The following is a 72,089-nucleotide window of genomic DNA, read 5'->3' as shown; positions in this document are numbered from 1 at the left end:
AAAAATGTTCGCAATTTCGAAAAAATAGTCTTGAATATAAAAATATTCGGGAATATGAAAACATGTTCATGATTTAAGAGAATGTTGAAAAATATCTACAAAATGTTTACAATTTCGAAAACATGTTCGTGAGTTTAAAAAATATTCTTTACTTAAGAGAATGTTCACGAATTTAGAAATCAAAACCACGATTTTGAAAAAAATGTTCGCATATTTTATAAAAGTTCATCATATTTTAAAAAGTTCATTATTTATAAAAACATGAATTTAAGAGATTTTCTCAAATTGTAAAACAAGTATAAAAATGCAAACAGAAAAACAGAAAATAAAATAAAAAAACAAATAGAAAACATAAAAAGGATTAAAATAGAAAAAGAAAAACTGAAAGAAAAAATAAAAGAAAAACAGAAAAATCCGTTTCAGGGAAGGTTCTAGAACCTTCCCAAATCCGGTTGGGGTGAAACCCCGAAATGGCCCGGCCCATAGATAGGAGCTCCTATTCGGCGCTTCTGGTGCCAGGGAAGCTCCATGGCGCCCATGTGCCAATGTGCAGTGCCAGCGAATCTATTATAGCGGCAAAAGAAAACCAAATTTTTTTGCTATTACGGTGATTGAAACTCGTACAACATTCATGTACACGTTAGGCTAACCACTAGAGCTACCTGCTACTACTTACCAAGAGTAGTGTGAAATACTTAAGAACAAACTATAGGCACGTTGTGATAAAGTTCGGGAGTTCATATATTTCAAAAAAGGCTCACAAACATTCAAAGAAAATCAGGAATTTGTTTCAAAAAGAAAATAGTTCACGTATTAAAAAAATCATGAAAAAATGAAAAAGTTCACTAATTTAGAAAAAATCCTAAATTTCTAAACTATTCATAGATTTGAAAATTTTGAAGAATTTGAAAACGTTTATGGAAATTGAAAAAACTTCGCCAATTTGAAAAAAGTTCATGGATTGGAAAAGTTCCTTGTTTTTATTTTTTGGATTTTTTTATTTCTGTTTTCCATTTTCTTCTCTAATTTGTATTCCTTACTTTTTTCACATTTTGGCGACTTTTCATTCGAATTGGCGAACTTTTTTTTGTCCATCGATTTCAAAAAGTGTTCATCAATTCAAAAAATATTCATTGAATTCGATTTTGCTCATCGGATTTAAAAATCTTTACAAAATTAAGAAAATGTTCATAAACTTTGAAATTTGTCCCTTGATTTCAAAAAATGTTTCTCAAGTTCAAAAAAAATTAATGCATTTATTCAAAAAGAGATGTTTTTGATAAAAAAATTGTTGATCAAGTTAAATAAATGTTCATGAAATACAAAAAAAATATTCATCATTATTAAAGATTACACATACAACATTGTTCATCAAAATTAAAAAATTCAAGAAAATTCAAAAACTATTTATTCTTGTGAAATCGAGAACATTTTTTGAATTCAAGAACTGTTTTTGAATTCTATGAAAATTATTTTGTATCGGTGAACTTTTTTGACGATCGGAAAATTTTCCAAATCTAAAAAAAAAAAACAGGGGCATCCAGTCCAGAAGGCCGCGCAGGGGAGCCGGGGGGGGGGGGGGGGGGGGGTTGCGTGCGCCGCCAATTCCTGGCACGCGTCTCGCGTAATAGGAACTCCCAAGTGACCCATAACCCTGGCGAGCGAATGGCGTGCCGACCAACTGAGCGAGTGCCTGTTGGCCGGCCCACCCATGCAAACCCGTGAGCATTGGTTGGCCGACCAACGACCATAAGCGCCAAGGAGGAGGACTCCAGGAACAACTAATTGCTGGGCCAACCCAACAAGTGGATCTCCAGTGGCCAGTCGAGAGCGCGCCATGCGCCCAATCACCGCCACTTGTCACACGCTGGACACACCTGTGGGAATGCATGTTTTTTAATTTCTACATGCGTTTTGGGATTTCTTTCTTTTGGGGGGTTTTGGATTTTGCTGGTTTTCCCAAGTTTCCATGAACTTTTTTTTGTTTTCTTGCGTGAAGCACACCGTGTGAAAACACACTTGTGATTCACGATGAAGCACAATTGTGGTTTTTCGAAAAGTGAAAAGCACAACTATGCTTCCGTTTCCGGTTTTCATTTTTTTGTTTTTTTATTTCTAGTATTTTTCTATTTTCTAAGTTTATGTGAACCTATTAATATGGAATCTTGTTTCAAAGATCTCAATATTGAAAATGCAATGAGGAAAACAGTTTGTGATTTGGACGCATGATTTAGGTGATAAAATATTTTTAAAGACGAATGAACAAATAAAAAATCCTAGGTTATGACAAATAGCATACATGCTACGAGTCACTTTAACCATAGGAGGAGGTGGGAGTAATTTTTGCGAAAGGCACAATCCAACTAGGTATTTTGAAGGACTCCAGACTCATGCGGTCTCAACACCCGCAGGATGACACTTGAAGGGATGGCCGCGAAGCCAACAAAGACAAAGAAGCGGCTAGGCCACGAGCGTGTCGGCGGCCTGATGGTGCGGCGTTGCGTCATGTACCCGTCTCAAGCGCGATATACAACACGGGAGCTATATCTCGCCTGACGCGAGGTGGAAGCTCCTCTCGCTGAAGGGCGCGTGCATGTGGGTCGGCCCATTAGTGTAGGTTCATTAGCTGCCGCTCGCTCTAGGTTCGCTCGTTGTAGTTTGCTCTAGTTCATTTTTCTCTGTTTTTGTTTTCTTTTCGGTTTTTCTACAATTTTTTTTATTATTTTTCTTCCTGTTTCTTAAAAAAATCCTTTGTTATAACTTTGGTTTTCTTTGTTTTCAGTACTTTTCTTTCGTTTTTCTTTGTTATACTTTACTTTTCTTTGTTCCTTTGTTCGTTTCTTTGTTTTTGTTTTTTAATTCTTTGTCATTTTTTATTAGTTTTCTTTTTTAATACATGTTTACTTTTTTCGGTATACAATATACATTTTCACTGTGCATGTGAAACATATTTTGGTACATGTTGATTTTTTTTCGAATACATGATCTTCATTTTCCTTTTATTAAATGTTTTTAACAGTTATTTGAATACATGGTCAACATGTTTTTCAAATACAAAAGTCTACACTTTTTTTATACACAAGCTACATTTTTTTAATACATGTTAATTTTTTTTCAATTACATGAGCAATTTTTTTGAAAGATATGTTTTGAAGCCTATTTTCCTTTTCATATACATTATAATTTTTTTGTATACATGTATAACTTAAAAAAAATACATGATGTACATTTTCTATACAACCGGAACATTTTTATATCCATTTTAGAATTTTACGAATGCATCACTAATTTTTTTAATTTTTTTATGTCAACTTGTTTCCATACACCTTTTGCATTTTTGTGTACATCAGGAACAATATTTAATATATGTTTTAATTTTTTCCAATACAAGTTTAACATCATGTCAACATATATTTTGATGTCAGCTTTCTTTCATACACGTTAATACATTTTTTCGTATACATTAGAAACATTTTTGGTAGATATTTACCAATTTTCAAATTCATGATTAACATTTTTTAAAATTTGACGTAAAGTTTTTTGTATTATATATATTTATACTATTTTCAAATATAATTTAAAGTAAAAAGAAATCAGAAAACACAAACATAAAAGGCGCTGCGCTGGGCTGGCCAATTATTGCTTAATGCCCCCCGCGCTGGGCGGGCCCATTAGCGTAGGGGCTTTAGGTGAGGTATAGGCGCGCCCAATATACAGGGCCGAGTTTCGTGCGATGGTGCGATGCGAACTGGCCATGCTGCCCTTATCCTACGGTTTGATCATGTCGTGATAATTGAAATCCCACCTCCGTGGACGTTGTTTTTAATTGAACAGACGAGGCCATGTGCGAGGTGTGATGTGTTTGTGCCGGACGTTCAGCAACGGCCTTCTATTCCACCTGACAGATTTCGATGCCGTCACGCAGCTTTGCTCCACCTCTAATCCATCCTTCACGCAGGATCGATGCATGTTGATCCAAATTGCTTGCTACTCCCTCTGTCTTATAGTTACTACTCCAAACATAAATATGCGCTTTTCCGTGCCCGCCCATATTGACAACATATAATAAATTTATTTATAAAAATCTAAACAGTACAAACATCCAAGAAGTTTTGAACGGCTTTGATGGCTTCAAATATAGGTGAGACATGGTGATCTTACAACCGAGAGCCTCTTTCTTTATACTGTTGAAAATATGCCATAAAGGCAATAATAAAATGGTTATTATTATATTTTCTTGTTCATGATAACCGCCTATTGTTCATGCTATAATTGTATTAACCGGAAACCATAATACATGTGTGAATACATAGACCACAACATGTCCCTAGTGAGCCTCTAGTTGACTAGCTCGTTGATCAATAAATGGTTGTGATTTCCTGACCATGGACATTGGATGTCGATGATAACAGGACCACATCATTAGAAGAATGATGTGATGGACAAGACCCAATGCTAAGCATAGCACAAGATCGTGTAGTTCGTTCGCTAGAGCTTTTCTAATGTCAAATATCATTTCCTTAGACCATGAGATTGTGTAACTTTCGGATACCGTAGGAATGCTTTGGGCGCATCAAATGTCACAACATAATTGAGTGGCTATAAAGGTGCACTACAGGTATCTCCGAAAGTGTCTGTTGGGTTGTCACGAATCGAGACTGGGATTTATCACTCCGTATGACGGAGAGGTATCTCTGGGCCCACTCGATAATGCATCATCATAACGAGCTCAATGTGACTAAGCAGTTAGCCACGTGATCATGCATTACGGGACGAGTAAAGAGACTTGCCGGTAACGAGATTGAACGAGGTATGCGGATACCGACGATCGAATCTCGGGCAAGTAACATACCGATGGACAAAGGAAATTGTATACGGGATTGATTGAATCCCCGACATCGTGGTTCATCCGATGAGATCATCGTGGAACATGTGGGAGCCAACATGGGTATTCAGATCCCGCTGTTGGTTATTGGCCGGAGAGATGTCTCGGTCATGTCTGCATGGTTCCTGAACCTGTAGGGTCTACACACTCAAGGTTCGGTGACGCTAGAGTTGCTATGGAAAATTGTATGTGGTTACCGAAGGTTGTCCGGAGTCCCGGATGAGATCCCGGACGTCACGAGGAGTTTCGGAATGGTCCGGAGATAAAGATTTATATATGGGAAGTCCAGTTTCAGTCGCCGAAGTGGTTTTGGGGGTTACCGGTATTGTACCGGGACCACCGAAAGGTGTCCGGGGGTCTACCGGGTGGGGCCACCTGCCCCGGAGGACTTAATGGGCTGAATATGGGTGGGAACCAGCCCCCTAGTGGGTTGGTGCACCTCCCCAATGTTGGGGAACACAGTAATTTAAAAAAAATTCCTAAGCACACGCAAGATCATGGTGATGCATAGCAACGAGAGGGGAGAGTGTTGTCTACGTACCCTCATGGACCGTAAGCGGAAGCATTATGACAACGCGGTTGATGTAGTCGTACGTCTTCACGGTCGACCGATCCTAGTACCAAAAGTATGACATCTCCGTGATCTGCACACGTTCGGCTCGGTGACGTCTCGCGAACTCACGATCCAGTAGAGCTTCGAGGAAGAGCTTCGTCAGCACGACAGTGTGATGACAGTGATGATGTTGCTACCGGAACAGGGCTTAGCCTAAGCACCGCTACGATATAACTGAGATGGATTATGGTGGAGGGGGGCACCGCACACGGCTAAGAGATCAATGATCAACTTGTGTGTCTATGGGGTGCCCCCCTCCCCCGTATATAAAGGAGTGGAGGAGGAGGAGGGGGGCGGCCTCCTAGGCGCGCCCCATGGGGAGTCCTACTCCCACCGGGAGTAGAATCCCCCCTTGCCTTGTTGGATTTAGGAGAGAAGGAAGGAGGAGGGAGGAGGAAGGAAAGGGGGGGGGGCGACCCCACTCCCAATTTGGATTGGCCTTGGGGGGGGGCCTCCTTTGATCCTTTCCCCTCTCTCCCACTAAGGCCCATATACCTCCCGAGGGTTCTGGTAACCTCCCGGTGCTCCGGTATACTCCCGTTTTCATCCGGAACAATTCTGATGTCCAAACAAAGGCTTCCAATATATCGATCTTTACATCTCGACCATTTCGAGACTCCTCGTCATGTCCGTGATCAAATCCGAGACTCCGAACTACCTTTGGTACATCAAAACACATAAACTCGTAATACCAATTGTCACCGAACGTTAAGCGTGCGGACCCTACGGGTTCGAGAACTATGTAGACATGACCGAGACATGTCTCCGGTCAATAACCAATAGCGGAACCTGGATGTTCATATCAGCTCCCACATATTCTATGAAGATCTTTATCGGTCAAACCGCATAACGATATACATTGTTCCCTTTGTCCTCGGTATGTTACTTGCCCGAGATTCGATCGTCAGTATCCTCATACCTAGTAAAATGTCGTTACCGGCAAGTCTCTTTACTCGTTCTGTAATGCATCATCCCGCAACTAACTCATTAGTCACAATGCTTGCAAGGCTTAGAGTGATGTGCATTACCGAGAGGGCCCAGAGATACCTCTCCAATACACGAAGTGACAAATCCTAATCTCGATCTATGCCAACTCAACAAACACCATCGAAGACACATGTAGAGCATCTTTATAATCACCCAGTTATGTTGTGACGTTTGATAGCACACAAGGTGTTCCTCCGATATTCGGGAGTTGCATAATCTCATACTCAGAGGAACATGTATAAGTTATGAAGAAAGCAGTAGCAATAAAACTGAACGATCATTATGCTAAGCTAACGGATGGGTCTTGTCCATCAAATCATTCTCTAATGATGTGAACCCGTTCATCAAATGAAAACACATGTCCATGGCTAGGAAACCTAACCATCTTTGATTAACGAGCTAGTCAAGTAGAGGCATACTAGGGACACTCTGTTTGTCTATGTATTCACACATGTACTAAGTTTCCGGTTAATACAATTCTAGCATGAATAATAAACATTTATCATGATATAAGGAAATATAAATAACAACTTTGTTATTGCCTCTAGGGCATATTTCCTTCAGTCTCCCACTTGCACTAGAGTCAATAATCTAGTTCACATCGTCATGTGATGTAACACCAATAGTTCACATCTTTATGTGATTAGTTCACATCTCCATGTGACTAACACCCAAAGGGTTTACTAGAGTCGATAATCTAGTTCACATCACTATGTGATTAACACCCAAAGAGTGATCATGTTTTGCTTGTGAGAGAAATTTAGTCAACGGGTCTGCCACATTCAGAGCCGTATGTATTTTGCAAATTTTCTATGTCTACAATGCTTTGCACGGAGCTACTCTAGCTCATTGCTCCCACTTTCGATATGTATCTAGATCGAGACTTAGAGTCATCCAGATCGGTGCCAAATCTTGCATCGACGTAACTCTTTACGACGAACTCTTTGTCACCTCCATAACCGAGAAACATTTCCTTATTCCACTGAGGACATTTTTGACCGCTGTCCAGTGATCCACTCCTGGATCACTATTATACCCTCTTGCCAAACTTATGGTGAGGTACAAAATAGGTCTGGTACACAACATAGCATACTTTATAGAACCTATGACTGAGGCATAGGGAATGACTTTTCATTCTCTTTCTATTTTTTGCCATGGTCGGGTTTTGAGTCTTTACGCAACTTCACACCTTGCAACACAGGCAAGAAATCCTTTGACTTTTCCATTTTGAACTACTTCAAAATCTTGTCAAGGTATGTACTCATTGAAAATATTTCAAGCGTCTTGATCTATCTCTATAGATCTTGATGCTCAATATGTAAGCAGCTTTACCGAGGTCTTTTATTTGAAAAACTCCTTTCAAACACTCCTTTATGCTTTCCAGAAAATTCTACATTATTTCCGATCAACAATATTTCATTCACATATACTTATCAGAAATGCTGTAGTGCTCCCACTCACTTTCTTGTAAATACAGGCTTCACCGCAAGTCTGTATAAAACCATATGCTTTGATCACTTTATCAAAGCATATATTCCAACTCCGAGATGCTTGCACCAGTCCATAGATGGATCACTGGAGCTTGCTCACTTTGTTAGCACCTTTAGGATCGACAAAACCTTCTAGTTGCATCATATACAACTCTTCTTTAAGAAATCCATTAAGGAATGCAGTTTTGACATCCATTTGCCAGATTTCATAAAATGCAGCAACTGCTAAAATGATCCGGACAGTGTTTTAAGCATCAATACGAGTGATAAAAATGCATCGTAGTCAACACCTTGAACTTGTCAAAAACATTTTTGCGACAATTCGAGCTTTGTAGATAGTAACACTACCATCAGGGTCCGTCTTCCTCTTGAAGATCCATTTATTCTCAATGACTCACCGATCATCGGGAAAGTCAATCAAAGTCCATACTTTGTTCTCATACATGGATCCCATCTCAGATTTCATGGCCTCAAGCCATTTTGCGGAATCTGAGCTCATCATCGCTTCCTCATAGTTTGTAGGTTCATCATGGTCTAGTAACATGACTTCCAGAATAGGATTACCATACCACTCTGGTGCGGACCGTACTCTGGTTGACCTACGAGGTTCGGTAGTAACTTGATCTGAAGTTTCACGATCATCATCATTAGCTTCCTCACTAATTGGTGTAGGAATCACTGGAACTGATTTCTGTGATGAACTAGTTTCCAATTCGGGAGAAGGTACAATTACCTCATTAAGTTTTACTTTCCTCCCACTCACTTCTTTCGAGAGAAACTCCTTCTCTAGAAAGGATCCATTCTTAGCAACAAAATATCTTGCCTTCGGATCTGTGATAGAAGGTGTACCCAATAGTTTCTTTTGGGTATCCTATGAAGACACACTACTCTGATTTGGGTTCGATCTTACCAGTTTTAAACTTTTTACATAAGCATCGCAACCTCAAACTTGAAGAAACGGCAGCTTTGGTTTCTTGCCAAACCATAGTTCATACGGTGTCATCTCAACGGATTTAGATGGTGCCCTATTTAACGTGAATGCAGCTGTCTCTAATGCATAACCCCAAAACTATAGTGGTAAATCGGTAAGAGACATCATAGATCGCTCCATATCCAATAAAGTACGATTACAATGTTCGGACACACCATTATGCTATGGGGTTCCAGGTGGCGTGAGTTGTGAAACTATTCCACATTGTTTCAAATGAAGACCAAACTCGTAACTCAAATATTCGCCTCTGCGATCAGATCGTAGAAACTTTATTTTCTTGTTACGATGATTTTCTACTTCACTCTAAAATTCTTTGAACTTTTCAAATGTTTCAGACTTATGTTTCATTAGGTAGATATAGCCATATCTGCTCAAATCATCTGTGAAGGTCAGAAAATAACGATACCCGTCGCGAGCCTCAACACTTATCGGATCACATACATCATTATGTATTATTTCCAATAAGTCAGTTGCTCGCTCCATTGTTCTGGAGAACGGAGTCTTAGCCATTTTGCCCATGAGGCATGGTTCACAAGAATCAAGTGATTCATAATCAAGTGATTCCAAAAGTCCATCAACATGGAGTTTCTTCATGCGCTTTACACCAATATGACCTAAACGGCAGTGCCACAAATAGGTTGCACTATCATTATTAACTTTGCATCTTTTGGCTTCAATATTATGAATATGTGTATCACTACGATTGAGATTCAATAAACCATTCACCTTGGGTGTATGACCACAGAGGTTTTATTCATGTAAACAGAATAACAATTATTCTTTGACTTAAATGAATAACCGTATTGCAATAAACATGATCCAATCATATTATGGTCAACGCAAACACCAAATAACATTTATTTTAGGTTCAACACTAATCCCGAAGGTAAAGGGAGTGTGCGATGGTGATCTTATCAACCTTGGAATCATTTCCAACACACATCGTCACCTCGTCCTCAACTAGTCTTTGTTTATTTTGCAACTCCCGTTTCGAGTTACTACTCTTAGCAACTGAACTAGTATCAAATACCGAGGGATTTGCTATAAACACTAGTAAAGTACACATCAATAACATGTATATAAAATATACCTTTGTTCACTTTGCCATCCTTCTTATCCGCCAAGTATTTAGGGCAGTTCCACTTCTAGTGACCATTTCCTTTGCAGTAGAAGCACTCAGTGTCAGGCTTGGGTCTAGCTTTGGGCTTCTTCATGGGAGTGGCAACTTGCTTGCCTTTCTTCTTTGAAGTTCCTCTTTCTTTCCCTTTGCCCTTTTCTTGAAACTAGTGGTCTTGTTAACCATCAACACTTGATGCTATTTCTTGATTTCCACCTTCACCGATTTCAGCATCGCGAAGAGATAGGGAATTACTTTCGTCATCCCTTGCATATTATAGTTCATCACTAAGTTCTAGTAACTTGGTGATAGTGACTAGAGAACTTTATCAATTACTATCTTATCTGAAAGATTAACTCCCACTTGATTCAAGCAATTGTAGTACCCATACAATCTGAGCACATGCTGACTGGTTGAGCTATTCTCCTCCACCTTGTAGGCAAAGTACTGTCAGAGGTCTCATACCTCTCGACACGGGCATGAGTATGAAATACCAATTTCAACTCTTAGAACATCTTATATGTTCCATGGCGTTCAAAACATTTTTGAAGTCCCGGTTCTAAGACGTAAAGCATGGTGCACTAAACTATTAAGTAGTCATCATACCGAGCTTTGTCAAACGTTCATAGCGTGTGCATATGCTCCTGCAATAGGTCTGTCACCTAGCGGTGCATCAAGGACATAATTCTTCTATGCAGCAATGAGGATAATCCTCAGATCACGGACCCAGTCCGCATCATTGCTACGATCATCTTTCAACTTATTTTTCTCTAGGAACATATCAAAAAATAAATGGGGAGCTACATCGCAAGCTATTGATCTACAACATAGATATGCAAATACTATCAGGACTAAGTTCATGATAAATTAAAGTTCAATTAATCATATTACTTAAGAAGTCCGACTTAGATAGACATCCCTCTAGTCATCTAAATGATCATGTGATCCAAATCAACTAAACCATGTTTGATCATCACGTGAGATGGAGTAGTTTTCAATGGTGAACATCACTATGTTGATCATATCTACTATATGATTCACGCTCGACCTTTCGGTCTCCAGTTTTCCGAGGCCATATCTGCATATGCTAGGGTCGTCAAGTTTAACCTGAGTATTCCGCGTGTGCAAAACTGGCTTGCACCCGTTGTATGTGAACGTAGAGCTTATCACACCCGATCATCACGTGGTGTCTCGGCACGACGAACTGTCGCAACTGTGCATACTAAGGGAGAACACTTATACCTTGAAATTTAGTGAGAGATCATCTTATAATGCTACCGCCGAACTAAGAAAAATAAGATACATAAAGGATAAACATCACATGCAATCAAAATATGTGACATGATATGGCCATCTTCATCTTGTGCCTTTGATATCCATCTCCAAAACACCGTCATGATCTCTATCATCACCGGCATGACACCATGATCTCCATCATCTTGATCTCTATCAACATGTTGTCACATGGTCGTCTCACTAACTATTGCTTTTGCAACTATTTCTATCACATAGCGATAAAGTAAAGCAATTATATGGCGCTTGCATCTTATGCAATAAAGAGACAACCACAAGGCTCCTGCCAGTTGCCGATAACTTTAACAAAACATGATCATCTCATACAACGATTTATATCTCATCACGTCTTGACCATATCACATCACAACATGCCCTGCAAAAACAAGTTAGACGTCCTCTACTTTGTTGTTGCAAGTTTTACGTGGCTGCTATGGGCTGAGCAAGAACCGTTCTTACCTACGCATCAAAAAACCACAACACGGTATAGTGATTGCTTTTTGATCTTCAGAAAGAACCTTGTTCATTGGATCCAATTCAACTAAAGTTGGAGAAACAGACACCCACCAGCCACCTGTGTGTGAAGCACGTCGGTAGAACCAGTCTCGCGTAAGCGTACACGTAATGTCGGTCTGGGCCGCTTCATCCAACAATACCGCCGAATCAAGAATCAACTAGTGACGGCAAGCAATATGTATATACCCACGCCCACAACTCCTTTGTGTTCTACTCGTGCATATAACATCTACGCATAGACCTGACTCAGATGCCACTTTTGGGGAACACAGTAATTTCAAAAAAATTCCTACGCACACGCAAGATCATGGTGATGCATAGCAACGAGATGGGAGAGTGTTGTCTACATACCCTCATAGACCGTAAGCGGAAGCGTTATGACCGGTCCTAGTACCAAAAGTACGGCACCTGCGCGATCTGCACACGTTCGGCTCGGTGACGTCCCGCGAAATCATGATCCAGTAGAGCTTCAAGGGAGAGCTTCGTCAGCACGACGGCGTGATGACGGTGATGATGTTGCTACCGGAACAGGGCTTCGCCTAAGCACCGCTACGATATTAGTGAGGTGGATTATGCTGGAGGGGGGCACCACACACGGCTAAGAGATCAATGATCAACTTGTGTGTCTATGGGGTGCCCCCTCCTCCATATATAAAGGAGTGGAGGAGGGGAAGGGGGCCGGCCTCCTAGGTGCGTCCCAAGGGGAGTCCTACTCCCACCGGGAGTAGGATTCCCCCCTCGCCTTGTTGGATTTAGGAGAGAAGGAAGGAGGAGGGATGAGGAAGGAAAGGGGGGGGGTCTCCCAATTCAGATAGGGCTTGGGGGGGGGAGCCCCTGCCTTTGCTCCTTTCCCCTCTCTCCCACTAAGGCCCATATACCTCCCGGGGGTTCCGGTAACCTCCCGGTGCTCCGGTATACTCCCGTTTTCACCCGAAACCATTCTGATGTCCAAACATAGGCTTCCAATATATCGATCTTTACGTCTCGACCATTTTGAGACTCCTCGTCATGTCCGTGATCAAATCTGGGATTCCGAACTACTTTCCGTACATCAAAACATATAAACTCGTAATACCGATCGTCACCGAACATTAAGCGCGCGGACCCTACGGGTTCGAGAACTATGTAGACATGACTGAGACACATCTCCGGTCAATAACCAATAGCGGAACCTGGATGTTCATATTGGCTCCCTCATATTCTATGAAGATCTTTATCGGTCAAACCGCATAACGATATACGTTGTTCCCTTTGTCCTCGGTATGTTACTTGCCCGAGATTCGATCGTCGGTATCCTCATACCTAGTTCAATCTCGTTACCAGCATGTCTCTTTGCTCGTTCCGTAATGCATCATCCCACAACTAACTCATTAGTCACAATGCTTGCAAGGCTTAGAGTGATGTGCATTACTAAGAGGGCCCAGAGATACCTCTCTGATACACGGAGTGACAAATCCTAATCTCGATCTATGCCAACTCAACAAACACCATCGGAGACACCTGTAGAGCATCTTTATAATCACCCAGTAACGTTGTGATGTTTGATAGCACACAAGGTGTTCCTCCGGTATTCGGGAGTTGCATAATCTCATAGTCAGAGGAACATGTATAAGTTATGAAGAAAGCAGTAGCAATAAAACTGAACGATCATTATGCTAAGCTAACGGATGGGTCTTGTCCATCACATCATTCTCTATTGATGTGATCCCATTCATGAAATGACAACACGTGTCCATGGCTAGAAACTTAACCATCTTTGATTAACAAGCTAGTCCAGTAGAGGCATACTAGGGACACTCTGTTTGTCTATGTATTCACACATATACTTAGTTTCTGGTTAATACAATTCTAGCATGAATAATAAACATTTATCATGATATAAGGAAATATAAATAACAACTTTATTATTGCCTCTAAGGCATATTTCCTTCACCCAAGGGCCCAAGGCACCTAGGGTTGGAAACCGTAGGGGGAGAGGCGCCTCCCACCTGCTTGGGGGGCAAGTCACCCCCTCCTGGCCGCCCCCCCTCTAGATGCATCTAGGGGCCGGCCCCCTCTTCCCCCTATAAATAGTGGGGTAGGGGGGTGTAACATCTCAAATTTTCAATTTGGAATGTTATACATTAGGTCATCATTGCATATCATAATTTATTGCATTTTGGCTTGATCCTAGAAATTCTACGAAACTCAAGGACCCACGGAGAGAGTTGGGGATTTCATTAATTTCATATTTGAGTTTTCTCAAATTTTGAAAAGAGGATCATTTGGTTTTGATTATTTTTTCCGTCCTAACATTTCTAAAATAAAAATATATGAGAGGAGATAAAATGACTTCTCCAAGATAGATGAAATATTAGAGGAAAACATATTAAAAATCAAATAAATGTTTTATTTGGATTTTATTGCATTTTTTGCAGTAGAAAAATTGCACATTTTCAAATTGCATTTTAGGGCCAAGAAAATGTTCATCTTGTTCTAAATATTTTATTTAGACGGTGAAATTTTGTTTTGGCATTTTTAGTTTTTTATTTATTTTTCTAGGATTTATTTTCGTTGGAATGTTATTTAAAAAAAGCCCGACGGACCGAACTGGGCCGAGGCCCAGTTGGCCTAGCCTCCCCGCGCCGCTGTCTTCGTCGCGGAGACCGCGACTGCTATGCCGCCGCTCGCCGTGGCCGAGTCGGCCACGCCTCCCCGCTCCCTCCCGCAAGCCACCTCTCCCCCCCTTTAAAAGCTGACCCGGGGCCCCCATGGAGCCCAAGCCGCCGCCGCCCGCAAGCCGCCCCGCCGCCCTGCGCCGCTGCTGCCGCCGCCGCCGAGCCGCCCTCCGCCGCACCCCGCAGTCGCCCGCGCCGCCACCCCGCTCGCCGGAAGCCGCCGGAGCCACGCCGGAGTTCGCAAATCTCGTCGTCCGTTTTTTTCGGTTTAGGTAAAAACCGTCGGTTTTTTAAAACCCTAGTTTCGGTTTTTTATTATATCGGTTCGCCAGTTTTCTTGGTTTAGTTATTTAGCGGACGTTCATTTTAACGAACGGTTTTCGCCCGTTAGTCACAGACAACGAATGTTCATTCGTTAGCCTGTTCGTCAGTTTTTCTTTTTTCTCGGATTTTTTCGTGATTATTTTCGATCGCGATTTCTGATCCGATTTTTGTTTTAGTTTATCTTTTCGCTCGTTTATCGGAATCAGGCGATTCAAGCGCCTAGATCTTCGTCTCGAATCCCTCTTTCCGTTTAACTAACTTGAACAAGATTTTGGTACTGTAAAATTTGACTTTAGTCCAGTTTAGTAATCAGATCTTGGTTCTTTCGCAGTTTGAGTTTCGTTGCTCCGTTTGATTTGATTCTTTTTGCAAACCGGAGTTCTTAAGTTGAACTTTCTGGTTAGATCTTCTTATTCATGTTTTACCCATGCTTATTTGCTTGTTTGCTTATGTACGCTATTGTTTGTTTGCAATAGAACACCCGGAGTGCGAAGCATGCTACTACGAGTCTCTAGGTTTTGCGGATCATCAGCTAGGCAAGTAACACTTTGATCATACCCCTTTATTACCCAGTTTTATGCATTAGTTCCAATCCTCAAACGTTGCATGATTAGGTTGTGATATAACATGTGGGTTTGGGAAGTAGTTGATGAGGTAGAACCTATCGCCCTGTTATTATCAAACCCTTGGGAGTTACTTCTACGTATTGCTTATATTGCTATGCTATGCTCGTAGACGTGGTTTGGGTGAGTGAATCCATGACAGATGTGAGGTTGTTAATTAATGTTTAAACATAAGGTGGCAACTTCAATACACATCTGGGTCGATTGCTTGTCGGGCACCTGGAGAATCCAGTGTTGTCCTAGGATATCCCGGAGTACCCGTGTGATAATCCTAAGGTCCGCCACCCAGGCTCAAAGGGAACTGAGATATTTCATGCTAGAAACTTCCGTGTGCAGCCACAAGCTATTATGGGCTCTAGCATAGTTGAGTAAGTTGCATGACCTCTTCCAGTGGTAGGCTAGCAGATGTAGAGGGATGTAGGTTAGTACTGTCTACCCGGGGTTAGAGCTAATGCTTCTGAAAGACTGTGTCTCGGTCATCCGTTTCTCAAACACCATGTAGTGCAAGAAATACAACGGAGGAGATCGAGTCTTGTGGGGAAAAGTGCGCAAACCTCTGCAGAGTGTACAATCTAATCATGGTTAGCCCTGTCCCCGGTTATGGACATCTTGAGTATCTAGTACTTGGATTATCATATCTATCTCATCACTCAAATTTAATATTGTTGGGTTGATAATTACTTTTAATTGGGATTGAGTTGGAGGAACCTTCTCAATGATGTTTCAACTACCATGATAGTTAAAAAATCTATTCCTTTGTTGTAGGAAAAAAAATGGCTTTTCGCAAAACTTTAACCATAGAGCTTTTCCACCCGCCAAATATGCATGTAGTGATAGCATTATTCAGTCCTTGCTCTACTGTGTTATATTGCCAGCATATTCCATGTGCTGACCCATTTTCAGGCTGCAACATATTATGTTGCAAACTTTTCAGACGAGGAGTAAGGTTTGTTAGGTCGTTGCCGTGTAGCTCAGCTATGCCGTTGGAGTTGATGGACTCACTTTATCTTCCAAGCCTTCCGCTGTTATCGTATTAGATGGCCTTATGCCATATTTATTGTAATAATTTCTCTTTTGAGACATTCGATGTAATAAGTGTTTGATTGCTACTCTGTTATAAATCCTTCGAGTACTGTGTGTGTCAGCATTACCGGCCCAGGGATGACACTGAAGCACAGAGACTTGACCGTTTGAGGTCGGGTCGCTACAGGGGGATGGCAGCCGCACCCCTTCCCTGGCGCAGCCCTCCCCCTCCAACTCCTCCTCCTCCTCCTCCTCCTCCTCCTTCGCATTGCTTGGCGAAGCCCTGCCAGAGAACCACGAGCTCCACCACCACCACGCCGTCGTGCTGCCAGAGTTCTCCCTTAACTTCTCCTCTCCCCTTGATGGATCAAGAAGGAGGAGACGTCCCCCGGCTGTACATGTGTTGAACGCGGAGGCGTCGTCCGTTCGGCGCTTGGATCGGATCTTTCGCGATTTGAATCTCCACGAGTACGACTCCATCAACCGCGTTGTTGTAACGCTTCAACTTAGCGATCTTCAAGGGTATGAAGATGAACTCCCTCTCTCTCATTGCTAGTATCTCCTAGATTGATCTTGGTGACACGTAGGAAAATTTTGAATTATTACTACGTTCCCCAACATATACCACATGTTTTTTTGAACGGTCACCGGGGGGAGAGGATCCCTACCTAAATATATTGCTCAAAAAGCTGCCAAAGCCAAGAGTCACCGCTTAAGCTTTGGCTGATCTAGTTTATAAGGGAAACCGGATAAAAAAACCTAAACAAGTTGACCCCGTTTATGAGGAAAACTGGGCCGGAAACCGTATAGGTAATAGGGTTACATAAGATGAGAAAAAATTGCCACCCAAGAGAAGACATGACCTAGCTAGCAGGCAGAAAGACCAACACCATGAGACACAAGTAGATGTGGGGTGCTGTCAAGGGATCACAATACCAAGACTCTGTAAACAACCTAACGCACCGCACCGGTGTGCGTATCGAGCCCCACGACACAATAGAGGATCAACCATAATCAACGAGTGCCAAACCTTAACATGAACCTTGACTGGGAGATTCGTCACGGGCGGTCGAAATGATTAGCAGGTTGCGGAGGCATCATTGCGTCGTCATTGAGCAAAGGTCAATCAAGACAACACCAAGAGCCCGAAGCTCGGCGCAGCACAACGACAACCATGGGAGGGTCTTGAGCATGCAGTGCAACAGGATGGAGACCACGCGAAGGACAACCGAAGAGAAACACATGAAGAAGAACAAACCACCATCGGCCCCAAGCCGGCCGCACCACCACCACCAAACACACCACCCTCAACCATGCGCAACAATAGGAGCGGTCGTTTGGGCCTCCAAGATAACGCCTCCAAGGAGGTAGTGCTCTCGAAGACAACACCATCATCCGATCCGGCGAGCCCGATCTTAGGTTTTCACCCAGTGACCACAAAGCAAAGTACCGTAGATGATGGAGCTCCACAACGGCACCTCTTGCTAGGAAGACGATGTCCATATACGCCACTGCCTCCGACATCGACAAGTCGATGCAAGGTTTTCACCTGGAGTTTGAGCACATCCCTACAACAAGACGGCCTGAACCACGACATCATCTCCCACTGATGGAAATATGCCCTAGAGGCAATAATAAAATGGTTATTATTATATTTCCTTAATCATGATAAAGGTTTATTATTCATGCTAGAATTGTATTGACCGGAAACTCAAATACATGTGTGGATACATAAACAAATACCATGTCCCTAGTAAGCCTCTACTAGACTAGCTCGTTGATCAAAGATGGTTAAGGTTTCCTAACCATGGACATATGTTGTCATTTGACAACGGGTTCACATCATTAGGATAATGATGTGATGGACAAGACCCATCCATTAGCTTAGCATATGATCGTCCAGTTTATTGCTATTGCTTTCTTAATGTCAAATACATATTCCTTAGACTATGACATCATGCAACTCCCGGATACCGGAGGAATGCCTTGTGTGCTATCAAACGTCACAATGTAACTGGGTGATCATAAAGATGCTCTAAAGGTATATCCGAAGGTGTTTGTTGAGTTGGCATAGATCGAGATTAGGATTTGTTACTCCGAGTATCGGAGAGGTATCTCTGGGTCCTCTCGGTAATACACATCATAAGAAGCCTTGCAAGCAAAGTGACTAAGGAGTTAGTTGCAAGATGATGTATTGTAGAACGAGTAAAGAGACTTACCAGTAACGAGATTGAACTAGGTATGAAGATACCCATGATCTAATCTTAGGCAAGTAACATACATGGACAAAGGGAATTACGTATGTTGTCATAAGGTTCGACCGATAAAGATATTCATAGAATATGTAGGAGCCAATATGGGAATCTAGGTTCCGCTATTGGTTATTGACCAGAGAGGTGTCTCGGTCATGTCTACATAATTCTCAAACCCGCAGGGTCCGCACGCTTAACATTCATTAACGATATAGTGTTATATGAGTTATATGATTTGGTGACTGAATGTTGTTCAGAGTCCCATATGAGATCACGGACATGACTAGGAGCTCCGAAATGGTCCGGAGGTAAAGATTGATATATAGGACGATGATATTTGGACACTGGAAGAGTTTCGAGATGTACCAGATAGAAATCGGGTCACCGGAAGGGGTTCCGGACACCCCCGGGAGGTTAATGGGCCATATCGTCCAAAGGGCGGGGGGCACACCAGCCCACAAGGGGCTGGCGCGCCCCTCCTAGGCCGTAGCCCTTGGGGATAGAAGGAAGGGGGGGCGAGTCGACCTCCCCCTTCCTTTCCTCTCCCCCTTTCCTTCCCCCCTCTGGCAAATATGGTGAGGGGGGGGGGCTAGGGAAAGACCCCAAGTAGAATTTGGCCCTACTTGGGGCGCCCCTTGGCCTCTCCCCTCTCCCCCACCTATATATATGTGGGAGGGGGTGCCACACATAACTACGACAATCTCTTAGCCGTGTGCGGTGCCCCCCTCCACAGTTTTGTCCCTCGGTCATATTTTCGTAGTGCTTAGGCGAAGCCCTGCGGAGATAGCATCACCACCACCATCACCATGCCGTTGTGCTGCTGGAACTCATTCACTACTTTGCCGTCATGATGGATGAAGAAGGCGAGGACGTCACCGAGCTGAACGTGTGCTGAATGCGGAGGTGCCATACGTTCGGTACTCGATCGGTTGGATCGCGAAGAAGTTCGACTACATCGACCACGTTACTAAACGCTTCCGCTTACAGTCTACGAGGGTATGTAGACACACTCTCACCTCTCATTGCTATGCATCTCCTTGATAGATCTTGTGTGTGCGTAGATTTTTTTCATGCAACGTTTCCCAACACCCATACCACTGACCAACCAGCGGGTCCACCACTTCCACCACCCACCAACCTCCACCCTCCTGCCATGCCCAGCCGTGCTCCCGGCAGCGAGCCGCCACCACGCCACCGGGCAGAAGCCACCCCATCACCACTTCTCGTCATGGCCGGCCCGAGAAAGCAAGGACGTCAGATCTGGGAGGTCATGGGCCAGCGTGCCTCACACCTCCGATAGAAAGCACTAGAGCCAACAACAGCCGAGCTCCATTCCTTAGAACCACCCACCGCCAGAACACCTCCACCACCACCAGCCACTGCCACCAACCTCGGCCAAGCACTCAGAGCGAACCGCCACCCTGCTGCTGAATAGCCGCCGCCACGTCACCACGACCATCAAGACGAGCAGAGCCGCCAGGGACAGTGACATCTAGGCGACGCTGGCCTGCAGCCCCGAGACAACAGTCTTGGGAAGCAGAACCTGCATTGGCCGACACCCCACGCCGCACAAGCAGCCAAGGAGCCGTGACCAGCCCGCTGCGTGCCCGGGGCCAGCCCCCATCCAGATCCGCAGCAAAGGAGAGCATGCAGGCGCCGTGGCCGATCTACGCCACCCCGCTCACCGTGCACGCCCTGCACCTCCAGGGCGCCACCGCACGTACACAGGATGGACCACCAGAGCACGTGATGAGGACATAACAACCATTTATATATCCTTGGTCATCAAAGGAGAAGTCATAATATTTCGTGTCAAACAAACACATTGCCAGGTGAACGCTAACTTAAGTTTATACTACAATCTTGAACACATGGCTGCACTTTCATCTCCTTTGTTGTTGGTTGGACTCAAGTGCAATATCAAAGAAGGCCAAACGCATTTTGGTCCTGCAAAACAATGTTTTATGGCGAAGAAACAAAGTTAGGAGTTCATGAAGAAATAAGTTGTTTGCTGAAGAAACATCGTTCTGATTCTGACGAAATAATGTTTTGCACGAGTTTGGATATCCCAACTTGCGAAAGGTTCTCAGAACTTGAGTTTTCTGCTGAAGGAAACATTGTTTGACTCCAGTGAACAATGTTTGGTTAGGAACTGCCAACAACCTCCAACGAGAGTTTTCTAGAAGCTACCTCATTAAGTCTCTAAGCCATTTTGTCAAACCAAACCTGGTTCTGTTTCACACCTAAGCTACTTCCCAAAGCTAGTTTGATTTCACACCTATCCAGGGGGTTGTCCCTATTATAAATAGGCTATCTCTTCCCTTCATTAGGGACCTTTGCCATTTCTACCAAAGACCAGAGACATATACTATTCCTGAGACCGGAGAGCTCTTGCTATCCTTATTCTCGTGATTCCTTGAGAAATTGCTCCTAATTCGTGCTCCACGACTAGATCGTGTTGTGCGGGTTAGAGTTCGTGGTTTCAATTGCGTATTGCACCTATCCCATGCTCCATGACTTGAGCGTGGTTGTGTGGGGTAGTATTGCGGGTTGTGGATCAGCGAATGTTCGGATTGCAGGCTTCGGTGAGCATCCTGCTCATCGGGTAATAATCTCTTAATTTTCCATTTTTCGGCTGCTTGCAGCTAGTTATCCCCATCCATTGTCTATTCTACTCCATTAAGATCGGACCTCCCCTTGTACACCCTCTTCTTCGAAGATGGCGGCGCATCATCTGGTATTCAGAGCAAGGTTTACACGGTAGGATCTGTATCCTTGTAGCTAGATCTATCCTTTTGAGTTTGGTTTTCCCTGTCCTAGAGTCCAAAGCCAAAAAGCCACAAAAAATCCAAGCCTTTGTTTGCTGAGATATAGTTGTTTGCTTTCCTCTTTGTGTTTGTACCAAGTTCTATCCAAAGTTGTTGTTGTTTTCCTTGATCCTTGTTGTTGGATCTATTGTGTTGCAAAAAAGGGAGAGAGAGAGAGAAAGAGTGAAAAAACAAAAAAGAGAAAAAACAGAAAGAGAAGAAAAAGTGTTTGACCAAGTGTGCAATCATATTTAGTTGGGTGAGAAATATTAGAAGTTGTAGTGGCAAGTGTTGCAGCTCAAACATGGCGCAAGGACCTACAAATTTTTCTTGTTTATTTGGTTTGCATTGATTGGATCTCAGCATTAGCCCTCCCCATTTTACCCCACCCAGATCCACCTAGAAACTGTCGACTTCCTTCCTTTTCATTCGCCCATTGACTCCTGATTTTCTACCACCACACATCCGCCAAGGAATCATTAGAATTTGAGTAAGCAAGAGGTGAGCTGAGCGTTTTCCACATATTTTTTATTTTGTCCACTTGTTTCCGAGAGTTAACATGACAGGATCCAACTCAAGTGTACATGGAAATCAACATGTGGAAGATGATCTCCCAAAAACTCGCGCAACACTTGGTGATATGATTGAGGAGATTATAGTTGCAGCTATGTGAAGGATGTTCGGAGGCCGTCTTCTTATCGCGGGTAATGGGGATCGACATCAACACAGCCCCACTGCCTCGCTGGCCGCCGACAACCAACGTCGTCAAGGACATGAGGACCGCCACGATGGTCATGGAAGAGCTGCAGGAGCTGCTTCCCACGATGCCCATGTTGTTGGTGCTGAACGGAGGCGTGGCGACTTTGCTGCCCCCCGTGAGGGTGGGCTGCATGGAGGAGAATCTCGTGGGCGAGGCCATGACCCCACCCGATTTGCCACTGAGCACCGATGATGAGCTGCACATGATGGTGATGACATCTCCCTTAAATATCTCTCCAAGCATGGTGACGAAGATGAAGGCATGGGGTACTATGAATCCTACTCGCCGCCTCACTGTGGTGTTGTTTTTTATTGCAATGGTCATCGTTATGACCATCATGATGAAGATGACCGTGATAACCAAGCGAGAGTGAAGCTACATGTGCCATCATTCACGGGAAAAGAGGATCTGTATGCATATATTGAGTGGGAGGAGAAGCATGATCAAATCTTTTGCATCCATGGTTTTTCTAAAGCCAAGAGGGTTTATCTTGATGTTATGGAGTTCTCTAGTTATGCTCTTACATGGTGGAATCAGCTGCAAGACGATCGATTGATATCGGGCAATAATTATATTCGCAGCTGGACTTTGATGAAGCAAGTCATGAGGCACCATTTTGTTCCATCATACTATGAGAGGCAACTGTACAAGCGATTGCGGGAGCTCACTCAAGGTTCCCGCGCTGTTGAGGAGTACTATAAAGAGATGGAGGTGCTACTAATTCGAACAAGAACCCGTGAAAGTGATGAGGCGAAGATGGCGAGATTATTACGTGGGCTGAATGCTGAGATATCTAATTTTCTGGAGGTGTTTCCTTATGATATGATCTCTGATGTTGTGCGTCAAGCTATGAGAGTGGAGAATAGGAACATGTGTAATGGTCGGTCCTAGAATTTCCAAGACTGCCCCACTACTCCTTCATGGCAGCAACCACACCCTTCGTCCTCGATGATGTCTTCACCAACAATTCACATTCAAGATAGAAGAAGCATGGCTTCACCTAGAGCTTATCCTCCTCCAGCCGTGACTTCTATGGAGAACAAAATCTTTCCAAACCCACGTGTGAGAGAGAATCCATATCACAAAATGCCACAACTTGATAGTGAAAGGGGGGTTGAGTGGCTCCACAAAATATGAGTGAGAGTGTACACATCACAAAATCCCACCACTTGAGAGTGACAAGAAAAGAGAGTTGAGGGACTCCAACACATATGAGAGAGTGTATACACAAGCCAAAATTCCACAACTTGAGAGTGACAAGAAAAGCGACTTGAGTGATCCCACCAAATGCAAGGAAGAGTGTCCATTTACAACAATTCCACATATTGAGAATGCTAAGAGGGGTGAGTTGAGTGACTCCACCAAATGTGAGGAAGAGTGTCCATTTCCCAAAAATCCATATATTGGGAATGATAAAAGAGGTGAGTTGAGTGACTCCACCAAATGTGAGGAAGACTGTCCATATTCCAAAAAACCACATATTGAGAATGATAAGAGAGGTGAGATGAGTGACTCCACCAGATGTGAGTAAAAGTGTTCACTTCCCAAAATTCCACATAATGAGAGTGATAAGAGAGGTGAGGTGAGTGAGTCCACCAAATGTGAGGATTAGATTGTTCAACATGAGACTAGAGAGATGGAATATCTCCACCCAAGTATACCTCACATTCAGCAAGAGAGGATTAGTGAGTTGTGTGAGTCCACCAAATATGAGGGTGAGGTGATCCACCACAAGATTAGAGAAATAAGTGGACCACAACATATTATACCACACCATCAAAGTGAGAGGAGTAGCGAGTTGTGTGAGTCCATCAAATCTGAGCTTGAGGTGTTTACACACAATATCAAAGAGATGAGTGATCCACCAAATGAAGGATAAGGCTATTCAATTACTAACCATTCTCAAAGTTCTCTTTATTTTAATTATGTGCAGATGCAAAAATCATACTTAGCTGCCCTGCTACAGGGATGAGAGGATGAGATCCATGAACAATCATGGTGCACGTGGGGTACCATCAAAGAAACATCGCGTGGGGTAAGTGATCTTCAAAAGGGCATGGAAGTACTCGGTAAGGTTAAATAAAAGAGATCATTCATCTTGAAGCACCCAGAGGTATGCACTTATGACCTATTGAAGCATTGGCGCGATGAAATAAGAGACAAGATGTTTGATATATCATCAATGCAGCAACACCATTTTGTTAATCTTGTAGAGAGTATAAAAGAGCCAACAAAACAGAAACTTTCACATTAATATTCAACTCTTACTTTGCCAAAATATTTTGTATTGTCCTCGTTCTATTATTTTCAAGACCGAAGGAAGTCGAGGGCGACTTTTCTTCAAGAGAGGGAGGATTATATGAACATGGATGTGCCTGATTACAAGTTTGTACTCCATGGAAATGTTAGTTGGAAGGAATTGCTGAGTCGAACAAAGCATTCAAAGTTTGCAAAGGTGAAAGCTAAACTTATGCATTTGATAAAATATTTTCATTGTTTCTTTGTACTGGCCAATTTTCTTTTGTGTGATGACTGGCTAGAGTCGAGGATGACTCCTTTTCAAGAGAAGGAGGATGACGAGGACATGAAAACCATTCAACCCTTAGAGTTGAGGATGACTCCTTATCAAGAGGGGGATGATGATGAGGACATTTATATATACTTGGTCATCAAAGGAGAAGTCATAATATTTCATGTCAAACAAACATATTGCCAGGTGAATGCTAACTTAAGTTTATACTATAATCTTGAATACATGGCTGCACTTTCATCTCCTTTGTTGTTGGTTGAACTCAGGTGCAATATCGAAGAAGGCCAAACTGTCGGTGCAACAAACCCTGGGTCTGTTGACCAACTGTGCACATGCACAAGATCAAGATTGAAGCACCATCTTAAGCTAGAGACCGAAGAACCAAGATGTAACACCCATGATGCGGCTATATCTCCCATGTGTCGGAGCACGACTTAGCGGCATAACCGCATTGTAGGCAATGTCGCAAGAGGGGTAATCTTTACACATCCCATGTACTGAATAAGAAAGAGGTACAGAGTTGGCTTACAATCACCACTTCACACGAAACATAAATATAGCATTACAATCATCTAGATACAATCAAGGTCCGACTACGGAACCAAAATAAAGACAACCCCAAATGCATAAGATCCCGATCGCCCCAACTGGGCTCCACCACTGATCGTCTGGAAAGGAAACGTAGTATCGTCCTGAGTCCTCATCAAACTCCCACTTGAGTTCAGTCGCATCCCCTGGAACGGTATCATCGGCACCTGCATCTGGTTTTGGAAGTAATCTGTGAGTCACGGGGACTCAGCAATCTCACACCCTCGCGATCAGGACTATTTAAGCTCATGGGTAGGTAAAAGGTATGAGGTGGAGCTGCAGCAAGCACTAGCATATATGGTGGCTAACATACGCAAATGAGAGCGAGAAGAGAAGGCAAAGCAAGTTCGAGAATCTATGATCAAGAAGTGATCCTAGAAATACTTACGTTCAAGCATAACCCGAGACCATGTTCTCTTCCCGGACTCCGCCAAAAAGAGACCATCACGGCTACACACACTGTTGATTCATTTTATTTAAGTTTAATTTCAGGTTTTCTACAACCAGACATTAACAAATTCCCATCTGCCCATAACCGCGGGCACGGCTTTCGAAAGTTCAAATCCCTGATGGGGTGTCCCAATTTAGCCCATCACAAGCTCTCACGGTCAATGAAGGATATTCCTTCTCCCAAGACGGCCCGATCAGACTCGGAATCCCGGTTACAAGACATCTCGACAATGGTAAAACTAAACCAGCAAAGCCACCCGAATGTGCCGACAAATCCTGATAGGAGCTGCACATATCTCGTTCTCAGGGCACACCGGATGAACACTACGTACAACTAAAACCAACCCTCAAGTTTCCCCAAGGTGGCGCTGCAAGTGGCTCTATTTTGGACCAACACTCAGAGGAGCACTGGCCCGGGGGTTTAAAATAAAGATGACCCTTGAGTCCGCGAAACCCAAGGGAAAAAGGCTAGGTGGCAAATGGTAAAACCAAGGTTGGGCCTTGCTGGAGGAGTTTTATTCAAGGCGAACTGTCAAGGGGTTCCCATTATAACCCAACCGCGTAAGGAACGCAAAATCAAGGAACATAACACCGGTATGACGGAAACTAGGGCGGCAAGAGTGGAACAAAACACCAAGCATAAGGCCGAGCCTTCCACCCTTTACCAAGTATATAGGTGCATTAAAGTAAACAATATGTAATAATGATATCCCAACAATAATCATGTTCCAACAAGGAACAAACTCCAATCTTCACCTGCAACTAGCAACGCTATAAGAAGGGCTGAGTAAAGCGGTAACATAGCCAAACAACGGTCTGCTAGGACAAGGTGGGTTAGAGGTTTGACATGGAAATATGGGAGGCATGATCAAGCATGTGGTAGGTATCGTAGCATAGGCATAGCAATAGAGCGAGCAACTAGCAAGCAAAGATAGAAGTGATTTCGAGGGAATGTTCATCTTACCTGCAAAGTTCTCCGAGTTGACGTAAGCTTGATCCTCGTAAGCGTACTCAACGGGTTCCTCAGTCACGTACTCGTCTCCCGGCTCTACCCAAAGCAAGAACACAAGCAAAGGGAACCACGATCAACCACGGTGCAATGCGCAAGCAACATGATGCAAAACATGGCATGATATGCGGGAAGTAATATGCAATGCATATGCGTGCTTCGGAAATGAAAGATTGAACCAGGCCTCAACTTGGCAAACCAAGAGTGCTGCTGGAAAGATGAGTTGATTTCGGTCGAAATCGATATAAAGATCACCGGAATCGGATGCACGGTTTGCAAATGGCAAGCAAAACAATAATGGCACCAATCTGCAATTAACATCATGATGCCATCTAAATGCATCAAGAAAAATAAGCTACTGCACTCTAACATAGCAACAAAGCACATGGTAGTGATCCTCTCGAGATGCTTGACAAAAGATGAACACTGAGCTACGGCTAAATCACAAAATAGAAGGCTCAACCAAGCATGGAAAAAGTGCAAAAGATATCAGGTTCACAGACTTTGTGAAAATAACATGTCAGGATTTAACATCAGGAAGCAATGTTTAGATCAAGATAACAACATGCTACAGGAACATATCATGGAAAAGCAATGCATGGCATGGAGCTACTCAAAGCATATAACAAAAGTCCCTTACTGACCATAAGCCAAAAAGGATCAGAAGATATGATGGCAACCATGTAAACATAGCAAGTTTCGTTACCAGATTCAGACTTGGCAGAAAACTGGACATGGCAAAAACAGAGTTACGTAGGCATGTTTGCGAGCTCGATGCACTCACCACAAGGCATTGCATGACAAACTAAGCATACACCCAGCAAGAAGACATGATCAATAAGCTAACCATGGCAAGAACCAACTCATAGCATGCATGGAACAACTACAACAACCTCGGCAAAATTGATTAACACGTAAACAATCTGCCAGGAACATTTTATAGCAAAAGTGGAGCAAGATTGAGTCATTCTAGGGTACTCCATAATTGCAAACAAAGACATGGATGGATAGAACTTAACAATATCTCAAAATCATCCTTACTGAACATGCTCAAAAGAGGCATGGATCACTCTGTAGCAACATGAATACATGGCATAAAAATAACATCAGGGAAATGACTGAAGAATTCTAAGTCCCTGAAATCAGCAACATCACGAGAGCTATTTTGCATGATTGTGCTAGTCACCACATTGCTCACACAAATACATGGCATACACCCCTGTAAATATGGCATGTCATAACCCAAAACACATGTAGGGCTCAAGTTCATAGGAGGCACACATTAAACATGGCAAAAATGACAAATGTCCATAATCTGATAAGAAACAGAAACTAACATTATATAGCACTCTTGCAACAGAATTTAGGGCATCAAGATGAACTCAAATGAACATGGTGCAATGGAATGAAATGAAGAGCACATACAGACGAACAATTTGAAATGCTACACGCCCAAAACGGAGCTACAGATGCAAAGTTATGATGCGATGAACATGCCAGAAAATATTAGGGACTTAGGTAGAAAACGGGGTCAACCCTAATTTTCGGATCTGGATCTGGCAACTCGGGCACGGTCCGCGAGGTTGGCCGGGGAAGCTCGCCGGAGGCTTCGCCAGGGAGGAGGGAGATGGCCGGAACGCTCGTCGGCGCGGGGGAGCTGCGGTGGCCAGAGAAGACGGCAGCGGGCGGCGTGGCCGGGGAGCTCCGGGCGGCGCGTTTGTCGGAGAAGACCGGCGGACGGCTGCGGAGAATGCCGGGCGGCAGCCGGCGGCGAGGGGCGGCGTCGGCAGGCGGATCCGCGGCTCGGGCGCGGGGGCTGGCGCTCGATCCGGGCGGCGGCAGGCTCGGGCCGCGGGTGTCGGATTTCGGGTTCCGGCAGACCCTTGAGGTTCGAACACTGGGGTGCGCGCGGAGATTTCGCCTTCTACCTACCTGCACCCCACCGCCACGCTAAGATCTAAGCTATGGAAAGAACAGCACAAGAGACACAGGGTTTATACTAGTTCGAGCCACCATTGTGGTGTAATACCCTACTCTAGTTTGTGGTGTGGTGGATTGCCTCTTGGGCTGATGATGATGAGCAATACAAGGAAGAACAGCCTCGCGAGGGTCTGTTCTTGGCTGGGGCGATGAACTGCTAGGAGGAGTTCAGTCACCCTTCTCTCTCTCTCTGTGTGTGATGCTACTCAATCCGATCCCAGCTTGTTTCTCTCTGGGCTTCTAGATTCTCTATCTCTCTCCCTCTCGCTCTGATCTGATCCGATCTCCCCTCATCTGATCCCCTACCCTGGGGGTGGCTAGTCCTATTTATAGGCAAAGGCCCTGGGCCTCTTCCCAAATATTGAGCGGGAAGGGCGCCAACAATTGGCCATTTTGAAGGGGAACATCTGGTACACTTATCCTGACTAAAGTTGGTCCTTTCCTGCCAAAGGCTCTGGTGGTGACGCTGGCTTGGGCTCCACAATGACTTCCTCCCTGCCGCTGGGCTGGTCTTGGTCTCGTTGCACCGAAACGGGTGTCTTTGCTTGATGCTCTCGCCTGCGCTTGCTCCCTTTGCACCAAAGAGGAAAGGAGGACACTGCGCGGGCTGGCGCCCGCCTGGCACCCTTGGTCGTCATGGCTTGCGTCACGGGCACCTCGTGAGGTACCCCGCCTTGATCTCTCCGCCTCCTCGCGAGCCAGCCTGATGAGGCCATGCCTGAGGAAGCTCCATGTCATCCGCCCCGCGAGGCTTGGCCCCTCGCGAGGGTCTTGGGTCTGTGTCGATGAAGATGGGCCGTGCTGGGCCCCCTTTGAGCCACGCCGCAGGCCGCAGGCAGGCAAGTCTGGGGACCCCCGTTCCCAGAACGCCGACAGTAGCCCCCGGGCCCAAGGCGCACCCGGACTTGGCCGTGCAGGGAGGCGAAAGGGCAAGGGCGAAGCACCGCGGGCCCTAACAGCCTGCGGCCTTGGGCGCCGCGTGGCGGTTGATTGGACGTGAGCGCCTCAGCAACCGCGCGTGTTGATAAATAAGCGGCATCTGCCTAGGCTTTGCTTTTTTTTGCTTTCTCCGGTTGCTGCTCAGATCCCCTTTCTTGCGCCTCTCCTTCCTTCCTCCAAAATTTCCAGATCTACTTCGACCGTGTGACCTAGGAAGCCATGGCGCCTCGTCAGTCCCCGGCCGGAGCTTGGTACTCATCTGCCCTGGATTCGCCGAATGTGTCGGAGGCGAGCCTCGCCCGGTTGCGCCAGATGGCGGCAGCGCAGGGTATCGACGGGGCAAAGGTGTTCAAGGCCGGCTCCGCCACCCTTGAGGGCCAAGGGAGCACCTTCTATCCGCTCTTTGTAAGCGCCATTGCTGCTGGCCTGGTGCCTCCCTTCTCCGAGTTCTTCTTTTCTGTCCTCCGTCATTATAAGCTACAGGCTCTGCATCTCCACCCCAACTCCGCACTTCTCCTGGCAATCTTCGCCTATTACTGCGAGGCTCACGTAGGGGTGCAGCCCTCAGTGGCCTTGCTGCGCCACTACTTCTACCTCCGGACCTCTCGCGGTCCTGCTTCCGCGTGCGCGAGCTTCGTCGCGTACGGTGGCACCATTGCCATTTCGAACCCCGGGAAAAGGATTGAGGGCTTCAGGAGCAAGTGGGTCTTGGCAGATGCTGGGCGCATCCACCCTCGGCCGATCTTGCCCATGGAGCAACCCACGAGCTCCAACGATTGGGGTCGACCGGAGCTCGCGGACCCCCGCGTGAACCTGGTGTTGGAGAAGATGGACGCGGATCTGAGGCCGGCCAACATGGCGGCGGCGAAGCTGACCGGGGCGTCGCTGCTGAGGGAATTCCTGGAGCACCGGCTGGCTCCGCTTCGGCAGTACTCACTTCCGATGTGGAGGCCCCATCCGAGCCCCGCGGCCTTGGCCTATGAAGATCCGGCTGCGGTCCTCCAATCTCTGGTCGGGGGCGATGTGGCGAGGTTGGAGGGTGCTCCTACGCCCTTGTTCCTCCGCGACGACTGGGAGAAGGTAGTGGAGTCCATGCTCGTCTTCAACGGGGACGGGCCCGTGCCCACGGAGGCTCCCAAGGAACCGATGGACGTGTCCTCCGACGACTCCAGCGAAGAGGAGGAAGGAGGGGAGCGGGAAAAAGGGCCTGACTCTGAGGCGACTAACGGAGAGTCGAGGGCTCCCCTCCCCCAGCGCAGGTCCCGCGTTCTCCGCCTCTCTCCAAGCGATAACGACGAGGATGATGAGGAGCAGGGCGGCAGGAGCTTGCCCCTGACCCCGAAGCAGGACAGGACCGGGCTGATTTCCCGCGGGTCTGCCTCGGTCCCGAGGCGGACCGAAGACGCGCCTTCCGCTCCCGAGCTTCCCGAGGTTGACCCTTCCAGCCGGCTTTCAGGCTTCAAATTTGGCCGGAGGCTGCCTGAGCTCACTGGCGACGACCCGTAAGCGCTTGATTCTTGTCTTTATTTCTTGTTCTACTGCTGAGGCTTGACGTCCGCATCTCTTGGATAGGCTGGCGCCCGCAGCAAAGAAGCCGAAGGGAGCTCCTGAGGTTCCATCTAGGGCAGCGCCTCTGCCCGCGAAGGAAGGTGACCGCGACACACGGGCCTCTCCTGCCCGATCGTCCTCGCGAGGCCTGGCTGAGCCGGCTAGGGCGAGCTCAGCCCCCATGGCCCAAGCGACTCCCGAGGTGCCTTTGCCTGTTGCCGCCACCACAGCCGTTGGGGCGCAGCAGGCTCCGCCTCAGGATGCTGTGGTCGCGCTGCCGCCTTCTCCTCCTACTCCACCGACTGCTGTCTCTCCGACTCCTCCTGCCGTTCTGGATCGTGCTGCTGTTGAGCTGGACCGGCTGCGGCAGGATCTTCTTGGCGCCGACCCTCGCTTGGTGGCCGGGCGCTTGGAGCTGGCTTCAGGATGGATTCGCTCCGACGCTTCGATTCGGGCGGCGCTGGTCCAGGCCTCGACGGCTTGCGATGAGGAGAGGCAGACCGTCCTTGAGGCGAAGGCTGCTTGTGATGCAGCCCTGGGGGAGGTGGTCGATGTCCATGGTCGCTACAAGGTGCTGGAGGGACGAGCTGCAAGGCCTGCGGGACCAGCTCGCGAAAGAGGCCCGCCTTCGCCAAGAGCAGGAAGAAGGCGTGAAGGCTCGCGAAGCGGCCGTCAAGGACCGGGAGGCCAAGCTCAGGAAGCGTTGTGACCGCCTAGGCACGCTGGAGCAGGAGTTGGGGGCGAGGAAGGTCGAGCTGGACGACAAGGCCCAGGTTCTTGCCGAGGACAGCGTGGCCTTCGCAGAGATGGAGGCGAAGGCTCGCTCCTCGCTGAGGACGCTTTACGACAGCGGCCTAGAGAGCCCGCTGGCTGGCGCTGAAGACGGCCCCGCCAAGCTTCTTCCCTTCCTGGTTCGCGCTCTTGAAGATGTCGCCCTTGGCCTTGGCCCCATGGCCGAGGCCGAGGCGCGTGTCCTGTCTTCTACAGCGCTGACGCGGGTCCTCACCCACATCTACCTTCGCGATCCCAGCGTCGACCTCGATAGCCTATTGGAGCCAGCAAGCGGCGAGCGTGCCGCTGCCGCTGCCGAGGCCGTGAAGGGTCACGCGGAGGCTCTGCTGGGGAAGTTCCGGGCCATCAGCACCAAGCCGAAGCGAGGCGCTGCCGACCCTGCTGCTCCATGAGGCGAACCCACTCTGCGCTGCTCTGCCGTCGACAAGTGACTCCGTTGTGGCTCCTGTCCTGCCTTCAATTCCTGCACATGTATCATGCCTAGGGGAGGCGTTTAAACTTGCGTTTGGCATTGAGATAACAGTGTGGACTGTAATATTTGCTTTTGAATTCCTTGAAATTTACGCTTTTCCTTCCTACTTGCTTATGTTCTACGCCGGGAGAGCCCGGCCCCGCGCATACCTCAGCCGCCGTTAGCCCCGACTGGAAACCAGGATGGGACCAAGGAGTGAGGGGCTACGTGACAAGTTAGGCTCCCGAGTCTTGATGCTCAGGAGTCCCCCTTGGCGACGAACAACAAGTAGGGAGGTGAGATGTGGGTGGATCTACCGTTCTACGTCTGTAGAGCCCGGCCCCGCGCATACCTCAACCGCCGTTAGCCTTTCGGAACTAAGGAGTGAGGGGCTACGTGACCAGTTAGGCTCCTGAGTCGCGATGCTCAGGAGTCCCCCTTGACGCTCAAACGGCCTTCGTACCTTGGCTCCGCTCGGGGAGAGACGCGCGACGAACCAGGCCCCAGGGGGGGGCTTGCTGGGTGGCGTGCGTCTGGGCGTGACCCAGGCGCAGCCCCCGTGCCAAGCCCCCTCGCGCGGCACTCCCTAGGGGAGGCATTACGATGAGGCTAGACACTAGGCTCTGGGCTCCCTGAGGTTAATGCGGCCCGGGGGCCACCCTCAGTTGTTTATCACCAGCGCGGAGCATAGCGCTTCCGTATGTGTACGGGCATAGCCGCTCCTCGGCAGTGTCGTCAGCTAGCGCGGAGCATGGTGCTTCCACTGGTATGTGGGAGGGGGCTCCCCTCCGGGAGGAGCCCCCGGGGCGTGTACAGCCCTGCCCTGACACGTGGCTGGCACGGTAGGGCCTGGCGAGGTGTATCTGGGCACCCGTGAGCCAGCGCGGGACTCACGGGGCCCTACCTCTAGGCGGGTTGCGCCTGGCACTGGGCCTTATCTTGTGATGTGTTCCTGCAAATTTGGTTAGATGCCGGCACTCTACGTCCTCGGGTCCCGGCCCTCGAGCTGGTCTCAGCCGTCGCTGGTATGCCAGGTCGCGATGCCGTGGACAAGGCCAGAGGGTGAGGGCTGGAGAGCCAGTATGAGCCCTGAGTCGCGATGCTCAGGTACCCCCCCTTTAATGTGCAAGTGGTCGGCATGGAGAAGAAGAGGTGCCGTGGACCGGCATCAAATAATCAAGCATGGTGGGTCGAACGCATAGCCGGAAATAAACGCAAAAGGGATACGTGCCGTGGGTCTGGCCCGAGTGACTTGGGGATGATGCAGCCCGAGGGGCGCCCCCAACAAAGTAAGCTAACAACATGAAATAAAAGGGATACATGCCACAGGGACGGACCCACGCGGACTGGGAATAATGCAGCCCTGGGGGCGCTCCCAGCTGGAAATGAAACCTGAAAGATGTCACCTGATGATGTTGAGGACGAAGGAGTGTTGGTGTAGCAGACTCGGTGGGCTGCGGAAGCCGATCCTCACGAGCCCCCAGGCCCAGGGGCCTCGGGAGGCTCCGGAGGCGCTGGTGGCTCCTCGCGGACCATCTCCATCTCCGCCAGGGCTGCGGAACGCCTGGCCTCTTGAGCCTCCATGATGCCCCTCATGAGGCGCTGGTACGTGGCAGCCGCGCTCGGCAAGCCGTAAGGCATGCAAACGTAGCTGTGGGGTGGACCTTCGCAGCGCCCCACTCGCGAGGGCCAGAGGCGCTCCAGAGAGGCGACTCGATTGAGCCCTGGTATGTCGATGCAGACGCGCAGCCCGCCATCCTCGCCTGGATGGGGAGCCACAGCTGGTAGGCGGCGGCCGCCTCTCATGACTCTTGACTCCTGTAGCTCCTGAATGGCCTTGCTGACGAGCTCCTGAGGGTCTGGCCCTCCTTGCCTTACTCCTTCTTGAGGGAAACGTGCTTCGAAACACGCCTCCATGTGGTGCCCAAGCGCCTCCCTCGTGACCTTAGCCAGGTCGGTGGCCCTACAGGGGAGAGCCCCCGAGCCCTGCCTGAGGAGGGCGCCGGGCGCGCTTTCCTATGCGATGGAAGGAGGTTCCCCTGGGCAGGCGCGGGCCCTGAGGGGCCTGCCTCCTGAGGGGCTGAGCCGGACGATGTCTTCTTCTTCTTGGGGGTGGCCTCGGGAAGCCTCCTGCTTCCGCGATCCGGGTCTTCCAGTGATGCGGCCTAAAAGGCTCGTTCCAGGGAACACACCGCGTCCTTCTCTTCACAGGGCACCGTGATGACTCCGCCACTTCTTGGCATCTTGAGGACATTGTAGCCGTGGTGAGTTACGACCATGAACTTGGCCAGCGCTGGGTACCCGAGGATGGCGTTGTACGGCAGGCGAATGTGAGCGACGTCGAAGTCGATGAGCTTGGTGCGGTAGTTGTTGCATGCCCCGAAGGTGACAGGGAGGCGGACCTGCCCAATCGGGACCGTGGAGCCGTCGGTGACTCCGGAGAAAGGCTTGGTTGGCTGAAGCTGGTTGTAGGGCACTTGGAGATTGTTGAATGTTTCCACAGACAGGACGTTGAGCCCTGCCCCGCCATCGATGAGGGTCCTGGTGACCAGCACGTTGCTGATGATTGGGGAACAAAGCATCGGGAGGACTCCGGCTGTGGCCGCACACTTGAGCTGATCAGCTGAGCTGAACGTGATGGCGCACGCCGACCACCTGAGAGGGCGCGTGGCTTCGAGCTTGGGGAGGACTGTATTCACTTCGCGGGCAAACTGCTTGAAGATGCGTTGAGAGGCTGGGGCTTGAGCCCCGCCCAGGATGCAGACGATCACGCACGGCTCCTGGAAGCCCCCAGCCCCCTCGTCCTGATGGCGGTCCTCGTTTCTCCTTGGCAGCGGTGGCAGCGGAGGGAGGCCTGCATTGCCTTGCGGGCGATCCTCACGAGGCTGATCCCTCCAGTCTCCCTCGCGAGGCGGGTCTTGCCAGCGATCCTCGCGAGGTCGATCGCGCCACCCTTGGCGCGGGCAGCAGTCTTCCAATGGTTGTAGACTCCCCATCCTCTTGAACACAGGCGGCCAGGTCCATAATCGACATAGGCTGCTTACAAGTATCCTTAAAATTCTGGATAAACCGGTGTTTTAACTCAGCCCATGACCCGACGGAGTTAGCCGGCAAGCTCTTTAACCAAGTACGAGATGGTGAAGTACTTAGCACACACCTCTTCATCCACATCCAGCATCTCCATCGCCATCTCATAACTCTCAACCCATGACTCAGGGGGTAAATTGGCAGTGTAATTGGGCACTTTACGAGGGCCTTTAAAATCCTTGGGCAGTCGTACATTACGCAAAGCAGGGGTGAGACACGGCACCCCTAAAGAACTGAAGACCACACCTGGCTCCACTGAAGTGATAGGACGAACCGGAGTAAGCCGACGAGCTGCATGCTGCGCTGCTAACTCGACTTCTCGACATGCACGACCATGATCCACCACATCCTGCGCATTAGCACCACCACCTGCCGGGTTATGCCCTCGCGGCGAGTTACGGTGACGTGCACTGCTTGACACGACCGGTTCATCCTCAACATGCCTGTTGTAGCTCCGACTCAGACGGGGGGGGGGGGGGTGGAATGAATCCTCTCGCGACTAGGCGAATAAGCCTGTTGCTGGTTTAAAGCTGTTCCAAGGAGCTCTCTGGCCCGTCGTGCCTCAATTGGCACTGGTGACTCGCCGTCAATTGGGAGGGGTGCCAATCATGAAGCGGCGGCCACAATTTTATCCAACGGGTTGGAGTAATGCCCCGGGGGCATCGGAACATACTGCAGCACAATGTTGTTCTGACGAGGCGGTTTCATCGTGCACGGCTAAATCGGCGCTCCTGTTACTGGTGCCTCAGTCCGGTTTACCACCGAATGGTTACTGGTTCCTGCCCCTGGCGTGTTGAAGAGATTTCTTGGTTCATAGCCCGGCGGGAGGTGCGATCGGTATCTCCTCCTCATGATATCGTCTGAGGCACTCTGATCCAGCCTAAGCCGGTAGGCCTGAGCTTCCAACTCGGCCCGTTCTGTAGCCATCCTGGCATTCTCTGCTGCCAGGTCCGCTTTAGCCTGAGTTATCTGATCTTTCACCTTTGCAATCTCCGCATTATGCTGATCTCGGGTTGCTGCATCCACTTCTGCTGCCAGCAATGTTGCCAAGGCGTCGAACAAATCAGGCAGAACCTGAGCCGGAGGCGGCGCAGAGCCCCCTGCTCTTGCTGGCGTTGTTGTTGCTGAACCGGAGAGCATTGCCACGGCGGTAGAAGAGTTTTGCGCTGGTTGTGTACCGGCCATGAAGACCGCGACCCGGCTTGCCAGATCGAGGGGGTCCGGAATACTATTGCCATCGGAACCTCCACTAACCCGGCTGTCCTGCAGTTGATACAGCGACTCGATCTCTCTGGTTGAAGACTCGTCATCAGAACAGACAACGGCTTCCCCATCAGATGCCGGTCTGTCCTCATACTCCGCTCCATGGATGACACCTACGGAAACATGCCTTGCTGCGGGCTGAACCTGGGCAGGGCTTGCACGCTGAGCCGTCTCAATGATGTCGGTGCAGGTGTCCGGCTCAGGGCCCAGTACGCTGATCTTGTCGATGAAGACGTGATCCCGCCAAAGGGGACCCGGTTCCCGTATTCAATTGAACTGGCCTCGGGACCCCATCCTGCGTCGTCGATGTAGAGCTTGCCGCGATGACTCTTAGTCATCCGGCCCACAGCATATCCCTTGAGTCCTTCAAAGCTGCCCTTCAAGACCTCAAAACCATCGTGCGATAGCCCCACGGTGGGCGCCAACTGTCGTGGTTTTGTCATGGCAGATATCCTCGTGAAAGGACTTAGTCGTGGAGCCATCGCTACGGGTTAGCTTAAAGGGGTTAAACCGGACAAGGGACACGAGAGTTTTTATACTAGTTCGGCCCCTTCGATGAAGGTAAAAGCCTACGTATAGTTGTGTTGGTATTGCTAGGGTTTCGATGACTAGGGAGCGAATCCGCTTTGCCTGGCTCTCGAGTTGTTGTGTGTTGTCCCTAAACCACTGTCGGGTCGTCCCTTTATATACACAGGTTGACGCCCGCCGGTTTACAGAGTCCCGAGGCCGGATCATAAACGTGTCCGGCTCGGTCTCTATCCTTCCTATCTTACAATACAAGTTACATGAGAAAGTCGATTTATATCTATAGGCCTTAACCCGCCTTTGGGCCTTGGGCCTTCATAAAGCGCCACCATCCTTACGTCTTCATGGGCTTCTAATCTTCATAGAGTTAATCCGGCTACTCCTGGCCGGTTTACATCCAGTAGTAATATCCCCAACACCTTGCGTATGAACCTATCCCGTGCTCCACGACTTGAGCGTGGTTGTGTGGGGTAGTATTGCGGGTTGTGGATCGGTGAATGTTTGGATTGCAGGCTTCGGTGAGCATCCTCCTCGTCGGGTCATAGTCTCTTATTTTTTGTTTTTCGGCTGCTTGCAGCTAGTTATCCCCATCCATTGTCAATCCTACTCCGTGAAGATTGGACCTCCCCTTGTACACCCTCTTATCCGAAGACGGTGGCGCATCAGCACGGGAGGCTGGCACCACGTGCCCGACGCCATCAGCTCGCCGCAGGGCCACCCAGATCCACCGACAGGGCCCACCATGAAGCAGTCTTGGCCGCGCGATGCGGCCACAGGCGCCGCTATCCACCCGAGCCACCGCGATGAGAGGCAGTCAGCCTGGATTCGACGCCTGCTGTCCACCTGATCCACCGTGATGAGAGGCATCCACCCCGGATCCGTGTGGACGCCAGCCGCGAGAGCCCCGCCGCCACCATTCCCGGGGCACGCGCGGCTTAGCCCGCGTCCCCTCCAACAGCGGCGAAGCAGGGGAGGGGGATGGGGGTAGGTGCCGGCGGTGCGCGCGGTAGGGTTGCCCTCGAGTTGCCAGAGGAGGTGATGCGGGGGGGGGGGGGGGGGCTTCTAATACCACAGGTGGGCATGATGGTGCGGCCTTGTCAAATCCTTCTAGGAATAAATGGAAACCTTTGCCAATTTCATGTCATCTACAGAATTATCCACAGAGGCGTTATGTATTTGACACCTTTCATGACATTCCTAAGAAGCAGAAACATCTTCCTAATTTCTTTTGTTCTTGCTATCTCACTCGGTCAATCAGGTCAAAAGCAATTATGTACTCCAAGGTTATCCTCACCTCCTTGTCTAACGCCACTCCATTGGTCATTACTTTAATTATTTTAAAGTAAGGTGAGGTTCAGATGTGCAATCTTGGGCAGCTCGTTTAGCTAAGAGCATCTCCACTCGCCCCCCAATAGGCCCCCAGGCCCCTTTTTTTATCGACGACTCAAAAAAATCAGCCCAGTCGCGCTCCCAGGAGCCCAATTTTCGCCCGTTACGGGCGAAATTGGCGCCGGTAGACCCAGGCTAAACCCGACGCGCTAGGGGGCACCTGGGGGCGCCGAGGGAAATGAATTTTGCTCGAAAACATGTGGACCCACTGAGTCAGCGATTGGGCACCTTCGTCGTCCTCATCGCCTCGGTTTCCCGCTGGAATCAATGCGAAGGCTGCCATCGGCCAGCCTTCTATTGATTCCTCATGGGTAACGCAGTGAAGGCGTGCCGCCGTGCGTCCCACCCCCTCTTGCCATGCGTCCACACGGCTGTCGCCCGCTCGCCACCCACCCGCCGCTATAAAAGCCACTCTCCCTCGCCGCTGGCCGGACACTCCCTCGCCACCTCTCTCTCTCTCGCCGCCGGTGCCCCTCTATCCTTCGCCGCTCTCTCTCCCCATCTCAAGCCACTGATGACCGAGCGATTCCCCGGTGACGGGGCGACGGCCAACGGCTTTGGCCGCCACCACCTTCATGAGTGGGAGGCGCGCCTCCTCCACGAGGCGAACTACCCGGCAGCGCCGGACATGGGCATGCCGGGATCATGGAGGCTCAGCACCGGAGGTGTCCCCGCCCCCTACCTCCAACCGACGCCGAACGCCGCAGGGAGATTGTGTACATTCGGGCGTCCCTGACGGAGGAGGTGCGGACCTTCCAAAGTACACCACCGACAACCACGTTTTGTGGACGACGTACTTCCAGCGCCGCCACGAGGAGCAACTCGCCTCTACCAATAACGCGCCGGCGCCAAGGGGGCGCCATAACACCGATGACCGCTGCCTCTGTTGGGGTGTCCCCGGGCGCATGCTCCACGCCGTCCTCGGCGGCAATGAGCCGCCGTTCGAGTACTCAGCGCCCACGTTCTCCCTCCAGAGCGACAACTCTTGGCCGCCGAGGCGCATGGCGGACGCCTCCTCCTCCTCATCCCGCTCCTCCGACACGGTGCTGCTCGCCACCATCAAGGCCGAGCCCCTGGAGACGCCGGAGCGTCGGCTGATATATCCATTTTGCATCATGTTTAACTACTGTTATTTATAATGCTTTTATGCATAATAATGCTTTTTGGAGTAATTCTAATGCCTTTTCTCTCATAATATGCAAGGTTCACACAAAGAGGTAGAATTCCGGCGGCTGGAAATCTGGACCTGAAAAAGCTACGTCAGGCTACCTATTCTGCACAACTCCAAATGAGCTGAAGATTCACGAGGAATTTTTATGGAATATATGAAAAATACTAGAGCAAATAACTACCGGAGGGGGGCCACCTAGTGAGCACAAGACACCAGGCCGTGCCTTGGTGGGTTGTGCTCAGCCCAGCCCACCTTCGGTGCCCATCTTCTAGTATATAAGTCATTTTTACCTAAAAAAATAAGGGGAGGACTTTCGGGACGAGCGCCACCGTCTCGATTCCGCCGGGGGAACTTCCCTCTCGGAGGGGGAAATCATCATCATCATCTTCACCAACAACTCTCCCATCTTGGGGAGGGAAATATCCATCAACATCTTCAACACCACCATCTCCTCTCAAACCCTAGTTCATCTCTTGTGTTCAATCTTTGTACTGGAACTATAGATTGGTACTTGTGAGTGACTAGTAGTGTTGATTACATCTTGTAGTTGATCACTATATGGTTTATTTCATGGAAGATTATATGTTCAGATCCATTATGCTAGTTAATACCCCTCTGATCATGAGCATGATTATCATTTGTGAGTAATTACTTTTGTTCTTGAGGTCACGGGAGAAATCTTGTTGCAAGTAATCATGTGAATTTTATATGTGTTCGATATTTTGATGGTATGTATGTTGTGATTCCCTTAGTGGTGTCATGTGAACGTAGACTACATGACACTTCACCATATTTGGGCCTAAGAGAATGCATTGTGGAGAAGTTATTAGATGTTGGGTTGCGAGAGTGCCAAAAGCTTAAACCCTAGTTTATGCGCTATTTCATAAGGGACCGATTGGATCCAAAAGTTTAATGCTATGGTTATAATTTATTCTTAATACTTTTCTTGTAGTTGCGGATGCTTGTGAGGGGGTTAATGTAACGCCCTCGATTTAAATGGAATCGGAGATCCATGCCATTTAATTTAGTGGAGTTTTTAAAACGGGTTGCATGATGACATGATGCAATGCACATGATGCAATGATGAATGCAACGAACCAAACAAAACACCAACGAAACTCAGAACCCAAGGAAGGTATATGAAGCTCCGGTCTTGGGGCGTTACGACACTCCACCACTACGAGAGGATCTCGTCTCGAGATCTAGAATGGCACCGGAGGGAAAACGGAAGAGAAAAAGAAGAGGTAAAACTAAGTTGCTTCTTTGACAAATGAGTGAAACCATGAACCTTGAAAAGGTTAAGCCATTTCGAGAAAAGAATACAACGGCGATGAACGAAGTTGAAAACACTCCGTTAGAAAAGAGGGACAAGGAAGAACAACTTCGAGCAGCACTCCGGTTGAGAAGTTATGCCAGACTTGATACGATGAAAAGAACTTGATCAGAGGACACGACACTCCGGTTAAACAAGATAGAGAAGGGATAAGACTGATATAATTTGGACAGCACTTCGACTGTAAATGGAAGAAATTGAACATGATCTTGACAAAACGAGATGACGGGTGAAAAGAACAACGTCGCAATGCCTCCGGAACAAAAGAATAGAAGATAGGTAATTGAAATAAAAGAATGGAGAAGAAAATGCCATCTTATGCCACAAAAGAGCTTGAGAAGGCATCCTTAGGAGACGGGTCGAGCGGAGTTGTTGGAACACCAACAACGAAAAGAATACGCTTGATATGGTCTTATGGAATACATCTCAAATTATGAGGTGACAACCTGCCACTCACGGGAAAAAGAATTGGATTGGTATGAATAAGGAGACGATAAAATACTTCACCGGGAGGATAAAGAAGAACCTGGGTCCTTTATAAGCACCATAAATAGCAACAATCCTTAGAGAAAGCTTCGGTGAATTATAACCCAAGATAACTGCAATGAAGAGACTCAAGGGTTGTAATGGATCTCATGAACGAATTGAAAATGATGGGTTTACAATATGTCATTTCGGCCGACTTTTGAATCATGAAACAAGAAGGGAGCCTTCAAAATGGCATAACACCACCTCAAAAGATAAGGTAGAACGAATTGCACTTCGGATTGCAAGATGAAGAATGCTTGAGCTCCTTAGAAAAGAATCTCGATGAACACTTCGAGAAGGAATTAAATCCTTGATGAACCATCATGTAGAACCTTCATGAAGAACTCCGGTAACAAAAGGATGATCAAACAAAAGGAAATAGAAGTTGAAAACACAAGGTGAAACCTTGTAATGTTTTAGATGGATCTCTGTGATAATTAGAGCTTGGAACTCCGGGAAAGAAAAGACAAGGCATCTCGAACTAGGAATATGATGTGATGAACCACTCCGAAAAAAGGAATTAATCACTTGGATGGAACAAGAATAAGAATTATGTTATGCGTATCCTTCAACAATTTAATTGCTGACAAGCAACGGATTTGGCATACTACTTATCCTCGTAGAAATATTAAGAGAGATATAGTGCAAACTTGAGATGGTCTACAAAAATTCCGGTGGAACCGAAACAACGAATGAATTGATATGATAACCAAGGAAGAGAACTCTTGAACGAGCCACCGGTAAGAATTGAAAACGAACGAAGTAAAAGGGGTGAATCACCAGTAAGAATTTGAAAATGGAATTGGAAAAAGGCACAAATCGCTGGGAAGAATTATAAAATGAACGAAGATGCTTGAGAGGATTTAGATACATGAGAACGAAGAGATCACGAGCCGATTAGAGACCACTTGAATGAAGCACCGGTAAGATTTAGAGTATGAGAGCTGAAAGCTGGAATGAATAAATCTTAGATGGTGGGCTCCAGATAGGTGAACAGAATTCTCAAAATCAAAACAATTATGAAAAGATGGCCTTGAGCTAGAACCACGAATCTTGAAGAGAATGGAGCAAGATTGAGAGAAAAGTCTTCTTCGGTCTTCAAATGCAGAGAATGACGATGAGAAATACCATCATGACTCATTTATGCACTCCGGAAGAATCAAAATGAATAGGTTGAGCCAACAATGAAAAGAATTTGACAGATCTTGGAGAAAACATAAGACTTATGATAATTCATTCTTACGTCAAACTTCGAAAAGAATTTAGGATAGCTCCGGTAAAATAAGAAGAGTCAGGTAAGATCCTGGGAAAAGACCTGTGGGTGAGGGCCCACTCAAAAGAAACATCGTAGAACGATTTAAAATAGAGGTTGGACCGGTTGAATTAAATGGCTTGAATGAGATAACATCCTCGAAAGAGCTTGAACGAATGTAGAGTGGAAACACGAATCTTCGAGATATCTTGAACATTCCGGAACAATTGAATAGCGAGAAATGACTGAATATGAGGTGCACCGACATGAGAAGGTATTTGCAATGAGGAAATGATATAATTGGCAAAGCTTGAATTGAATTCATCGGATAAAAGAGAACGAAGAATGATGAACTAGAAGCTCCGTTAGCATCTTCATGAGAATCACCGGATACGAACATTGACGAAAAAGAATAGAGAGACTTCATATGAATAAAAGGATACTTGATTAAGACATCTTAGTCCTTATAGAAAAACAAGGGTGGGAGGGTGGGAAAAACAAAGACAACTAGGGAATGGATGGAACAAACAACGTTGATGAAAAACTGAGATTTGATCTTTGCGGATGTTGAAAATGGACGGATCCGCTTGAAGAGAAGCACACCGGTTGAAAAGGATTGGCAAGACAATCTCGATGATCGAGAAGGATTAGTATCCACATCGGAGTATGAGAACACCATCTGGGGAAGGTATGGAATCAACACTTGACATCGAAGCAACTCGAATACCACAACTCAAAACAAAACAAAGGATTGGCTTGCAGAATAAGCCGGAACAAACATATAATAGAGATTTCGTCCGAAGTTTTCGTGGTGGGGCCTACACGGGCTCGATCGTACAGTACCATCATGTACAAGGCAGTGCACATGACATACGAAGCGTCCCCGAGTCAGCATAGCCAAGGACTGTTTAAGACACAACGAGACCACTGTAAAACCAACCGTGGATAGGCGGACCACTAGACGTCGAACCCCAATTTCATATCATACATCTGTCGAAAAGATATCCTAAGAGCTAATTGAATTCCCACTTATAAACTCCCGAAACTTTCCGGTTATGCAATCAGGTGTTGGGGATACAGGGGAAGCATAATATCTCACCCAAAACTAACAAATCCTACATCCAGCTGTATCCATCCTTCAACACATAACCAAGAAACCTTCGGAAATCATCTACCTCAACCTTCGAAAAGCATCCGTTATACAAGTTATGGCAATACTCCCGAACTCCCGCCCCTGGGTGGCGTAGAGGTTATCTCACCAACAACTGCATAAAAGAGATTTTCGATGTCGGCGAAACTAAACTCAGGTATTCCAGAACTGCAACGATAAAATTGTGACGACAAAACCTCGGAGCTCAACTCCCCGGGACACTGCCACAACCCCTAAATGTCAGGAGGCACCAAGAACAATGTTCTCGTCACAAAACCATCGGAACGATTCCAAGATACCCGCGTGATCCTAAATTTCTTTTAGTGAAATTTGAGAAGAGAAGAGTCAAAACTCTACGCCAGGATGCCTTACCAGAGCGATGAAGGGACTGGGGAGTAAAAAGAATTCCTAAACTCTCCGATATATAATTCCTAAATGACTCAAAACATTTTCTAGACTCAACTCGTCTGCTAATTCGATCAAATAATGGGGCTCCTAAGGTCGGGGAAGGCTCTGATACCAACTTGTAATGCCCTCGATTTAAATGGAATCGGAGATCCATGCCATTTAATTTAGTGGAGTTTTTAAAACGGGTTGCATGATGACATGATGCAATGCACATGATGCAATGATGAATGCAACGAACCAAACAAAACACCAACGAAACTCGGAACCCAAGGAAGGTATCTGAAGCTCCGGTCTTGGGGCATTACAGTTAATCATAAGTAGGAGGCTTGTTCAAGTAAGAACATCACCTAAGCACCGGTCCACCCACATATCAAATTATCAAAGTAGCAAACACAAACCAAACCAACATGATGAAAGTGACTAGATGAAATTCCCGTGTACCCTCAAGAATGCTTTGCTTATCATAGGAGACCGTTTTGGCCTGTACTTTGCCTCAAAAAGATTGGGCTACCTTGCTGCACTTTTGTTACTACTATTGTTACTTGCTCGTTACAAATTATCTTGCTATCAATCTACTCGTTACTTATAATTTTAGTGTTTGCAGAGAATACCTTGCTGAAAACCACTTGTCATTTCCTACTGCTCCTCGTTGGGTTCGACACTCTTACTTATGGAAAGGACTACGATTGATCCCCTATACTTGTGGGTCATCATCAGCGCAGCCGCAGCGGGGGCCTCATCATAAACGAGGGGCGCCACCAGCCTTCCCCTCCTCCCCGTGGCCATCTTCGCCTCGTCAGGCCGAAGGAGCCGGTAAAGCCGCCTGTCATCATGAAGAAGGAGCACGTCAACATGGACGTCGACCTCGAGAGGGGCCTCAAATGGGCGCGAGATGACTATGTCTGGGAGGAGATGGAGCGCCAGCGCCACGCCCTCGAGGAGATCGCCGCTCATCACCACGGCCGCGACGAGGGCGGCGTCTTCGTCCTTGAGGACAGCGACGAGGAGGCGCCGCCGCCAGCCAACCCCGTCCACCAGGGCGACCCAGGACAGAGCTGCAGCAAGGACGGCGTCGGCGTGCAAGACGATGACGACGACGGCGACACCGCCTTCTACAAGATCCTCGGCATGCAATAGGCTCGGGGCGGCGGTAGCGGCGTAGTTTTTTCCTAAGTTTTTTATGTCTTTATTTTTTGTACAAATATCAACGAAAACCGCCTGAATTTCATTGAAATTCGCCCAAATCTAGCCGAATTCGTATTTGAAAAAAATGACCTCTTGGGCCATCTTGGGGTGGCGACTGGGAACCCGAGACCCCCACGCAAAAATTTCCGCCGGTTCGTCCCCAAGAGCCGATATTTCGAGTCCCTGGGGGCTGAACGAGTGGAGATGCTCTAAGACATGGGCACTCACCTTGCAGTCCATGCAATACTTTGGCCTGGAACTGGAATTAGTTTTACTATATTGTTCCCGATGAAAGTATTATATAGTATTCCTAGCAACTGCACTACAAAAAAATACACTTCCATGATGATACGTGTTTGTCACAATAGGTCACATTTTCTGTCATGCATGTACATCCATGACGATTTTATGACAGAATCAAGATAGTCATACCTGTACTGTCGTAGAAGTGTTCAAAAGCATTACCAAAATTATCATCACGATAGTGTCCACTTCCATTATAATAAATGTCACATCATCGAAGTGCTTTCGTGAAGGGTAACCGACACGCGGCATCCACCGTAACAGGTCGCCCTTAAGCTACCGGGTCTGGTTTTGGATTCGATAACCCTCTATCAGCCACGACCAATGGCGATTTTCCACATGTAAAATTCTCATTGTCCGACGGAACCATGTGTGTGACGCCCCCGATTTGACCGTACACTAATCATACACGCAAATGTGTATGACCAAGATCAGGGACTCACGGGAAAATATCACAACACAACTCTAGACACAAATAAAAATAATAGAAGCTTTATATTAAAAGCCAGGGGCCTCGAAGGCTCGAATACATAAGCTCGAAAACACAAGAGTCAGCGGAAGCAACAATATCTGAGTACAGACATAAGTTAAACAAGTTGCCATAAGATGGCTAGCACAAACTGGGATACAGATCAAAAGAGGCGCGTGCCTCCTGCCTGGGATCCTCCTAAACTACTCCTGGTCGTCGTCAACGGCATGCACGTAGTAGTAGGCACCTCCAGTGTAGTAGGAGTCGTCGTCGACGGTGGAGTCTGGTTCCTGGACTCCATCGCCTGGTCGCAGCAATCGGGTATAGAAAGGGGGGAAAAGGGGGAGCAAAGCAACCGTGAGTACTCATCCAAAGTACTCACAAGCAAGGAGCTACACTACACATGCATGCATTGGTATCAAATGGAAAAGGGGTAGCATATGTGGACTGAACTGCAGAACGCCGGAATAAGAGGGGGATAGCTAATCCTGTCAAAGACTACGCTTCTGGTAACCTCCATCTTACAGCAGCAGAAGAGAGTAGATGGTAAGTTAACCAAGTATCATCGCATAGCATAATCCTACCCGGTGATCCTCCCCTCGTCGCCCTGTGAGAGAGCGATCACCAGTTGTATCTGGCACTTGGAAGGGTGTGTTTTATTAAGTATCCGGTTCTAGTTGTCATAAGGTCAAGGTACAACTCTGGGTCGTCCTATTACCGAGGGACACGGCTATTCGAATAGATCAACTTCCCTGCAGCGGTGCACCACATTTCCCAACACGCTCGATCCCCTTTGTCCGGACACACTTTCCTGGGTCATGCCTGGCCTCGGAAGATCAACACGCCGCAGCCCTACCTAGGCACAACAGAGAGGTCAGCACGCCGGTCTAAATCCTATGGCGCAGGGGTCTGGGCCCATCGCCCATTGCACACCTGCATGTTGCGTACGCGGCCGGCGAGCAGACCTAGCCTCCCTTATACAAGAGCAGGCATTCTAGTCCAACCCAGCACGCGCCGCTTAGTCGCTGACGTCACGAAGACTTCGGCTGATACCACGACGTCGAGTGCCCATAACTGTTCCCGCATAGTTGGTTAGTGCGTATAGGCCAGTGGCCAGACTCAGATCAAATACCCAGATCTCGTTAAGCGTGTTATTTTGAAATAACCACGAACGCCGACCAGAGCCAGGCCCACCTCTCTCCTAGGCGGTCTCAACCTGCCTTGTCGCTCCGCCACAAAGATTCACTCAAGGGGCCATCGGGACAAACGTCCTTTCGGACTCAATCCGTGATTCACTCGCGGGTACTCTACAAGCCGACCCGACTTTAGTCACCACAAGTATCATATGATATGGATATAAGTATATACCCATGATCACCTCTGGAGTGATCACGGCCCGATAGTATGGCATGGCAGATAGACAAGAATGTAGGGCCACTGATGATAACTAGCATCCTATACAAAGCATTTAGGATTACAGGTAAGGTATCAATAACTGTAGCAACAATGACAGGCTATGAATCTGGATAGGATTAACGGAAAGCAGTAACATGCTACACTACTCTAATGCAAGTAGTAGAGAGAAGAGTAGGCGATATCTGGTGATCAAGGGGGGAGGGCTTGCCTGGTTGCTCGGCAGATAGAAATGAATCCTTGACATGAAGTAGTCAATCACCGGTTCGACAATGGTCTCGGGGTCTACCGGAAAGAAAGTAACGAGGAGGAACACAATAAATAACTGAGCAAACAATCACATCACAAAGAAATACATGAACGTTGTGCTATGGACAACCTAATGCAGTGCTACGTGTTACATATGGAGCGGAAAATATCCGGGAATATTTCCCCGGCTCTGGGCAATTATCGGATGGGCGATCCAGAGAGGAAGATTCCATGTTCACTGTGTTAGAGACATGTGACAGGTATATGGATGGCGTAAACGGAATCAACTCATTTTTCTGATCGTTTTGCAGATATAAATTATTTTCATCCGAGCTATAGTTTACTTTCTACGAATTATCGAAGTGTATTGCATTTTCAGAATTTGTTTTAATTCGATTTTAAAAGGAAAGGCTAAGTGCAAACAACAGCAGTTTAGCTACAGTGGCTTGCAAATGGGGTCCAGTGGCTAGGTTGACCCAGTCAACAGTTGACTGGTCAACATGTGAAGAATAGAAGTGGGTCCCGCATGTCATAGGCTTATTTTTTTGATTTAACCTTTAATTATTAGTAGGGCCACATGTCATCTGGCTATACCTAATCACTAATTAGTAGTCCAACTTAACTAAACTAACAGGCCGGCCACCACACGGCCATGCACAAAGGCACAGGGCCATGGCTACACACGGCACATGAGGCCTGAATGTGCCAGCGGCTCTTGATAACCCACAAGTATAGGGGATCGCAACAGTTTTCGATAAGTAAGAGTGTCGAACCCAACGAGGAGCTAAAGGTAGAACAAATATTCCCTCAAGTTCTATCGACCACCAATACAACTCTATGCATGCTTGACGTTCGCTTTACCTAGAACAAGTATGAAACTAGAAGTACTTTGTAGGTGTTTTCGAAAAGGCTTGCAAGAAAGTAAAGAGCACGAAAATAAAACTAGGGGCTGTTAAGGTAAAGAAGCAACTAAAGTAAATATAGCGAGTGTGGAAAAGTGGTGGTAGGAGTTGCGAAATTGTCCCTTAAGCAATTGACTACTTTACTAGACCGATAGCAAGTATTATGTCATCCCTGACTTGGAATTCTATGCATTTATGATTGGAACTATTAGCAAGCGTCCGCAACTACTAACGTTCATTAAGGTAAAACACAACCATAGTATTAAGATATATTGGCCCCCCTTCAATCCCGTACGCATCAATTTCTATGCTAGGTTGAAGCTTCTGTCACTCTTGCCCTCCAATACATAGTCCTATCAACATACAACTAACCCTATGGTGTGATCCACGCGCGCGCTCATATGATGGGTACCAAAGAACACCAACATAACCACAAGCAAATTAAATCAATCATAGCAATTCATCAACCACCAATAGGACAACGAAAATCTACTCAGACATCATAGGATGGCAACACATCATTGGATAATAATATGAAGCATAAAGCACCATGTTCAAGTATAGGGTACAGCAGGTTGTGGGAGAGTGGACCGCTATAGATGGAGGGGGGAAGGTGATGGAGATGTTGGTGAAGATGGCGAAGGTGTTGGTGAAGATCGCGGTGATGATGATGATGGCCACAGCGGCGTTCCGGTGCCACCGGAGGAGAGGGGGAGAGGGGCCCCCTTCTTCCTCTTCTTCCTTGACCTCCTCCCTAGATGGGAGAAGGGTTTCCCCTCTGGTCCTTGGCCTCCATGGCATGGGAGGGGCGAGAGCCCCTCCGAGATTGGATCTATCTCTCTGTTTCTCTCTAGTTCTGCGTTCTGTTCTGGCTCTGTTTCACCGTTTCGTATATATATATATGGAGATCCGTAACTCCGATTGGCCTGAAACCTTCGCCATGATTTTTTTCGAATATTAGCTTTCTTGCGGCAAAAGAAGAGCGTCAACCGCCTTACGGTGGGCTCACGAGGGTAGGGGCGCGCCCTAGGGGGGCGCCCCTGCCTCGTGACCACCTCGGGCACTGGTTCGCGTTGATTTTCCTTCCGAATTTTCCATATTTTCCAAAAATAAGCTCCGTCCGTTTTTATCCCGTTTGGACTCCGTTTAATATGGATATTCTATGAAACCAAAAACATGCAATAGACAGGAACTGGCACTGGGCACTGGATCAATATGTTAGTCCCAAAAATAATATAAAAAGCTGCCAAAAAGTATACGAAAGTTGAATAATATTGGCATGGAACAATCAAAAATTATAGATATGACGGAGACGTATCAGCGGCCTCAATCAATAGCAGCAACAACTATGGCAGTGGAATCAATCGATGGCTAGCAACGGCAAGAGGGGCAGCAGTAGCAGCGGCAAGTGCGTAGTAGCATCTAGCGGGAGCAGCAGCGCAGCAGGCAACTGCGGCAGCAGAAGCGGCGACGCTAAGGAGCAGTAGCAAAAGAGCAGCAACAAGCAGCCGCAAGGAGTAGGAGCAGCGGCAAGAGGAGTCGCGGGCACGTGGCAGCCGGCTGCAGGTGCAGGGGCGTGGCCACGGGCGGCTCGGCGCGCGTGGGGGGCGGCAGGCAGCAGCGGTTCCAGAGCAGCATCAGCGCGGGCACACACGGGAGATCGAACTCCGGCCATGGCGGCGAAAGTGTGGGGCGACTAAACGGCGATGGATCGAGGGGGTGAGCAGGGGTGTGGGCAGAGGAGCTCACAGTGGACTTGGGGATGTGGTCGGGGTGGCCGGGAACGGACCGGAGTAGCGGCAAATGACGGCGGACGGTGACGATGTACGCGGAGATGAGCTCGATGGCGACCGTACAGTACGTCCCTGCTCGTGAGTGTTGTCGTGGAGGTAGAGGACGTCGAGGCGCAACTCCTGGGCGCCTTCGAGTGGGACTAGGTGGTGCCGGAGCATGTCAACGACGAGGCGGCGTCGACGTCTGCGTACGAGTGCCTCTCCAGATCAGGAGGAGAGCGAGAGGGAAGAAGTGGATAGGGTAGGATTCGATAGCGGCGTCGGGGACGGTCTCCTTATCCACCGTAGGGCCGCGGGATGCTCGACAGCGAGGCAATCGGCGGGTGGACGACATACGCGCCATGACCTCTCTGCTTCTGGTGAAAGGTTGGGGAAAAGGTCAACACGGGCTGGGCCTTATGCACTGTAGCAATAGGCTTTATGAGCACAATGTTTGTCGGGCCTCGTAAGAGCATAGTGCCCATTTCCTCTCTTTCATTTTCTTTACACCTTTCTTTTATTAGCTAATGTTTTGTGTTAAGTTGAGCCACCGAATGAATTTTGTAAAAAGTCCCACTTGTCAAAACAAATACTAGGAATTATTTAGTACTGCCACAAAAAGTTTGGAGTCAATAAGATTTCATTTAAATTTTATATAAATAAAAACGAATTAATGGGGCTGTTTTGGGCACTATTTTATTTGCCCGGGGCATTCTAAACATCTCCAAAAATGTTGGTTTATTCATGACAATTAATTAGTGAATATTTGCAACCTAACAAACATTTTTATTTTATTGTTTGAAGAATTAATAACTTGACTTGTTATTTGAATTTCAATTTGTCTTGAATCTTAACCAGGTGACAATTAGCTTAGTAAAACGATGATGACATGACATCATTAGGGTGAGGTTACTGTAGCTTAACTACCGGGGTTTTACAAATCTCCTCCACTACAAGAAATATCATCCCGAGATTTTAAGAGGTGGAGTAAGGGGGAAAGGTGTGGCTACGGAATTCTAACAAGTCCTCTTGCTCTTGGTTGCTCTTCTCAAAGTTGATCCCTTTGTTGATGTCTTCAATTCTCTGCTTCATTGCATCAGGATGAAGTTGTCGCCCTTCCTTCAGGGTCTTCATCATACTTACGAATAGGTAAGGGGCAGCTTGATAACGATAGGATGCTATAAGGGTTAATCATCTGGGGGATATCCCATGAATGATCACAAGATTGTCTCTCGAGGTTAACCAATACAACACGTCGAGAGGAAAGTAAGAAGGTAATAATAAAAGTTTCAAATGGATAGACCATCGTTCGATGTCTGAAACAAAGTGTGAAAAGAGGTCCAACGCAACGAGAATAAGTATTGCGTCTGATACCAGAATAGATCACTAGGAAGGTGGCCCGTGAACTGCATACGAAATCAAGCGCAAAGAATAACTTTGAAAACAGGGGTGTACGGGAGAGTCAGGTTTCGATCCTGTGGAACTGTGGGTTATGGGCCCACCATGTGGGTTAAAGTTGGAAGGGCGCCGGCATCTTGCACGGTCATGACAACAAAGCATTCCAGAAATTAGCCTGTCAGTTATGTTGGCAACAACGTCGGTACCAAGGGCGAGGGACGAAGAGAACCATTTTCCTGCTCGTTGAAACGAGGCGGACCTGTAGGCAAAGTTCTAGTCCATTGGTGGTTATCGGAGTGTCATCAATAGTAATAATAGGGTCTTACTGACAGAGCTGCATATCGAGGTGCTTACCTAAGCAAGGAATTATCACTGCTCGGATATGTCAAATTACAAGGAAGGTTAAACAAAATAATGGAAAGGAAAAGGCGTTTATACCCGAGTATCAAGGGTATATATTTCCCAAAGAAAAGCACCACATGATATACATGACAGGATATAAAGTAGAAAACCACTTAGGTAAGGGGAAAGGAATTTCATGACATTACCCATACAATATTGTTTGAACAACTGATAAAGAAAATTTAGCATTGTGCTTCAAATGTTCTTATTGATGATCGGAGTACCACATACATGTTTCGAGATAGCATTGACAGGGTCATCATGTAAGGGTCATATTTTGGATACACAAAGGATCCATCAGGAACAACTTATAGAATAAGTTTTACAATTTCCTCATGGGAGAATGGCTAACCTTGCTAAAATGGAACTATAACAATAGGTCCTTCGGCCAAGTGTGCTAGGCATAACATCACCTTACCGGGTCATAAAAGACCAGTGTTATAACTCTTGGAATTATGTTCCAACCATCATATCCGACCGAGATTCAGATCTGATTGGGGTCAGGATACCTCAGACTCGGGATGCCCGAGAAGAAAAAGGTGACACAAATTGACAAGAAGACATCATAAGATTCTCGGGAAATGAACTATGGAAGCGAGTTCCGAAACAAGAGTTCATCAGTAAACCATGGAGAGGATGAGTAGGTGGCTGATGGACTCAGCGGAAATTCATCAAGGTTTCCAAAAATATGGATTTCAACAATTAAGTGAACAAGGTGATGAAATTAGACACACCGAAGTATATAATGAGGTATGTTCGATGAGAAGATCCAAAATTAAACATTGAACGAAAATGCACCTGGAAATATGGACCAAGTAGGACGACCAAATTTAGAATGGTGATTCAATAGCCAACAGACTAAGAATAAAGCTTTCAACCATTAACTCCAAGCAATAGGGTTGCTATAAGTTTTGAAATTACACCTCTCAATCCATTTGTCGGTATTCCGGTTAGAAACAACACGGGGACCAAGGAAAGAATGGTGATGGTGATAAGTATCACTTGTATCAGGAATTCTCAAGGTGTGGTGAAATTCCCACGACATTCTTGACATAAAAGACAACAATACTTCAAGGTAGAGCTTAATACAAGCTAGATAGCAAGGAACTCAAGGTAGAACACAAAACAAGAACAAGTTTTGTGTTGGAGGGAATGCAATAATGTTGTCGATGATAACCCAGATCATCGAGGAAAAGGATGGTATTTCTCATCGAGAATTCGATAGATATCTTGGAAGAGCTCAGAATATTGATGATGTTCATGACACATTTGTCGCAAGATTTCATGAAGATGTAATCAATCGGCGACGACATCAAGTCAACGGAATGATGAAGCGAAAGGTTATTGGAACCAGGGGTACGGCACAAACTCAAAATCAAGCTTGCTATTCAAGGCGAAATGATACGACGAGAAAGATCGGCGTATGGTTATCTCATCGTCAAAAATTTGTTCTCCAGGAAGAAGGACCAGGTAGCACAGTTAAAATTTAGCACGATAATGATATAACCGACCAGGCTTGGGATGACTTGAAGGATTATTAAACTCGTAAGCAACGAAAATTACTTAAGAGTTATTGAATCGGAGTGCGGACTCAATTCACTATTCGATGTTCTCGGTTGACGACAACCCAGATCCCAGGAAAATTGGAAACGGTGAGAAATAACAGTTGATGAAGAACCCAGTTATGCAGTTCCATGATATTCTCGAGATACCAGAGTGTAATACTCGATGGTAGATCAAAGTAAAGGTTGGACTGAGGTATTGATCCGCAGAAGACAAATGCTTAAAATTGCCCGAGAAATGGGATCAAGGAAGAACAACATGGTCGGAACCATAGCTACAGGGGATCCAATTTAATGACACCAAAAGAATTAACCAAATGATTAGATATTTTGCAAGAAGCTTCCATGATAAGTTCCACATCGGGTCCATGGGCATGAACACAAAGTTCAAGGTCGACTCCCACTTCTTTAATGCATAACCTTTCATTCACTTCTCGTCTTCGAAGAAGTTGTAGTGTTGAAATTTTATCTGGTGAAGCTCCAGAAGAGTATGACTCGTGAAAACTTTCGAGTTCACACATATTAAGGAAGGCATAGGTTCAACCCATCGAGGCATTATGGATATAACACAAGCTTCAATAGTAAATATCACCAGCTCGAAAGCAGAGCATGGTTGGCCAAATCAGAGGATACAATTTACCAAAGGCATTATATACCCGTGGAAAGGCTCACAAGGTTATTGAATATGAAGGACGATGTCGAATGAAATCCAACAATGGATCGGGCGATCCACATCGGAGCTGATGTGAGTATCGATACTTAATCAGAGGAAGAAAGAATGCAAGGGCATCAGATTATAGAACATCTGAATAATTCGATGCTTAGATAACAAAGGAATTATGATTTCCAAAATGAAGGATCAGAAGCAGACGCTCTGACCAAGGATGGATAAGTTGAATAGACCGGAGGCACAATCGACGACAAATAGTTTGGTTGAGAACCAGCTCATGTTCAGAATGACGTCTGAGCCGGAAAGATAATTTAGAAGGGTCGATTGATGATTGTGTGCATTCGCACACATGTTGAATCAATAGGATCAAAATGACGGTGTCAAAAGATACTAATGAATATTTAGATACATTATAACCGAGCACCTTTCCAGCCCTGTCAGCCTATTAGCATTTTTAGCCTTTGGATCATCAGTTTAGGACATTTCCGGCCGTCAGATTTACTCTTAATCCCTCCTGAAATCGTTGTGTTTGCTAAAACCTAGTGTTTCCTTGCTGGGCCGCTGCTCCGGTGACTATTTTGGACGCCTGGTGTGAAATTGGGCCTAACAGGCTTCTGCGAGTCTACTTCCCTGCAGCCACACCCCACGACGCTCCTGTTTTCTAGGAAAAAAACACGACGCTCCTCCTTTCGTCTCCCTCATAGTCCCACTCTCGCGCACGACCTACCTTCGCCAGCCCTAGGTGTGCCGCCACCGCCTTCGTCTATGCTTGCCCGCCGCTGTCCTCCTTCTCATGTATTCCCTAAAGGCGCAGAAGGGAGCATCTTTTTCTCGAGCCGGCGACGAGCTCCATCTCCAAATCAATGGCGCACTACATCCCTGAAGCATGTGTCCGATTTTTCAAACCATATCTGGAGTCCTCGGGCGCGCCGTCGCCAGATCCACCACGTCGAGCAGCCAGCCGGAGGCACGTACAGACATCTGACCAGTTTCAATTGGGGCCTCTCGGTTGGGAGGGGCTCACGGCATGCGTCACTTCGAGGGGCTCGAATGGTTGTAAGACAGGTTCCTTCATGTGCAACTTCCAATTTATTCTACATCTGACATGTTTATTTATAGATCCTTTGTAGATGAGACCCTGAAGGGAATAGGCGGGTGACAACGCTGCATGGTGAGGCGAAGATCTTGCTAACGGGGGAGGCGAGGACGAGGTGGGAGGAGTGTGGGTGGTGGTGGCCGGTGACAACTACAACATCTACTTCTCTAATTCTCTCCCGTGTAGCAGTTCGTCTCGCAGCTCACCAGAGATGCTGTTCATGACTTCCATACCCTCAGCTACCACCCTACATCTTCTCCAGGCAGTGGCGCTATAGCTTGCAGTCATTGTCATGCCCCATGTGATCCCATCTCCTGATCTTGATTCGAATTCAAGAGTGACTGTAAGGTAGACCCTCTCCTCAACACCATTACAGTTCACGTATTCAGTTTGAATCCTCTCAGCCAAACCTACACATGTCAACTGAAGTATTGCGAGATGTTCCACGTGTCTCCAGTTTGAATTCTAACCATCCAGAAGATTAAAGAGACACTTTTTGTTAATAAAATTGGCAGGACCCATCCAGAAGATTTGCAGTCGAGCATTAAGTCATAGTTCGGAACTTCTTGGCATAAGACATGAAAAGGTAAACATATCCTGAATCTCTTCTATGATCTGCAGATTCGGTTTGTGAGGTAGTGACAAAATTTGTCTTTTAAGGTTTACATCAATTATCGCATAATACTACATATATTTAAAAAAATTAGTCATGAAGGAGCTGGCCCTTGATCAAATACATGAACTTATCAAGATGCTTATCTGAAGAATGCTCACAAATTACGTGTTGCATGACATAGATAATACTACATCAACCTTATTGGTTCTATGTAGTGTTTTTCAGTATGTTGCCGTTGCAATACGATAGTTTGCTTCTTTAGTTTGTGACCTTAACTATCATAACAATTATGTATTGGGTTTATGGAAGTTAAGATACTGGCATGTGTTTCCTTCTCAACAATGACCTTGCTACCGCATCATCGCAACTGTCACCTATGGACTGACACCACTTCCTGTTGGCCATGGATCCACCATAATCTTTGCCTGCTCTATGGGCCACCAATGTTCTTCCTGGTTTAATTATGTGGTTTGTTCTGTAAGGATTTTGTTGTAGTTAGGTTCCATAATTGCTGTCAGAAGAGTTTCAGTTTTGTCTCAATTCTTGGGAGAGCTGGTAGAGATCTCCCCCTTCTTTTGATTATGTCAATTGCTTTGCATACTGCTATCAGCAAATTACCAAGAAATTCTTAATTAGGGCATTGCCGATGTTTTGAACTTTTGATACATGTACGCATCAGAGCAAGCGAGAACTGAATCCTCAATTTTCTTGGTGAATGTATGATGCTTTCCTGCCTTAGTGCCAAAATTTTGCATGCGTCTTAACATATAATGGTAAGTTGTACCAACTAGATGTATTCCATCAATTCATAGTGTTGCCTTCATTGAAGCTCATTCGGAAGCAAAATGTTTGATTTTCTTTCTGAGATAGATGGATGTTTTTTTATGGATGCCAATGCTGAAGTAATACATCCTTCATAGTGCTACTAGCTAGCTGGTTCCAGAAGTGAGTGTTTTGCTGTTTTGGTACTCTGGTCCATTTGTCGTGCTTGCAAATATCTTCTGTACAATCTTTGTCATTTTAATGGCTAGCTTTCGATTGCTTTTGTAGGGAAACAACATCCAATCAGGTTCCACTTTTGTCCAAATAGTTTCCAGGTCAAGAACATGCATTTATCTTCCTGAAAGGAAAATTGTAACTTAACTTACAAATACAAATGTGTTTCCATTGCCACATTTTGGTTGTATTTTCATATGCTTTTCTCCCCCCAATATATTTCTAATGTGATTGATAAGTAAGGCCCTGTATCATCTTTCTCAGATTTTTAAAGCTTCATGTACTACCACAATGGTCTGGAAAGACTTAGTTCAAGCACGAGATTATTTCTACTATTTTAATGAATATAAATGTGTAGATTTCTGGGATCTCATATCCAAGACACGACGATACATGAACTTTCAGCAGACCTTAATCTCGCCACAGATAGATGGGCGCAACAATGCGTCAAGTATTCCTTTGTGCAGCACAGCAAACCGATTAAACTCTTCCCGTTAATGACTTTGCAATATATGAATCAGTTTATGTTAATTTAATTTTTGTGATCTGTACATTAATATATTGATGGGAATTCCGACCAATCCATTGTAAAAATGGACGGGCGAGGCAACGCGCCCCTTCGATGGTCTAGTTGCTAGTCATATGGGAGCATCCATAATGTAAGCATACAAGTATTTGCAGAGCAATAGTTTGAAAAGGATCCTCAGAAGGTCGGATAGTAATTCAGAGTATCTTATGAAGCATACGAACAACTGGGGATGAACGAATACTCGATAAGTGCGAGGAATTATCCATAGGGGTATTCATGTGGTAAAGAACCGCAAGGCAGTAAGCTCAAAGGATTTTCGGAACAACGGAGAGCAGTTCAGTGCATCTTGTAATAACAAGAGCAACTAAGGATGAATGTGAACGGCAATTGTAGGTAGTTATCCATAAGGGTAAATCGGTGGTAGGGAATTCGTAAAGTCGGTGGGCACAAGGGTCTCGGGAAAACCTCGGAGAGTATCTTCTGACTCTTCTGGTGAAGCAAGCGACCGTCCAGAACGAGGGGCTCTCCGGGAGAAAGTATTTACGAGAACCTAGAGTTAGAGTTAGCAAAATCATTTAACCCAAATAAAAGAGAGATCAGAGTCCCAGAGTATAGACGAGGAGTAAAAGATCCTAATACCACCCAATGGAGATGTGGGCCCATGGGCCGCACATCCATGTTAGTAAAATAGTTTTCATCGACTATATTCAACTTCGGCCAAGGAATGTGGAAGGGGGATTCCTACAGGCAGTCGGCTCTGATACCAACTTGTGACACCCCCGATTTGACCGTACACTAATCATACATGCAAATGTGTACGACGAAGATCAGGGACTCACGGGAAGATATCACAACACAACTCTAGACACGAATACAAATAATACAAGCTTTATATTACAAGCCAGGGGCCTCGAAGGCTCGAATACATAAGCTCGAAAACACAAGAGTGAGCGAAAGCAACAATATCTGAATACAGACATAAGTTAAACAAGTTGCCATAAGATGGCTAGCACAAACTGGGATACGGATCAAAAGAGGCGCGGGCCTCCTGCCTGGGATCCTCCTAAACTATTCCTGGTCGTCGTCAGCGGCCTACACGTAGTAGTAGGCACCTCCAGTGTAGTAGGAGTCGTCGTTGACGGTGGCGTCTGGCTCCTAGACTCCACCGCCTGGTCGCAGCAATAGGGTATAGAAAGGGAGGAAAAGGGGGAGCAAAGCAACCGTGAGTACTCATCCAAAGTACTCGCAAGCAAGGGGCTACACTACATATGCATGCATTGGTATCAAATGGAAAAAGGGGTAGCATATGTGGACTAAACTGCAGAATGCTGGAATAAGAGGGGGATAGCTAGTCCTATGGAAGACTACGCTTCTGGTAACTTCCATCTTCCAGCAGAAGAAGAGAGTAGATGGTAAGTTAACCAAGTATCATCGCATAGCATAATCCTACCCGGTGATCCTCCCCTCGTCGCCCTGTGAGAGAGCGATCACCGTTTGTATCTGGCACTTGGAAGGGTGTGTTTTATTAAGTATCCGGTTCTAGTTGTCATAAGGTCAAGGTACAACAACTCCGGGTCATCCTTTTACCGAGGGACACGACTATTCGAATAGATCAACTTCCCTGCAGGGGTGCACCACATTTCCCAACACGCTCGATCCCATTTGTCCGGACACACTTTCCTGGGTTATGCCCGGCCTCGGAAGATCAACATGTCGCAGCCCTACGTAGGCACAACAGAGAGGTCAGCACGCCGGTCTAAATCCTATGGCGCAGGGGTCTAGGCACATCACCCATTGCACACCTGCACGTTGCGTACGCGGCCGGCGAGCAGACCTAGCCTCCCTTATACAAGAGCAGGCGTTCCAGTCCAACCCGGCGCGCGCCGCTCAGTCGCTGATGTCACGAAGGCTTCGGCTGATACCACGACGTCGAGTGCCCATAACTGTTCCCGCATAGTTGGTTAGTGCGTATAGGCCAGTGGCCAGACTCAGATCAAATACCCAGATCTCGTTAAGCGTGTTATTTTGAAATAACCACGAACGCCGACCAGAGCCAGGCCCACCTCTCTCCTAGGCGGTCTCAACCTGTCCTTCGCTCCGCCACAAAGATTCACTCAAAGGGCCATCGGGACAAACGTCCTTTCAGACCCAATCCGTGAATCACTCGCGGGTACTCTACGAGCCGACCCGACTTTAGTCACCACAAGTATCATATAATATGGATATAAGTATATACCCGTGATCACCTCCCGAGTGATCATGGCCCGATAGTATAGTATGGCAGACATACAAGAATGTAGGGCCACTGATGATAACTAGCATCCTATACTAAGCATTTAGGATTACAGGTAAGGTATCAATAACTGTAGCAACAATGACAGGCTATGCATCAGGATAGGATTAACAAAAGCAGTAACATGCTACACTACTCTAATGCAAGTAGTAGAGAGAAGAGTAGGCGATATCTAGTGATCATGGGGGGGCTTACCTGGTTGCTCGGCAGACAGAAACGAATCCTCGATGATGAAGTAGTCAATCACCAGTTCGACAACGGTCGCGGGGTCTACCAGAAAGGAAGTAACGGAGGAGGAACACAATAAATAACGGAGCAAACAATCGCATCACAAAGCAATACATGAACGTTGTGCTATGGGCAACCTAACGTAGTGCTACGCGTTACATATGGAGTGGAAAATATCCGGGAATATTTCCCCGGCTCTGGGAAATTATCGGATGGGCGATCCGGAGGGGAAGGTTCCATGTTCGCTGTGTTAGAGACATGTGACAGGTATATGGATGGCGTAAACAGAATCAACTTATTTTTCTGATCGTTTTGCATATACAAATTATTTTCATCCGAGCTATAGTTTACTTTCTACGAATTATCGAAGTTTATTGCATTTTCAGAATTTGTTTTAATTCGATTTTAAAAGAAAAGGCTAAGTGCAAACAACAACAGTTTAGCTACAGTGGCTTGCGAATGGGGTCCAGTGGCTAGGTTGACCTAGTCAACAGTTGACTAGTCAACATGTGAAGAATAGAAGTGTGTCCCGCATGTCATAGGCTTATTTTTTTATTTAACCTTTAATTATCAGCAGGGGCCACATGTCATCTGGCTATACCTAATCACTAATTAGTAGCCTAACTAAATTAAACTAACAGGCCGGGCACCACACGGCCATGCACAAAGGCACAGGGCTATGTATAGACACGACACATGAGGCCTGAATGTGCCAGCAGCCTCAACCAACAGCAGAAACAACTATGGCGGTGGAATCAATCAATGGCTAGCAACGGCAAGAGGGGCAGTAGTAGCAGCGGCAAGTTCCTAGCAGCATCTAGCGGGAGCAGCAACGCAGCAGGCAACCGCGGCAACAGAAGCAGCGGCGCTAAGGAGCAGTAGCAAAAGACCAGCAGCAAGCAGCCACATGGAGTAGGAGCGGCGGAAAGAGGAGCCGCGGGCAGCGCGGCAGCCGCCTGCAGGCGTAGGGGCGCGGCCACGGGCGGATGGCGCGCGCAGGGGGCGGCAGGCAGCAGTGGTTCCAGAGCAGCAGCAGCGCGGGCACGCACGGGAGCTCGAACTCCGGCCATGGCGGCCAAAGTGCGGGCGACTAAACAGCGACGGATCGAGGGGGTGAGCAGGGGTGTGGGCAGAGGAGCTCACAGTGGACTCGGGGACGTGGTTGGGGTGGCCGGGAACGGACCAGAGTAGCGGCAAACGACGGCGGACGGCGACGATGTACGCGGAGATGAGCTCGATGGCGACCGTACAGTACATCCCTGCTCGTGAGTGTTGTCCTGGAGGTAGAGGATGTCGAGGCGCAGCTCCTGGGCGCCTTCGAGCGGGACGGGGTGGTGCCGGAGCATGTCAACGACGAGGCGGCGTCGACGGCTGCGTACGGGTGCCTCTCCAGATCAGGGAGGAGAGCGGAAGGGAAGAAGTGTATAGGGTAGGATTCGACAGCGGCGTTGGGGACGGTCTCCTTATCCACCAGAGGGCCGCGGGATGCTCGACAGCGAGGCAATCGGCGGGTGGACGGCATACGCGCCATGACCTCTCTGCCTCTGGTCAAAGGTTGGGGAAAAGGTCAACACGGGCTGGGCCTTATGCACTGTAGCAATAGGCTTTATGAGCACAGTGTTTGTCGGGCCTCGTAAGAGCATAGTGCCCATTTCCTCTCTTTCATTTTCTTTACACCTTTCTTTTATTAGCTAATGTTTTGTGTTAAGTTGAGCCACCGAATGAATTTTTTAAAAAGTCCCACTTGTCAAAACAAATACTAGGAATTATTTAGTACTGCCACAAAAAGTTTGGAGGCAATAAGATTTCATTTAAATTTTATATAAATGAAAACGAATTAATGGGGCTTTTTTGGGCACTGTTTTATTTGCCCGGGGCATTCTAAACATCTCCAAAAATGTTGGTTTATTCATGAAAATTAATTAGTGAATATTGGCAACCTAACAAACATTTTTATTTTATTGTTTGAAGAATTAAAAACTTGACTTGTTATTTGAATTTTAATTTGTCTTGAATCTTAACCATGTGACAATTAGCTTAGTAAAACGGTGATGACATGGCATCATTAGGGTGAGGTTACTGTAGCTTAACTACCGGGGTGTTACAATGTGTCAGCTCCGCGTTGGCACTGATGTCACTCATCCAATGGGCGAGATGCGCCTATGATATGTTGACACGTGGACCGGCTGAAAAGTGGCCCATAAATATTAAATGGGCTGGCCCAACTAAAGGCCCACAAGATTTTGTAGACCATAATGGGCCGGCCCAGCTAAAGGCTCACAAGATTTTGCAGACACTAGTGAGCCGACCCGTTAACAGGCTGCCATGTTTTGGGCCAAATGCTGGCCCATATTTGATCCGGTTCATTAACAGGCTCCCACATTCTGGGCCTAATAAGGGCCCATATAATATTCGGCCCGTTAATAGCCTATCACGTTCTGGGCCATATTACGGCCCATATCAGATCCGGCCCTTTAAGAGCCTTTGGGCTAAATTATGGCCCATATCAGATTCGGCCCGTCAACTGGACGCTGCGCTTTTGGGCCCACTTGAGGCTCAGTTAGGATTTCTGTTTCCTAAAGGCCCATTTAGTAATACGGCCTGATATTAGTTTCGGCCTGTTAAAGGCCCGTTTAACATTTCGGCCTGTTAAAATCCCGTCATATAGTTGTAGCGACCCGACCTCAAATGGTCAAGTCTCCGTGCTTCAGTGTCATCCCTGGATCGGTAATGCTGACACACACAATACTCGAAGGATTTATAACAGAGTGGCAATCACACACTTATTACATTGAATGTCTCAAGAGAGAACTTATTACAATAAATATGGCTTAAGGCCATCTAATACGATAACAGCGGAAGACTTGGAAGATAAAGTGAGTCCATCAACTCCAAAGGCATAGCTAAGTGCATGACAACGGCCTAGCGAACCTTACTCCTCGTCTGAAAAGTCTGCAACATAATACGTTGCAGCCCAAAAACGGGTCAGCACATGGAATATGCTGGCAATGTAACACAGGAGAGTAATGAACAGAATAAATGCTATCACTACATGCATATATGGCCGGTGGAGGCTGTATGGGTAATATGTTTTGCATAAAGCCAATTTTTCCCTACAACAAAGGAATATATTTTATTTAACTATCATGGTAGTTGAACAACATTGAGAAGGTTCCTCCAACACAATCCCAATTAAAAGTAATTATCAACCCAATAAGTTAATTTAGAGTGATGAGATCCATATGATAATCCATAAACCAGATACTCAAGATGTCCATAATCGGGGACACGGCTAACCATGATTAGTTTATACACTTTGGAGAGGTTTGCGCACTTTTCCCCACAAGACTCGGTCTCCTCCGTTGGATTTCTCGCACTACATGGTGTTTGAGAAATGGATGACCGAGACACAATCTTTCAGAAGCATTTGCTCTCTACTCCGGGTGGACCGGTACACCTAAAATCCCCTACATCTTCTAGTCCACCTATTCAAGAACTCACGCAACTTACTCAACTATGCCAGAGCCCATAATGGCTTGTGGCTGCACACGAAAGTTTCTAGCATGAATAGTCTTAAGATCCCTTTGAGCCTGGGTGGCGGACCATAGGATGATCACACGGGTACTCCGGGATATCCTAGGACAACACTGGATTCTCCAGGTGCCCACAAGCAATCCACCCAGATGTGTATTAAAGTTGCCACCTTAAGTTGAACCATGAATTAACAACTCACATCTGTCATGGATACGCTCAAACCCAATCCACGTCTACGAGCATAGGATGGCAATATAAGCTTAACATAGAAGTAACTCCCAAGGGTTTGATAATAAAACAGGTAATAGGTTCTACCTCATCATCTACTTCCCAAACCCACATGTTAAGAGATCCTACTCATACAATGTGTGAAGGTTGAACTAATGCATAAAAACTGGGTGATAAAGGGGTATGATCAAAGTGTTACTTGCCTTGCTGACGATCTGCAAATCCTAAAGACTCATAGTAGCACGCTTCGCACTCCGGGTGTTCTATCGCAAACAAACAATATCATAAATAAGCAATCAAGCAATGATGCACGGGTAAATATCAAATAAGAAGATCTAACCAGAAAGTTCAACTGAAGAACTCCGGTTTGCAAAAAGAATCAAATCAAACGGAGCAACGAAACTCAAACTGCGAAAGAAACAAGATCCGATTACAAATCTGGACTGAAGTCAAATTTTACAGTACCAAAATCTTGTTTAAGTTGGTTAAACAGAAAGAGGGCTTCGAGACGGAGATCTAGGCGCTTGAATCGCCTGATTCCAATAAACGAGCAAAAAGATAAACTAAAACGAAAATCAGGTTAGAAATCGCGATCGAAAATAATCGCGAAAAACCCTGGAAAAAGAAAAACTAACGAACTGTAATGCCCTGAGACCAATGTGCCAGGTGTCTTCCAGTTATTCGCTGTGTTGCCTTGTCATGTGCTTGCGTGTCATGCATCTCATATCATGTCATCTTGTGCATTGCATTTGCATATGTGTTCGTCTTATGCATCCGAGCATTTTCCCCGTTGTCCGTTTTGCATTCCGGCGCTCCTATGTCCTCCGGTGTCCTTTTCTACCTCTTTTCGTGTGTGAGTGTTAAACGTTTTCGGATTGGACCAAGACTTTTCATGCGGCCTTGGTTTACTACCGGTAGACCGCCTATCAAGTTTCGTACCATTTGGACTTCGTCTGATACTCCAACGGTTAACCGAGGGACCAAAAAGGCCTCGTGTGTGTTTCAGCCCAACACCTCTCCAAAGTGGCCCAAAACCCACCTAAACCCCCTCCATCATCTTGGTCGTTTGATCACGATCGCGTGGCCGAAAACCACACCTCATTTGGACTCTCCTAGCTCCCTCTACCTATAAATATGTGTCTCCCTCCAAAATTCTCGCGCAGATGAAACCCTAACCTCCTCCTCCGCGCGCCGCCGGACATGTCCACTCCGCCACCGGACGCGTCCATCCCGCCGGCCACCTCACTCTGGCGAATCAGCGCTCGACACGTCACCACCGCCACCGCGTTCACCCACTCAGCGCGCGCCACCTCAGCCTCCCTCTTCACCGTGCCCGCCGCGGCCTGCGGAGCCCAGGCGGGGCCCGCCCAGCTCGGACCGCCAGCGCCGCCGCCTGGACGCGCCCGCGCCTTGCGCGCCTCCCTCCGCTGCCGCCCAGGCTCGCCCCGTCGCCGGATCCCGAGCTCCTCGTCGCCCTGCCGCCAAGTCCTCCCGCCGGCGAGCTCGTCCGCTCGCACCGGTCTTCGCTGCCGCCGTCATCCATGCTTGTCGGAGCCCGCGCCATGGCGTGCCTCTGCGTCTCGGCGTCGCCGCCGCCATCGCCGGCCTCTCCGGCTTCTTCCCCCTGGCCGGATCCGGCAAGAGCGCCAAGTCCTGCCGTCGCGTTCACCCATTCCGGCGAAGCTCTGGTCGACCTTGATCCACGTGCAAATCTCAGATCTGAAAATATCTCGGGGTTGACTTTTCCCTCCTAACCCTATTATTTTTGCATACTTCTACATGCCATAACTTCCTCATCGTAGCTCCGATTCGTGCGTGTAGCATATCAAAATGTTCGTCTTGACGAGTACATCTTTTCATCTCATTGCATCATTTTCATTTGAGCTCATCTTGATGCCTGAAATGCTGTTGGAAGAGGGCTATGTGATGATAGTTTCAGATCTGTTTCAGCAAGTGCACTTTTGTCATTTTTGCCATGATTAATGTGTGCATGCTATGATCCTGAGATCTACATGTATTTTGATGTATGCCATGCCATCTTTACAGGGGTGTATGCCATGTATTTTTGTGATCTTTGTGGTGACTAGCACAAGCATGCAAAGTAGCTTACTCAATGTTGCTGATTTCAGGGACTTAGAATTTTACTAAGTCCTTGCCCTGTCATTATTTTTATGCCATATGTTCATGTTGTTTCCTAGTGATCCGTGCCTCTTTTGAGGATGATCAGTAAGGATGTTTTGTAGATATTGTGGTGCTCTATCCATCCATGTCTTTTTTTGCATTTATGGAGCACGCTAGCTTGAGCCAATCGAGCTCTACTTTTGGTATAAAATGTTCCTGGCAGATTGTTAACATGTTTTGCAATTTTGCCAAGCTTGTTGTTGTTGACCGTGCATGCCATGTTGTTGTTCTCGCCATGTCTAGCTCCTATGCCATGTCTACTTGCTGGGTGTATGCTTAGTTTGTCATGCATTGATTCGTAGTGAGTGCATCGAGCTCGTGAACATGCCTACTTGTTAACTGTTTTGCCATGCTCCAGTTTTTCACTAAGTCTGAATCTGTTTATGTTTTTGCTATGTTCGCATGCTTGCAATTGTATTTTCTGATCCCTTTTGGCTTATGGTCACTAAGGGACTTTTGTTATATTCTTTGAGTAGCTTCATGCCACGCCTTTCTTTGCCATGATATGTTCCTGTATCATGTAGTTATCATGCTCTAAACATTGCTTCCTGATGATAAATCCCTGACATGCTGTTACTTTCACTAAGTCTGAAACCTGTTATCTTTTGCACTTTTGCAATGCTTGTTTGAACCTGTTAATGAGTGAATTAGCCGTAGCTCAGTGTTCATCTTTTGTCAAGCATCATGAGTGGATACCTTCCATGTATTTTGTTGCTATGTTTGAGTGCAGTAGCTTATTTATCTTGATGCATTTAGATGGCCACTTGCTGATTATCGCAGACCGGTGCCATATTTGTTTTGCTTGCCATTTCCAAACCGTGTATCCGATTTTGGTGATCTTTATATCGATTTCGACCGAAATCAACTTTCCTTTCCAGTGGCACTCTTGGATTTCCAAGTTGAGGCCAGGTTCTATCATTCCTTTCCTAATCATGCATATGCACCGCATACCGCATCCCGCATATCATGCCATGTTCATGTGTTGGTTGTTTACTATGTTGTGTGCTTCTTTCTGGTGTTGCTTCTTCGGGTTGGTTCCGACAACGTCGCATTTGTGAGGAACCTTTCGACTACGTCTGTTTGCCTCCTTCATGGGCTCGTTCTTCTTCCTTGCGGGATCTCAGGAAAGATGACCATACCCTCGAAATCACTTCTATCTTTGGTTGCTAGTTGCTCGCTCTTTTGCTATGCCTATGCTGCGATACCTACCACTTGCTTATCATGCCTCCCATATTGTTAAGCCAAGCCTCTAACCCACCTTGTCCTAGCAAATCGTTGTTTGGCTATGTTACCGCTTTGCTCAGCCCCTCTTATAACGTTGTTAGTTGCAGGTGAAGATTGGAGTTGTTCCATGTTTGAACATGGATATTTTGTAGGGATATCACAATATCTCTTATTCATATTAATGCATCTATATACTTGGTAAAGGGTGGAAGGCTCGGCCTTATGCCTGGTGTTTTGTTCCACTCTTGCCGCCCTAGTTTCCGTCATATCGGTGTTACGTTCCCGGATTTTGCGTTCCTTACACGGTTGGGTTATAATGGGAACACCTTGACAGTTCGCCTTGAATAAAACTCCTCCAGCAAGGCCCAACATTGGTTTTACCATTCCCCACCTAGCCTTTTCTTTCCCTTGGGTTCTGCAGACTCAAGGGTCATCTTTATTTAAACCCCCCCGGGCCAGTGCTCCTCTGAGTGTTGGTCCAACCTGTCAGCTGCCGGTGGCCACTAGGGGCAACTCTGGGTTGGCCTACCGGAACCTTGGACAATCCGGTGTGCCCTGAGAACGAGATATGTGCAGCTCCTATCGGGATTTGTCGGCACATTCGGGTGGCTTTGCTGGACTTGTTTTACCATTATCGAGGATGTCTTGTAACCGGGATGCCGAGTCTGATCGGATTGTCTTGGGAGAAGGAATATCCTTCTTTGACCATGAGAGCTTGTGATGGGCTAAGTTGGGACTCCCCTGCAGGGATTTGAACTTTCGAATGCCGTGCCCGCGGTTATGGGCAGATGGGAATTTGTTAATGTCTGGTTGTAGAAAACCTGAAGTTGATCTTAATTTAAAATACATCAACCGCGTGTGTAACCGTGATGGTCTCTTTCCGGCGGAGTCCGGGAAGTGAACACGGTGTTGGAGTAATGCTTGACGTAGGTTGTTCTAGGATCACTTCTTGATCATAGTTGTTCGACCGTGCCTTTGCCTTCTCTTCTCGCTCTCTTTTGCGTATGTTAGCAACCAAATATGCTAGTCGCTTGCTGCAGCTCCACCATCATACCTTTGCCTTTCGTATAAGCTTAAATAGTCTTGATTGCGAGGGTGTGAGATTGCTGAGTCCCCGTGACTCACAGATACTTCCAAAACCAGCTTACAGGTGCCGATGATACCGTGCAGGTGACGCAACCGAGCTCAAGGAGGAGCTCGATGCAGATCTTGTCCTTTGTGTTGTTTCGTTCTAGTTGATCAGTAGTGGAGCCCAGTTGGGGTCGATCGGGGATCTATGTAGCATTTGGGGTAGTCTTCCTTTATTTTGGTTCCGTAGTTGGACCTTTATTGTATCTGGATGATTTAATGCTCTATTCATGTATTGTGTGAAGTGGCGATTGTAAGCCAACTATGTATCTCTTTCCCTTATGTATTACATGGGTTGTGTGAAGATTACCTCACTTGCGACATTGCTTACAATGCGGTTATGCCTCTAAGTCGTGCTTCGACACGTGGGAGATATAGCCGCATTATGGGCGTTACAAGTTGGTAATCAGAGCCTTCCCCGACTTTAGGAGCCCCCCGCTTGATCGAATCGCTGGTGTTGTTGAGTCTAGAAAAATGTTGAGTCATTTAGGATTATATATATCGGAGAGTTAGGAATTCTTTTTACTCCTCAGTCCCTTCGTCGCTCTGGTGAGGCATCCTGACGTAGAGTTTTGACTCTTCTCTTCTCAAGTTTCACTAATTTTTTTTAGGGATCACGCGGGTATCTTGGAATCGTTCCGATGGTTTTGTGACGAGAACATTCTTCTTGGTGCCTCCTGACATTTAGGGGTTGTGGCAGTGTCCCGGGGAGTTGAGCTCCGAGGTGTTGTCGTCACAATTTTATCGTTGCTGTTCTGGAATACCTGAGTTTCCCGACATCGAAAATCTCTTTTATGCAGTTGTTGGTGAGATAACCTCGACGCCACCCAGTACTGGGGCGGGATTTCGGGAGTATTGCCATAACTCGTATAACGGATGCTTTTCAAAGGTTGAGGTAAATGATTTCCGAAGGTTTCTTGGTTATGTGTTGAAGGATGGATACAGCTGGATGTAGGATTTGCTAGTTTGGGTGAGATATTATGCTTCCCTTGTATCCCCAACACCTGATTGCATAACTAGAAAATTTCGGGAGTTTATAAGTGGGAATTCAAGTAGCTCCTAGGATATCTTTCCGACAGATGTATGATATGAAATTGGGGTTCGACGTCTAGTGGCCCGCCTATCCATGGTTGGTTTTACAGTGGTCTCGTTGTGTCTTAAAGAGTCCTTTGCTATGCCGACTTGGGGACGCTTCGTATGTCATGTGCACTGCCTTGTACATGATGGTGCTGTACGACCGAGCCCGTGTAGGCCCCACCACGAAAACTTCGGACGAAATCTCTATCGTATGTTTGTTCCGGCTTATTTTGCAAGGCAATCGTTTGTTTTTTTTCAGTTGTGGTATTCGAATTGCTTCAATGTCAAGTGTTGATTCCATACCTTTCCTAAGCGGTGTTCTCATGTTCCTATGTGCATACTAATCCTTCTCGACCGTCGAGTTTGTCATTTCAATTTCTTTTCAACCGGTGTGCTTCTCTTCTAGTGGATTCAATCTTTTTTCAACATCCGCAAGATCAACCGAAGTCTTCTCAACGGTGTTGTTTCATCCATCCCAAGTTGTCTTTGTTGTCCCTCCCTCCCACCCTTGTTTCTTTAAGGACTCAGATTCCTTAATCAAGTATCCATTTTATCGATGGAAGTATCTTCATTCTTTTCTTTCAGTGTTCGCATCCGGTGATTCTCATGAAGATTCTAAGGAAGTTTGAAGTTCATCATTCGTCATTATTTTCTTCTCCGGTGGATTCAAGCCAAACTTTGTTGACCATATCCTTTTTCCTCGTTTCAAATACCTTCTCATGTCGGTGCACCTCTTAATCTTGCACTCGCTCGCTATTCTATTGTTCCGGAGTGCTCAAGATACCTCGAAGATTCGTGTTTCCACTCTGCTTTGATTCAAGCTCTTAGAGATTGTTATCTCATTCAAGCCATTTAATTCAACCGGTGCAATCTCTCTCTTTAAATAGTTCAACGGTGTTTCTTTTGAGTGGGCCCTAACCCACGGGTCTTTTCCCAGGATCTTACCTGACTCTTCTTATTTTCTCAGAGCTATCCTCAAATTTCTTTTCGAAGATTGATGTAAGAATGATTTATCATCAATCAAATGTCTTTCTCCAAGATCTTTCAAATTCTTTTCATAGTTGGCTCAACCTGTTCGCTTTTGATTCTTCCGGAGTGTCTAAATAATTCATGGTGGTGTTTCTTGTCGTCATTCTCGGATTTTGAAGACGAAGAAGATTTTTTCCTCTAAATCTTGCTCGATTCTCTTCAAGATTCATGGTTCTAGCTTGACACCATCCTCTCATAATTGTTTTTGATTGTGAGAATTCTTTTCACCCATCCGGAGCAATTCAGGAGTCTTTTCAGTTTGATTCTCCAGAGCCCATCACCTCAGAAGTACTCATTCTCAGCTTTCAGCTCTCTTTCTCTAAATCTTACCGGTGCATCATTCAAATATCCTCTAGTCAGTTCATGATCTCTTCGTTCTCATGTATCTAAATTCCCTCAGGTATCTTCATTCGTTTTCCAATTCTTCCCGGTGAATTGTGCTTTTGCTACTTTCATGTTCAATTCTTACGGTATTTCATTCAAGATTTCTCTTCCTTCGTTATCATATCAATTCATTCGTTGTTTCTAAATCCTACTAGTGGTTCGCTGAAGACCTTCTCAAGTTTGCACCATATCTATCTTAACCCTTTCTACGAGAATAAGTAGTATGCCAAATCCGTTGATTGTCATCAATTTAATTGGTGAAGGATAGGCATAATGTAATTCTTATTCTTGTTTCATCGAGTGAATTCAATTCCTTATTCTGGAGGTTCTTCATATCACATTCTCGGTTCGAAATGCTTTATCTTTTCTTTTCCTAGAGTTCCAAGCTCTCTCAAATTTCTTGTCATGAAGATCCATCTAATCATTGCAAGTCTTCACCTTGTGTTTTCAACTTCTCTTTCATTTTCGATTGATCATTTCTTTTATTACC

General features: G+C 46.7%; 1 protein-coding gene across 7 annotated transcripts; it reads right to left on the bottom strand.

Moving 5' to 3' along the window:
* Positions 1-25,343: 25,343 nt before the first annotated feature.
* Positions 25,344-62,501, bottom strand: LOC147984670 (uncharacterized). 7 transcript variants are annotated; one of them, XM_087543683.1, is made up of 4 exons: positions 61,998-62,501; positions 60,782-60,856; positions 26,871-26,954; positions 25,344-25,629 (listed from the first exon to the last, which is right to left on the bottom strand). In XM_087543683.1, exons 1-4 carry the CDS (start codon positions 62,158-62,160, stop codon positions 25,451-25,453), a joined length of 501 nt encoding a protein of 166 aa, XP_087399809.1. In that variant the 5' UTR covers positions 62,161-62,501; the 3' UTR covers positions 25,344-25,450. The 7 variants fall into 7 exon arrangements, 3 of the variants coding, with proteins under 3 accessions (XP_087399809.1, XP_087399808.1, XP_087399810.1); XM_087543682.1 differs by having other exon boundaries at positions 61,958-62,483; XR_015616171.1 differs by lacking the exons at positions 25,344-25,629; positions 26,871-26,954 and adding an exon at positions 46,696-46,992 and having other exon boundaries at positions 61,958-62,476.
* Positions 62,502-72,089: the final 9,588 nt, after the last annotated feature.

Source organism: Triticum urartu, chromosome 2A (genome assembly GCF_056163025.1).
Source record: "Triticum urartu cultivar PI428250 chromosome 2A, HENAU_Tu73, whole genome shotgun sequence".
Lineage (NCBI taxonomy): Eukaryota > Viridiplantae > Streptophyta > Magnoliopsida > Poales > Poaceae > Triticum > Triticum urartu.
The sequence above is the reverse complement of the archived record's forward strand: the minus strand, read 5'-3'. Positions and strand labels throughout refer to the sequence as shown.

Excerpts from the sequence above, each read along its gene's own strand:
- LOC147984670 (XM_087543682.1), bottom strand. The coding sequence starts at position 62,345 with ATGGCGCGTATGCCGTCCACCCGCCGATTGCCTCGCTGTCGAGCATCC. Across the intron at positions 26,955-60,781 it reads TCTGTCTGCCGAGCAACCAG|AGCCGGGAGACGAGTACGTG; the intron begins GTAAGCCCCCCC and ends TGCTTTGGGTAG. Across the intron at positions 25,630-26,870 it reads CAACTCGGAGAACTTTGCAG|ATGCAGGTGCCGATGATACC; the intron begins GTAAGATGAACA and ends TTCCAAAACCAG.